The sequence below is a fragment of the Hordeum vulgare genome, chromosome 2H (genome assembly GCF_904849725.1).
Source record: "Hordeum vulgare subsp. vulgare chromosome 2H, MorexV3_pseudomolecules_assembly, whole genome shotgun sequence".
NCBI lineage: Eukaryota > Viridiplantae > Streptophyta > Magnoliopsida > Poales > Poaceae > Hordeum > Hordeum vulgare.
Genome location: NC_058519.1, coordinates 520,680,600 through 520,752,688, shown reverse-complemented (window position 1 = coordinate 520,752,688; position 72,089 = coordinate 520,680,600).

Genomic DNA, 72,089 nt, shown 5'->3' with positions numbered 1-72,089 from the left:
TACAAAGCGGATCAATTTCTTGCCGATTCAAAATTCTTCCGCGTTTGCAGACTCCGGTCTAAAAAACTAACTCCGAGTGTGCACTAAAAGTCACACTCGAGGACTTAGCTGCGGCCCAGAGCCGCCTAAGTAAAAACTCGCTCCGAGTGTGCACTAAAAGTCACACTCGGGGACTTAGCTGCGACCCAGAGTCGCCTAAGTAAACAACTCGCTCCGAGTGTGTACGAAAAGTCACACTCGGAGACTTAGCTGTGACCCAGAGTCGCCTAAGTAAACAACTCGCTTCGAGTGTGCACGAAAAGTCACACTCGGAGACTTAGCTGGGACCCAGAGTCGCCTAAGTAAAAACTCGCTCCGAGTGTGCACTAAAACTCACACTCGGGGACTTAGCTGCGACCCAGAGTCGCCTAAGTAAACAACTCGCTCGAGTGTGCACGAAGAGTCACACTCGGAGACTTAGCTGCGACCCAGTGTCGCCTAAGTAAACAACTCGCTCCGAGTGTGCACGAAAAGTCACACTCGGAGACTTAGCTGCGACCCAGAGTCACCTAAGTAAAAACTCGCTCCGAGTGTACACTAAAAGTCACACTCGGGGACTTAGCTGCGATCCAGAGTCGCCTAAGTAAAAACTCGCTCCGAGTGTGCACCAAAAGTCACACTCGGGGACTTAGCTGCGACTCAGAGTCGCCTAAGTAAACAACTCGCTTCGAGTGTGCATTTCAAGTCATACTCAGAGACTTAGCTGCGAGCCAGAGTCGACTAAGTAAAAAGCTTCCTCCGAGTAGGCACTCGAGATACACTCGGAGGCTTAGCAGACCCTCATTGAGGCTCATGTGGATGTGAAGACAACTGACAACTACATGCTCCGCATGTTTGCCATTGGCTCCACCTGGAGACGCCCAAACAAAAACCACGAGCCAAAATCGTGTCAAAAAAAAAACTCAGAGAAAGATGAGCAACAAATCCGGTTCGAATTCAAATTGAGTTCTACGATAAGTCGGCTCGGTGTGAATCAAGTTTATCCACACCGAGCCACGAATGTGCCGGCCAACAGCAGTGGCCAAAGTTTAATACAGACTACACTTGGCATACCGAGGTAAATGCCTGTTCAGCATAAAGTTTATCAAGCGTCGCCGAGGCTGGCAGGCTCCACAAAGGTGTCGAGGTCGATTCCATCTACAATCTGAGTGGCCGTGTCGAGGAAGGTCCCCATGAAATCTTCAAATCGAAGCTTCTTGGTGTTGGCGACCTGCAACTTCTTCAGCTTGTCTTCACGGGCTTCCTTGCAGTGCACTCGGACCAGAGACAACACCACGTCCGCGCCACACCGAGCGGCAGACTTCTTCCATGCCTGCACTCTGCTTGGAACGTCCTCCAGTCGAGTCATCAACCCCTCTATCTCGTTCCGGGAGTCATCTTCAGGCCACAACTCCTTGTCAATTCGGTCGACAACTCCTCTCAGACGACCAATGAAAGGACCCACCTTGTTAAGGCGGGAATTCACTCGGAACATGTCCCGGTTAGCTTCATCACCGAGTGGAACATTTGGTTGCCCAAGCGACCGTTCAATTTCGGCAGTTTCAGCTTCAACGTCCCGACAGAAATCTGCAAAGAAAAGACAGAGAGAAAATAAGCGCGGAGTGAACTCCAAAGTCAAAGAGCACTCGACAAGCAACTTACCACCAAGCAGTGCGACCATCTTCTTCGCCCAGTCGCCGACGTAGTTCTCCTGCGCTCTGCACCGAGTGTTCATTAACTTCAGCTGGCCCATCCAGTCAGATCTCTCCTTCTTCATTTTTTCTACCTCGGCTACCAGTGCCTTGTTAGTCTCCCGAGATTCCTCCAAAGATTTCTCTCGTTCGGCGAGAGCCTTCTTCATGCCGGTCAGATCATTCACAGCCACCTCCAAGTCCGCAGCAAGTTGAGTCTTCTCAGCCTTCAGAGCATTATAGGTCGATCGCATTTCACAAGTCTTCTGTCGAAAAGGCACAAAAGGAGGATCAGCCATATTCAACAAGGAGAAAGTCTCGACAGATATGACAAAACAATCAAAACTCAAAATTCTTCAGACCCCTGCTGATGCAAGCAATCGACAGCGGTTTCGGGGACTACACCCAGTGGGTTCACTAAGAGTGACCCCACTGGTATGAAGCTCGAACAGGTCGGTCCCATTGAGCTCCATAGCAAACCAACAACACTATGAGATTACTATTACTCGACCCGAGTAACACTACTCTCGGAGACTACACCCAGTGGGTGCACTCGGCGTGCCCCCACTGGTACCATTCTGGCAGATCAGCTCTGATCTGTAGAGATTATGGAAAATACATATAAAGACAACTGCTGGTGCAAGCACTCGACAAAAGTCTCGGGGACTACACCCACTGGGTTCACTCGGAGTGAACCCACTGGAAAATCAACCTACTGTATCCGAGTATCTCGCTGAAACCCCCAGTGGGTACCAACAGGAATGTAAACACTTACTAGCGCACTTACTCGGATATCATCCCGAAGCTCCAAGCTCTTCTTGTACAGGGATGCGATGGAGTCATATGCTCCCTTGGCGTCGCCCACCATCAGCTCCACTTGCACCATGGCGTCCTTGGCGGCTCCTACCTGATCTTCTGGGAGGCGTCGGGCATCATATTGAACAACCGACGGACCCGGCGTGGCAGAAGGCTCCCTGGGCATCCCGAGCTCTGCTCCAGTCGGTTCCACCGTGAGGGCCACCGTCTCAGTCGGTGGCACGTTCATGGCGGGATTGGCAGCAGGTTGGATAACCCCAGGGACATGCGCCAAAGCTGGTTCCAACCTCCTTTGGTCGTCGTCATCCAGATGGATGAACAAAATAAAAACACAGAAAAAGGTCAAGATCAAAGACAACACTCGCGAAACGGTAATACAGCTCTCGGAGTCGTGACAACGTACCTTGCTGGGACGTGGCGGCATTATCAGTATCCATGGGATCATCAACCTGACACGACAGAGAGGTGGCGGAGGTAGCAACTCTGTTGAGTGAATTCCACTCGACGGGTAAACATGAATTCCTAAAAAGAAGAGTCCAATCGGATACTGAAGGAAGATGGAAGAGCAAAGATACTTACGCTGAGGCGACCGGAACAACGATCCTCATCCGGGGCAAGGCTTTCCGAGGTTTAGACCCGCTAGGTTTAGCCACCTTGGATGGCTGGTTCACGGGCTCGGCAGAAGCACCCCTGGTTCTCTTCACACTCCGAGCACTCGGGGCCACGAGAGGAGCCGGCGGAGCAGCGGGGTCATGACGGCGCTTGGTTCGGTGTTCTGGTGGTGAGGGAGACGAGCTCTGCTCTCCACTCTCCTCCTCCTCCTCTTCTGTCTCCTCCTCCGTCTCGCCACTGTCAAAGACGTACTCGGCGCTATCCGCGCTGCCCTCCATGCTGCCTTCCTCTTCCTCCACTGGATTCCCATTGGAGACTGCAGAATGCCAGTTCGTCCACTCCTGCACAAAACGCAGTCGGCAACGTCAGTCAGCGAGACAAGAAAAGCAATAAAACTGAGAAGGTTAAAAGCACTCGACAACATGTACTCACCTCATTCGGAGGAGGATTTTCGGCGCGGAAGGCCTTCACCCGCCGAGCTCCCACGGGGTTATCACATGTGCATGTGATGCTGCGGACCCACGCACTCACAGTCTCCTCACTCACGTCTTCAGGATGAGACCGAGTGGTATCCGAAGGCCCCGTGTAATGCCACATAGCGTGGTCTCGGGCCTGCAGCGGCTGGATGCGCCGACCCAGAAAAGTCTCCAGCAGGTCCATGCCGGTGACTCCCCTCCGGACGACGGCTATCAGCGCGTCGATCAAAGGTTGGATCTGGGTTCTTTCTCCCTTAGAGAGCGCTAGCTTCCTGGGAGGGCCCGGACGGTCTAAACTGAAAGGTGGCAACCCACTCGAAGCATTCGGGCAGGCAATGTCCTGGCAATAGAACCAGGACGATTGCCAGTTCCTAACTGACTTGGATAGCTGAAGGGAGGGATAGCTACTCTTCGTTTTCTTCTGAAATCCTAAACCCCCGCAGAGCTGGAGGATGTGTGTCTTATCATCAGACTGACTAAGCTTCTTAACAGTCTGAGATCTAGCGGAGAAAACGTATTTGAAGAGCCCCTAGTGGGGGGGGGGACATCCTATGAAGCACTCACAGAGGGTGATGAATGTAGAACGATGAGCTATCACATTCGGAGGAAAGTGATGGAGCTGCACCCCGAAGTAATTCATGATACCTCGGAAGAAAGGATGGGGAGGCAAGGAGAAACCTATGGCCACGTGGCTGAGCAGCAGAACGCGCTCCCCCTCCTTCGGCGCCGGCTCCGTCTCGCCTTCCGGCAGCCTCCAGGACTTGTTGACGACCATGTCGTGCTCCACCAGCTCGAGCACGTCGTTCTCCGTCACCGAGGAGGGGAGGAAGTCCCCCTGGATCCAGCCCGCCGGCAACGCCCGCCGCCGCCGCTGAGTGGAGGCCGCCCCCTTCTTCTTCTTCTGCGCCTCGAGCTTGCTGGTCTGTCCCTTCGTCATGGCAAGGGCGACGGATCCGCAGAGGAGGAGAGGAAGGAGGTGGCTAGAGGTGTGCAAGGAGTTGTGGGAGAGGGCGAGATTAACGGGAGGAGGATGAGCAGCGCAATAGGAAGGACCACCGGGAAAGCTTTAATAGTCCTCCGACTGAGTCACCTACAGGTGGGCCCAGGATCTTATCCTCCCAACCGGCCGCAAGATTAGTGGAGAAGATAACGGCGCGGTAATTGAGGAGGCGAAACCTACTCGATGGTGGTGTCGTCATCCCCGCTGAGTGCGCGGCAACCGAAATTTGAGGATCCCGGAAAATCCGGCGCTCTCAGTATGACCGGTCACGTTGAAAGATTCCGCGGAAGCATTCGGTCCCTCACGGTTCGTTTCACTGGCATATTCACTCGGATCACTAGCTGAAAAGATAAAATGGATCGAGGAAAACAACGCTAAAGTCACCTCAATACCAGTCGGTTCCAAACTCCAGACATCACGTCATCGTTCCAACCCCGATCCATTCGGGGACTAATGATGGGGTTATAGTCCGAGGGTAGGGTCATAGGTCTGCCCTATAGGTCCTACCCAAGGACTACCCTTCATAGAAGACAAGGCCCTTAGACAGTTCCGACTGAACTAAGGACGCCCCCATCATCCAGTCGGTGACGATCCAATCGGAGCATATCTAGCGTACCGACTGGAATCCACTCTGTACATCGTAACCTCCCAGGAGGGCAATGGTCATACGTTTTCATACACCATTATTAGCATTTAAGGTTTACGTTACCAGTGACACCAGTTTTTACTCACCACAACTCCACCCCTGTCCACCGGACCATTATGAAGGGCAGCGCACTCTATATAAGCCGCCCTTCCCCACTAGTGCAGGGGTTGGCACTTGCTGTAATCCCACAATTCACTCGACACAAAGCTCCCAAGAGCACTGAGACGTAGGGCTTTTACCTCCACCGTAGAGGGTCCTAAACTCATACATCCTCGCCGTAGCTAAGGCTCTGCCCATATACTTTCGTACCCCATACTTCTACTGTCAGACTTATACCCACGACAAGATGTACCACTCCTTCCAATTCACCTCAAAGATGTCGCATAGGAGCTATTGACCCCTAAACGACCATGGCCACACCTTTCTTTTTTTAGAAAAGGAGGATTACTCCGGCCTCTGTATCTGAGCGATGAATACAATCATTTTATTAATTATTCTCTGTGACCTTACAAAACATTACATCAGGAATCCTAAAGCCACCATCTTGGCGACACATGTCGCTACTCCTAACCCCTTGATGCAGGGTGCCGAATGTACGAATCTAATATCAAACATACATCGCACCAAAACCTAACATCTAATGCCAGATGGCCCATCCTAGCCACATATCGGGAATGTGTCACACACCGGTCCGGCGCACTCACCGAGGCTACCACCGCCGTCATCCACCTAACCATCTTCAGAGGAGGTATCGACACAAAGACCTTGCTAGGTCATCTCTCGATGCCACCATGGCACTAGACAGCGCCACCGCACTGCGATCGTCCATCCAGCCGCATATGTCGTTGATATCCAGCTGCACCATGCAGCCAATACTCGTCGTCATCGACGCGGTAGAAACAACGCCGCACCTCCTAGCAACCTCCTAGCAACGTTGGTCCGGGTTAGTTTCATTCAAATCATGCAAATTAGAGTCCAAACAAGAGCAAAAATGTTTGGAAAAGTAGATATGATTGGGACATATCACCCGTGTCCTCGGCAGCAAGGGCTAGGGCAGGTGTAGGCTGACCGGGGTGGCATCGACTGCCGATGCTGCCCATTCATCAAGCCGCGGATCGGGCCAATTGACTATTTTGCTAGATACACACGGTGGTCAATTAGGGCAGTCGTAGCCCGTACGCTCCCTTCCATCGCTATACGAACTACGAAGACCCTAACGATAGGGGCACCGTCGGACACGAAGGACATGCATACAAGGTCATTATCTGGTACCTCACGTGGTTTTGTTTTTTTTCTTAAAATATTAGTTGAACTTCTTAAAAATAGTCTGGTTCAAATGTAAATATATCAAACTTGTATGAATTTTGTCTCGTTTGCATGAATTTATCAGTCTTTTTTACTATCCATTTGAACTTGTGAAGACTTTGATACACATTGTTGCATGTCTGGCTCATGTATCCATGATGGTGGACGACATCGTTGGTGATGCTCTTAATCTTGCCAATATGATTTGATCCCGTACTTGTGAGTTGATGAACCATTAATATCTCAAAGTATATGAAAAAGGGTGTGCCTAGTGTTGGGGTTGGACAGCAAAAATGCACTTCACAAATTCATCGACACGTCAAGTATGCACACTACACAACCTCCTCCTCTTGTGATGAATTCTGAAGACAAATGCAACCAACAAGTAAGCACCGGAATAACACAAACAACATGTTGATGATGAGTTGATGGATATACTTCTCGCCCCTCGTTGGTTACCCCAAGTGGAAAGTTGAGATGTAGTCAGCAACAGATTTCCCTTACACGGGGACGGTAAGGTTTATCGAACGAGGAGGACTCCGAGGATCAACAAGTAGGTGTCCACTGCTCCGGCGCTAGCAGAAGACGTGGACCTGCACACACAACAAGTAACTTTCCTCCCAACGAGTTCAGAGAGGTTGTCAATATCTCCGGCCTTGTAGTTTGCAAAGGATCAAACACAAGTGGGAATAGCGATAGTGATTCCAACGGAAAAGTAAATAAAAACAGTAAATGGTGGAGGTGTAAACAATGGTGGAAATATGGACCAGAGTCACATGATGTTCACTAGTAATGTCTCTCTCCCAAAAGGCGATCAACAACTATGCTAGGTAAACAAATTGTAGCTGGACAACTGACAGAATTATAAACGCACCGCAATGCTAATCATGGTACTAGAAAGTTACAGGCTCAAAAGTAATGGGAAGTACCCCAAGACAAGTAGACCGTTTATCCATCAGCATCTACTCTCTAATCATCCACCTTGAGATATCTATCGAGAAAATCTCGCTGGTATTAAGTTGCGAGCCCCACCCAAAGTGTAAACTCAAAGCAACGGGCAACTGCATTAACCAACTTTGCGTAAGGTAAACAATCCTTGCAACCGTGGTCACAAGCACCTTTTTTCTCCCTGGTGGCAACAACACATCCCCTAGTCTCATGTTTTTACCACTCAAGCTAGACATCACGGGGCATGAACCCACAATCATGCATAACGCTCCCTCTTGGAGTTACAATCTACTACTCGGCCAAAGCAATAAAAAGCAACGGAGAACATGCATGAATTACTCAAGAACATAATATAAAAGGAGAACCAAATATATAACTGATACGTCTCCATCGTATCTACTTTTCCAAACTCTTTTGCCCTTTATTTTTCTCTAATTTGCATGATTTGAATGGAACTAACCCGGACTGACGCTGTTTTCAGCAGAATTGCCATGGTGTTGTTTTTGTGCAGAAATAAAAGTTCTCGGAATGACCTGAAAACTTACGAGGATTTTTTGTGGAATATATAAAACATACTGGCGCAAGAATTACCCGAAGAAATGGAGCCAGGAGCCCACGAGCCTAGGAGGCGCGGCCCCCCTAGAGCGCGCCTGGTAGGCACGTGAGGCCCACGTAGCTCCGCAGCCTCCAACTCCAACTCTATAAAGTCTCTCTCGCCCAGGAAAAATTAAGAGAGGAGTTCATCGCGTTTCACGATAGGGATCCGCCGCCACCTCCTATTCTTCCTCGGGAGGGCAGATCTGGAGTCCTTTCTGGGCTCCGGAGAGGGGAAATAAACGCCGTCGTCATCATCAACCATCCTTCATCACCAATTCCATGATTCTCTCCATCGTTCACGAGTAATCTAACCGTAGGCTTGCTGGACGGTGATGGGTTGGATGAGATCTATCATGTAATCAAGTTAGTTTTGATGGGGTTTGATCCCTGGTATCCACTATGTTCTAAGATTGATGTTGCTACTACTTTGCTATGCTTAATGCTTGTCACTAGGGCCCGAGTGCCATGATCTCAGATCTAAACCTATTATGTTTTCATCAATATATGTGTGTTCTTGATCCTATCTTGCAAGGTGTAGTCACCTACTACGTGTTATGACCCGGCAACCTCGGAGTGACAATAGCCGGAACCACTTCCGCAGATGACCATAGTATGGGGAGTTCATGTATTCACTATGTGCTAATGCTTTGTTCGGTTCTCTATTAAAAGGAGACCTTAATATCCCTTATTTTCCATTAGGACCCTGCTGCCATGGGAGGGATGGACAAAAGATGTCATGCAAGTTCTTTTCCATAAGCACGTATGACTAAATACGGAATACATGCCTACATTACATTGACGAACTGGGCCTAGTTACATATCACCCTATGTTATAACTCTTACATGATGAATGTCATCCGACATAATTATCCATCACCGATCCAATGCCTACGACCTTTTCCTATACTGGTCCTTGCTAAGTTACTTTACCGCTACTGCTGTCACACTTGCTGTAAAAATCACTACTGCTACTGTTACCGCCGCTATTGTTACTACTACCATTTTGCTACTAAAACTCTGCTGCAGATACTAAGTCTTTCAGGTGTGGTTGAATTGACAATTGAACTGCTAATACTCAAGATTATTCTTTGGCTCCCCTTGTGTCGAATCAATAAATTTGGGTTCAATATTCTACCCTCGAAAACTGTTGCGATCCCCTATACTTGTGGGTTATCAAGACCGGCGCCGTTGTCGGGGAGCATAGCTCTATTCTCTGAGTCACTTGGGATTTATATCTGTTGATCACTATGAGGAATCCAAGAGATCCAAAAACTAAAGTCTTGCCCTCAACTACGAGGACAGGTAATGAACTGCTATCTAGCTCTGCACTTGATTCACCTTCAGTTATGAGTAAATTTGCGACACCACCACCTACTAGTAATTCTGATTTGTTGCCTGTGCTTGATGATGCTACGTCTGCTATCCATGATGCTTATGATGATGCTTTGCTTGATAATGATATGCCACTGGGTGAATTTCTGATGCACAAATTGCTAGAGTCATTGCTGAATCTGATAATACTTCTGATATTGATGAAATTATTGAAATGGAACCTGCTATTTCACCTGTTAGACCTAGCTCTCCTAGATATGAATTGCCTAATATACCTGAGGGTTATGTTATGGAGGGAGAGGTAGCTGAAGATTTTCTTGCTTGTAAGGATAGCTATGATCTTGAGAATTTATTCCGCAGGTGGAAAGAAAAATCTCTGGATGCTAGAATGAAATACGATCCTAAGTTTGCTACTTCACCCATCTTTGTTACTCATAAGGATTATGAATTCTCTGTCGATCCTGAGTTAATCACTTTCGTTGAATCTGATCCTTTTCATGGGTATGAATCTGAAACTGTTGTAGCACATCTTACTAAACTGAATGATATAGCCACCCTATTCACGAATGAGGAAAAAATTCGCCATTACTATATCCTTAAGTTGTTTCCTTTCTCACTAAAGGGTGATGCTAAAACTTGGTTTACTTCTCTTGCTCCTAGTTGTGTGCGTAGTCCCCAGGATATGATTTACTACTTCTCTGAGAAATATTTTCCCGCCCATAAGAAACAAGCTGCCTTGCAGGATATATATAACTTTGTGCAAGTTCAAGAAGAGAGTCTCCCACAAGTTTGGGGGAGGCTTGTCCAGTTACTTAATGTTTTTCCTGATCACCCTCTTAAGAAAAATGAAATACTTGATATCTTTTATAATGGACTAACCGATGCTTCTAGGGACCACCTAGATAGTTGTGCTGGTTGTGTTTTCAGGGAAAGAACTGTGGAACAAGCTGAAATTGTATTAAATAATATCTTGAGCAATGATAATGCTTGGACTATTCCTAAACCACCTCCGAAGCCAACTCCGGAGAAAAGAGGTATTCTATTCCTCAGTCCTGAAGATATGCAAGAAGCCAAGAAATCTATGCAAGAGAAAGGTATTAAATCTGAAGATGTTAAGAATCTACCACCTATTGAAGAAATACATGTCCTTGATAACCCTACACAGGTAGTAGAGATAAATTCTCTTCGTAGATTCAATGAGAGTAATATTCCTTATGATAAACCTGCTAGCTTATGCTTAGATGAATTTGATAACTTTGTTGCCAAACAACAAAGTTTTAATGATTATGTTAGCAGACAAGTGAAATAAAATGCTTGTATGATTAATCATATAAGTGCTTGTGTGGATAGAAATGTTAATGATCTTAAGCTTATTGGTAAACATGCTTCTATGGTCACTACTCAAGTAGAACAAGTACTTAAGGCTCAAATGACTTGCTCAATGAATTGAATGACAATTCTGTTAGAGTTGTCACTAGAGGTGGTAGAATGACTCAGGAACCTTTGTCTCCTGAGGGCCATCCTAAGAGAATTGAACAAGATTCTCAAGGAGTTAACACTGATGCACCTAGTCATCCTCGTAATAGGAAGAAAAAGAAAGATGATAGGAACTTGCATGCTAGCAAACCTGTTGCTGTTACACCCGAGAATCCAAATGATGTCTCTATTTCTGATGCTAAAACACAATCTGGTGATGAACATGAGCCTAGTGATAATATTGATAATGGTGTTCATGTTGATGCTCAACCTAGTAATGATAATGATGTGGAGATTGAACCTGCTGTTGATCTTGATAACCGACAAACTAAGAATAGGAGATATGATAAGAATGATTTTATTGCTAGGAAGCATGGTAAAGAAAGAGAACCATGGGTTTAGAAACCCATGCCCTTCCCTCCCAAACCATCCAAGAAAAAGGATGATGAGGATTTTGAGCGCTTTGTTGAAATAATTAGACCTGTCTTTTTGCAAATGTGTTTGACTGATATGCTAAAAACGTCTCCTTATGCTAAGTACATGAAAGATATTGTGACTAATAAAAGAAAGATACCTGATGTTGAGATTTCCACCATGCTTGCTAATTACACTTTCAAGGGTGGGACTCCTAAGAAACTAGGTGATCCCAGAGTGCCCACTATACCATGCTCCATTAAAGTAAATTATGTTAGAACTGCTTTATGTGATCTTGGAGCCGGTGTTAGTGTTATGCCTCTCTCTTTATATCATAGACTTGAATTGGATAAGTTGACACCTACTGAAATTTCTTTGCAAATGACCGACAAATCAACTACTTTTCCTATCGGCATTTGCGAGGATGTGCCTGTTGTGGTTGCGAACGTTACTATCTTAACGGACTTTGTTATTCTTGATATTCCCGAGGATGATGCCATGGCAGTCATCCTTGGAAGACCCTTTTTAAACACTGCAGGGGCTGTTATTGGTTGCAATAAAGGCAATGTCACTTTCCATGTTAATGGTAATGAGCACACGGTAAACTTTCCGAAGAAACAATATCGAGTTCATTGCATTAATGCTATTGAAAAATCTTCATCAATTACTATTGGAAGCATTGAATGCCCTATACCTACTGTCAAGATGAAATATGATATACTTGTTGGGGATATGCACATTCCCGTTGAGGTAACCTAGTGATTATTCGAAAATTCTTCGGTTTTATGTGATTCGAAAAAAGTTTGTTAAGGAGACTTGATCAACCTCATTGACGAATTTCTGTTGATGACCATGAGATGGATGAATCTGGAAGTCACAACCTTCTGTTCCCAACTTTTACTTTCTGTTGTTTAGTAGAAAAATAATAATTTTAGCTTTATTCTCCTGTTTTCCGCATTTTCCGTTCAATAAAAAAGTGACATGAAAATAAAAGTTCTCCAAATGCCCTAAAATTCAAGTATGATTTTTTCTGGAATATTTAAAAATTTCTGAGATAGATAACTAGTCAGGGGGATGCACTAATGGGCCACGAGCCGAGGAGGCGCGCCTGGCCGGCTCGTGGGTCCCACGTGGCCCCCCTTCAGTTATTCCAGTACCCATCTCCTTCGTCTACCTCCACAAAAAATCATTCCACAGCTCAAACCCGTGTTCTTGCTCATTTTGCTGCATTTTTCGATCTCCATGTGCAAAACCCCATTCACCAAACTGTTTTGGGGAATTGTTCCTTGGTATGTGACTCCTCCATTGATCCAATTAGTTTTTGTTCTAGTGCTTTATTTGTTGCATATTATTGCTGCCTTGGTGACCCTGTTCTTGAGCTTTGCATGTTAATTTTAGTTGGTCCCAAGTAGTTTTGATGCATGACTTGGCCTCTAGGCACTTGTAGGAGTAGTTGCTATGAGTTTTGTTAAGCCTTGTTCACTTTTATTTTGAGTCACTAAAAATTTCAGAAATTTTCAAAGAAAGAAAAAGGAAAAGATGAGGAGGTTCCTAAGAGGCTCTTCGAGCCGTATCCCCAAGGAAGATGAAAATGAGAAGAAGAAACCCAAGTATCCGGTCCCCCGAGTTGCAGAAGTTCGAGCATGCGAGTAGCCAACCGATGTGTTCTTACACGTCGCCGGTCTTTATGAGGATTTTTATTAGTTGGTGGAGAACGCAGGCCTTACCGCATTTGTCAAAGATAAGTGTCGACAATACCTCCTCCTCACTAATACTTTCGTGCAAAGCTTTAATTTTTATCCGAGGAAGAGCCCTCCTATGGTTGAGTTCAAATTATATGATATCCCCCAGCGCATGTCACTTTAGGATTTCTGCAATGTTTGCAATTTACGTTATGTTGGGGATATTCATGAACCTCGTCCACGGGACTTGGAGTCTTTCATTGATACTATTGCTGTAGGAGAGGAGAGGAGTGTCTGGCGCTAGAGTTGCTAGTGTGCATTTTCCCGTGCTTCGGTATCTCTCATTATTCGTGGGAAAATGTTTGATAGGCCGTGGGAAAGCTGGGGCTCTTATCTCCCTAGATCTTGCAGTTTTGCACGAAGCTCTTTATAATGATAAAACTTATAGCTTGGGCGCTATAGTGGCTCAACGGTTGAACACGAACCATGCCAAAGGCGCTGTTTATGGAGTGCTATCCGTCTTGCTAAACATTTTGAGATACCTATTAGACTGTGCGAGGAAGAAGAGATGCTTCTTCCTGAGAGATATTTAGATTATGATAGCATGGTTCGCCATGATTTTCTTGATAAAGATAATTATAAGCGGATGATTTATAACTTGGTATTTAGCCAGGGTACTCGTGAGACTTTTACTTTTCCTGCTCCTTCTTTGTTCAACCTTCATCTAGGCAGGTACATTATTATGCCCTCGGACATCTACGCATATTGGGGCATAGCGCCACCACAGGCATCCATGCCCGAGCCACCAGTCGAGTACCACACGCCAGTTTATAAGTGGGAGCCGAAGGAGGTCACCCAGCAGTGGCACCCTCAGTACACTCCGGAGTACCCCGGAGACGGTTACTTCTCTCATTGGGAGTAGACCAACTTAGGCCAAAAGCCTAAGCTTGGGGGAGTATGTGTTTCTCACTGACTTTATATTCATGCTCACACATTCACTTTGATAGTCGGTGTTCACACTTTTCCATTGTATCATCCATGCTAGTTTATTTCTTTTTCTCGCTTTCTTCCTGTGTGTTTGTTTAAAAATGAGAAAAACAAAAAAAATTAGTTATAAGTTTACTTTCCAGCTTGCTTAGTGGTAATTAAAAAGAAAACCCAAAAATATTTCCCGTTCTTCTTTTGCTTGTTGGGAGCTTTCCCGTGTAAATAGTTTTCTTTTTCTTTGGGTCGAGGAAGAAGACCATGATTAAAATGATTAGTGGCTCTCATATGCATTATTGTTTATCCGTCAAAGAGCCATATTACTTTGTCTTCTCCTCTATGTTTGCTTGCAGATTCCAGCCAATGCACGAACACTCTTATTATTATTCACATTATTCGGTCGTGCAAGTGAAAGGAAATAACGACGATATATGATGAAGTGACTGAGCCTGGAAAAGCTGGTATGAACTCGACCTATTTTGTTTTTTAAAATATGACTAGCTCATCGTTCCTAATTTAGCATTGTTATGAGAGAAACGTGTTTGCAATGACAACTTAGAGATCATAGTTTCTGATGCCATGCTTAATTAGCTAGGAGCTTATAATGGTTTGTCTTGAATGCCAACATGAATTTCAAGATGATTATGATGTAGTATGATAGGATCGTATCCTCCTTTGAATGATTCAAGTGGCTTGACTTGGCACATGTTCATGGGTGTAGTTGAAACAAAGTCAACATAGCCTCTACGATATTCATGTTTATGGAGATTTATATCTTACTCATGCTTGCACTCAACATTGGTTAATTTCAATGCATATTGATGACTGTTGTCGCTCTCTAGTTGGTCGCTTCCCAGTCTTTTGCTAGCCTTCACTTGTACTAAGCGGGAATACTGCTTGTGCATCCACTTCCATAAACACAAAGTTGTTCCATATGAGTCCACCATACCTACCTATATGCGGTATCTACCTGCCGTTACAAGTAAATTTGCATGTGCCACTCTCTAAATCTTCAAATAAGAATCTGTTTTGTATGCCCAAACCGCTCATGTAGTGACAAGGGGCGGTCAGTATCTTCCATGCTAGGCGTGTTATCCTCGATACGTGTTTATTCACTATCACTCACGAGAAAGGGGAAGGTAGTCGGAATGCCCAGTTCCATGCTCAAATCAAAAATATAATTGCAAACAAAACTCCCCCTGGATTGTTGTTGGTACGGACGGCACCCCGGCTAGTCGTGGAGTGTGATTGATCGGTGGTGGGGGAGTCAAAACTTTACAATTCTGTTTGGGAACCGCCTATAATATGTGTAGCATGGAAGATGGTGAAAACTCTTGGTCATCGCGTTGACAATGAAAGCATGCCACCCAAAATTATTTATCTCTGTTTTAAAAGTTTGAGCTCTGGCACCTCTGCAAATCAATGCTTCCCTCTGCGAAGGGACTATCTATTTACATTACTATTGAGTCATCCTCTTCTTATAAAAGGCACCAATTAGAGAGCACCTCCGTCATTTTTATGCTTTGCTATTATTTGATGTTGAGTATGACTATGAGTGGATCTTCTTTGCCATGAATTACAATGTTCAGTCAGCCGTTGGTCTTTGAAGGTGCTTTGCATTTATGTTTTGCGGTCTCAGAAAGGGCTAGTGAGATACCATATGTTCATATTGTATCATGATTGTTTTGATTGAAGTGTTGACGTTTGAAACTTATTATTATTGCTCACTAGTTGGTTATGCCATTGATATGAGTACACGATGAGACCTAAATGTTATTGCTTATGTGGTTAGCTTATGATCTTGCTGAAAATCTGAGTATGAGTTAGACATAATTACAACAACAAGATCAAACAGAGTTCGTAAAAGTTTTTCTTTTGTCTCTATCAGTTTGTCAACTGAATTGCTTGAGGACAAGCAAGGCTTTAAGCTTGGGGGAGTTGATACATCTCCATCGTATCTACTTTTCCAAACTCTTTTGCCCTTGTTTTGAACTCTAATTTGCATGATTTGAATGGAACTAACCCGGACTGACGCTGTTTTCAGCAGAATTGTCATGGTGTTGTTTTTGTGCAGAAATAAAAGTTCTCGGAATGACCTGAAAACTTACGAGGATTTTTTGTGGAATATATAAAAAATACTGGTGCAAGAATTACCCGAAGACACGGAGCCAGGAGCCACGAGCCCAGGAGGCGCCCCCCTAGGGCGCGCCTGGCACGCTCGTGAGGCCCACGTAGCTCCGCAGCCTCCAACTCCAACTCTATAAAGTCTCTCTCGCTCAGGAAAAATTAAGAGAGAAGAGTTCATCGCATTTCACGATACGGAGCCACCGCCACCTCCTGTTCTTCCTCGGGAGGGTAGATTTGAAGTTCGTTCTGTGCTCCGAAGAGGGGAAATCGACGCCATCATCATCATCATCAACCATCCTTCATCACCAATTCCATGATGCTCTCCATCGTTCGTGAGTAATCTCATGGTAGGCTTGCTGGACGGTGATGGGTTGGATGAGATCTATCATGTAATCGAGTTAGTTTTGATGGGGTTTGATCCCTAGTATCCACTATGTTCTAAGATTGATGTTGCTACTACTTTGCTATGCTTAATGCTTGTCACGAGGGCCCGAGTGCCATGATCTCAGATCTGAACCTATTATGTTTTCGTCAATATATGTGTGTTCTTGATCCTATCTTAAAGTGTAGTCACCTACTATGTGTTATGACCCGACAACCCCGGAGTGACAATACCCGGAACCACTCCCGGAGATGACCATAGTATGAGGAGTTCATGTATTCACTGTGTGCTACTGCTTTGTTTCGGTTCTCTATAAAAGGAGACCTTAATATCCCTTAGTTTCCATTAGGACCCCGCTGCCACGGGAGGGATGGACAATAGATGTCATGCAAGTTCTTTTCCATAAGCACGTATGACTAAATACGGAATACATGCCTACATTACATTGACGAACTGGGGCTAGTTACATATCACCCTATGTTATAACTCTTACATGATGAATGTCATTCGACATAATTATCCATCACCGATCCAATGCCTACGAGCTTTTCCTATACCGGTCCTTGCTAAGTTACTTTACCGCCACTGTTGTCACACTTGCTGTAAAAATCACTACTGCTACTATTACCACCGCTATTGTTACTACTACCATTTTGCTACTAAAACTCTACCGCAGATACTAAGTCTTTCATGTGTGGTTGAATTGACAACTCAACTCCTAATACTCGAGAGTATTCTTTGGCCCCTCTTGTGTCGAATCAATAAATTTGGGTTGAATACTCTACCCTCGAAAACTGTTGCGATCCCCTATACTTGTGGGTTATCAAGAATAACTCATCACAATATGAACATAATCTCATAATCCATCGGATCCCAGCAAACTCAGCATAACAATAACAGGTAAATTACATAGATGCCTTTATCATGTAGGGCAGCTCACAAGGGCTAAGCATTGAAGCACAAGATTGGAGAGAAGATTCACATAGTACTGGTCATGGACCCATGGTCCAAGGAGGACTACTCACGACACGTCCGGGAAGCGTCCATGGTGGTGGAGAAGCTCCCGGAGGTCAATACTCCCTCCGGCAGGGTGCCGGGAAGAGGTCTTCTGGCGCTCCCGATCTCGAAAGCGTTACGGCGTCGGAACGGTGGAGAAATTCGCGATTCTGGATATATCTTTAGGGTTTTCCATCCGAGGGGTAAATATAGGCCAAAGGAGGGCACGTGGGAGCGGACCAGCCGCCTACGCGACCTGGTGGCACGACCAGGAGGGGGCACGCGCCAGGTGGCCGCCTGGGTGAGGCCTGGCTCCCCTCTGGCCCACCTTGGTGCTTCGTGAAGCTTCCGTCACGCTGATTTTTATATATTTTTCTCGGGATTTTTGGGGCTCTAAAAATTCGGGTAAAGTCCCTGCAATTAAAAGACACCAGCAGACAGAAACTGGCACTGGGTGCACTAGTTAGTGGGTTAATCCAAATATGTGTAAAAAGGTATGAAAGTGTAGCAAAACATATAACAATGTCACCCAAAAGAGCATGGAACAAACAAAAATTGTAGATATGTTTGGGACGTATCAACATCCCCAAGCTTAATTCCTGCTCGTTCTCGAGTAGGTAAATGATAACACAAATAATTTCAGTGGTGACATGCTAACACACATATAAGAACTTCAAAGTAAAGCAAGTAAGATATGCAATTCAAGTCAAGACAATAACAAGCAAGAGTCTATATCTAGTATTGAAAATAGCAAAGTAAGAGCATAAAGGTGCAAGAGCTCTCGCTGTCCGTGACTCGAATGTCTCCAAATGGTGTTTGCGTGCAAGAAGTGGGATATGTGTTTAGAGCAAAAAAATGCTATATAGTTTAATTGAGAACTCAATCTACTAAAACTTCACACTTGGTCTCCATCGGAATGTTATTTTGACTCATCCCCATATCACTAGTCAGGCACAAGTGAAAATGATCCTCCCCCTTTTGACTTTGAGCCCTCATGCAATGGATGAGCACAAGCAAGATATGTTGGCACTTAGGATGGCAAAGAGAATATTGATGAGTAAGGAAGACAAAAAAGGTGTGAAAGGCTCACATCAATGAGGACAATCATAGGCAAGAGAAAGCCAAATGATAGATATGATGTGAGGACTAGGGATTGCCATGCAACGGATGCACATATGAGCTAAGGTAAGCTCTCCAGTGGAACTAGTGGGGGTGCATCCAACTTGCTTGCTCATGAAGACCTAGAGCTCATTTGAGGAGGCTCATCATTGGAATATACAAGCCAAGTTCTATAGTGTAAGGGTCCCCACATAGTTATGCATGAATGATAATCTCTATGGAGTACAAATATAACAATGGAGTACGAGTGTGGATCTTTCAAAAGGAATAGTAGTGTTGCCCCCTTCTCTCTTTTTATTTCTTTTTTTATTTTTATTTTTTTGTGGCCTCTTTGGCTCTTTCTATTTATCTCTCATTTGTCCTCTTTGGGATCTTTTCATGTGTCCTCTTTTGGGATCTTTTAATTTGTCCTCTTTGGGATCTTTTCCTCACTTAAGGGCAACACTCTATATTTTACAAGAATAAAAAGAAGATCTTCACACTTTATAAGAAGTACTCAACATAAAGACAAATAAAAACTATCATGATGTATGCAAATGTATGCCTCTGCCAGTGTAGCAGGATATTCAATGAAACTAGCGCGTCATGTAGAAATAATAAGGGCAAGGCCCAACTAGCATGCGGCTCCTCGATCAAGCAAAAGCATGTATGACATTAAGAACAAGCCATGAGATGGTGGATGTTGCATGGCAATGTATCTCAGAAAGGCTATGGAAATGTCTTAATAGGTAGGTATGGTGGCTGTTTTTAGGAAGGATATAAGGCTTATGATGACAAGGCGTATCATGCCAAGGGTTTGGAGGCACTGGTGAAGTTTGCACCAACTCTCAAGATGGGAAAGGGTAATGCACGGTACCGAAGAAGCTAGCAAAATATGGATGGTGGAAGTGCCAACAATCGAATACTCGCATTAGTCTGAAGAACTCATGCACTTATTATCAGTAACTCTCTATCTAGTCAGGAGATTCACAAAGAGACAAGTACCCCGAGGAGGAGTGTTTGGGGGTTTGGTTATCCTTGCGCATCCTCGACCCATGATAACGCGAGGGTATTCTATGTATTCCAACCCCTCCAAAGGTTAGCGATCCATCTAGTAGCTAGAGTTCTCAACTAATTTTGTTTTTGTTTTTGAAAATACATACGGATTTCCCAAAATACGACACCTGTCACTAATCGGCTGAAGCTCTTAACACCAATAGTCCAAACATTACTCAAATCAATACCTCAAAACTATTGCAATTTATTACTATACTTAAATAGCAACCTCAATTACCTACTCATGCAAGACACAGAACTTAGTGCAACAAGCCAACTCTCTAAACAAGATAAGCATGATACCTGAAGATAGTTCCAAAAGCAGCCTAAATAAAAGCTCTTCAAAACATAAAGCATGAAAACTAATAGCTAAGCATGAAAGGAGCTATCAAAAGGTAAAGAACACACAAAAAGATAAGCATGAAAACCTATGTTGTGTTCTAGGGTGGAGTGGAGTGTGTTTCTCTCCCAAACAAAGAAGGCTAGGTTCCAACTTGTTATGAACATCAAGCAAAACTAAAACAAACTAAAAAATAAAGAGCGGGACGGTCCAAGCATAGCACATAACATATGAAGTGATAAAAATATAGCATGGAGAAGGGCGAACTGAAGATTGTTGATGGGGAAGGGGATGCACGGGGGCATCCCCAAGCTTAGACGCTGAGTCTCCTTGAATATTTCTTGGGGTGCATGGGGGCATCCCCAAGCTTGAGCGCTTGACACTCCTGGATCTTCTGTCATCATCTTCCATCGCATACTTGAAAACTCCCTTCATACGAAACTATTCATAAGCTGATTAGAGTGGTCAGAGTCCATAATGAAATATATTTTTCTCCACTGGAAATAAATATTTTCAGGAAGAGCTACTGTTTCTCAAGATTGCCACAAGGTTTCTGCAAAGGAAAAGCAAGCTTAAGATTTGCAAAACAATGAAAACACAAAACAGGGCAGAATCTGGGAAAAACAGAACAACGGGTAGTAAATAATTGTTTCGGGGCACTTCTGCAACTCAAATCAAAAAAATCAGAACAGACGCCAGAAAGACAATTATATAGAGCATACTGCAAAAGAAATTCAGATCAAAAAGATGATCAGGTTATTTTTGGTGAATTTGTCCATCAAGAAGACAAAATCTGTTTCTGGACAACATGTCACAACTTTTGAACTTTCTTGCAATCGGAGGCTAAAACTTGGCACAAAGCTTGAAAATAAAGATACAATGATGTTTCTACAATAGTAACAAGCAACAAGACCACTAAAACTGAAAGTAAAAACAAATTGGGCTGCCTCCCAATAAGCGCTTTCTTTTATGCCTTTGAGCCCATGATGCAAAAAGAAGGATCAAAATTCACCAAAGTCATTGGAATCATCAAAACCTTCAAACGGATCCTCAACAAAATCATCCTTATTTTTCCTAGGGAACGTGTACGTACCTTTCGCTTTCCCACGTAAGCGTATGTGTCCTTTACCTATATCAATGAAGCCTTTCATGGATCGGAGGAATTCACTTCCAAGCACTATGTTTCCTTGGTTTGGCTTCATGATGAAGAAATCAACAGTTGCATTCTTTTAGAGAATGTAACCTAGACATCTTTTACCTTTCCCGGGATCTCAGAAATATCCCCATTAGCATGTTCATGATAAGATAAAACATTGTCCATGTTTAAAAGGCTTAGAGAATCACAAACAACTTTTGGCACTGTAGAAACCATGGATCCTATATCACAATGAGCAAGGAAGTCTTGGTTAGAGATGCTAATTCTAACAAAAGGCTCCGGGTCATCATCTATTTTCAAAATCATTTTCTTATCAACCATGGGTTTCTCTCTTTCTCTTAAGTCTAGAGCATCTATTCTTCTTTCAATGGTAGCAAGTCTATCTATAATAGTGTCAAATCCATGATCATAAACAAGGTAATTAGATAGACCATGTATAATATCAAGAGCTCTAGCCTCATCACACTCTAAAAATACTCCTTCAGCTATAATATCAAGAGAGTGTTTACACCACATAAAAATACCATGATAAAAATTTCTAAGAACAATTTTGATAGGTATCCAAGGGATAATTCTTTTATGTACTTCAGAAATTCTATCCCAAGCCTTCTTCATATTTTCTCCATTCCTTTGATGGAAATCTAGGACCTCAGATTCCCTCAAAGCATCAAACCCTAACATGTTGGACTAAGCAGAAAGGACAACTAAAAGCAAATCAACTAACTTTTTTGTGGTTTTTGGTATAAGACTCTAAAGAAAAAACTAGAAAGCAAACTAACAAGACTAAAAAGCAAAGGTAAAAGATAGTGTGCAACTCCCCTATCTTGAAGACTGGAGTCCACGACAACGACGCCAGAAATTTGCTTGATGACGAGTTGATGGATATACTTTTCGCCCCTTGTTGGTTACCCCAAGTGGAAGGTTGAGATGTAATCAGCAGCAGATTTCCCTTACACGGGGACTGTAAGGTTTATCGAACCAGGAGGACTCCGAGGATCAACAAGTAGGTATCCGCTGCTCTGGCACTAGCAGAAGACATGGACCTGCACACACAACAAATAACTTTGCTCCCAACGAGTTCAGAGAGGCTGTCAATCTCTCCGGCCTTGTACTTTGCAAAGGATCAAACACAAGCGAGAATAGAGATAGTGATTGCAACCGAAATGTAAATAAAAACAATAAATGGTGGAGGTGTAAACAATGGTGGAAATATGGACCAGAGTCACATGATGTTCACTAGTGATGTCTCTCTCCCAAAAGACGATAAACAACTATGCTGGGTGTCGTGGTTTTGTCACGACAGATGTCCTCGTGAAAGGACTTAGACATGGAGCCATCGCACCTTGGTGGCGACTCAAAGGGGTTGAGCGGAAGCGAGACTCGGGTTTACCCAGGTTCGGCCCCTCCGATGGAGGTAAAAGCCTACGTCCTGCTCTGTGTATATTAGATGGTGGAATCGGTTACAAGGGTGCATAACTCGCCTGACCTAGCTTTCGGTAGATTGTAACTTGATCTTTCTACCCTAGAGACTCGCCTTTATATATAGGTCGAGGCCCTAGGTTTACAGTAGTTCGGGTTACATCATGAATCGTGACTCGTTACATCTCTAACCCGCCGTGTCTCTCAAGTAAGGAAACTTCCCAGCGAGTCTTCCCCTTCTTGGGTCTTGAGTCGCCCTCATGCTTATGGGTTGAACCGGCCCTCTGTACGGAGATCACCTCACGCCTCCTGCGCTCTTGGGCCTTGAGTCTCCATGAACCTGACCCGACCCAATAGGGCGGGTCACACAACGGGTAATATCCCCAACATTAGGCCCCATATTGTCTTGAATTTATTCACGCCAATAAACCTTTGCTCCTGGCTGCTATCCCACAGACAACAACGCCAGAAATTGACACGTTGACAGAGGATGGGCTTGCGTTGGTTCTTCCCTTGAAGAGGAAAGGGTGATGCAGCACACGAGCACTAAGTATTTCCCTGAGTTTGAGAACCAAGGTATCGATCCAGAAGGAGGGTCTCGTCAAGTCCAGAGTACCTGCACAAACACAAACAAGCTTGCACCCAACGCTTCAAAGGGGTTGTTAATCCCTTCAAGATTGTTTGCAAAGTTAGATCTGAAGGCGGAAAGTGCAACGAAGTAAAAAGTGTAAGTCTGAAAATATGGTGTGGAGTAGACCCTGGGGGCCATAGTGTTCACTAGAGGCTTCTCTCAAAATAGCAAGTATCACGGTGGGTGAACATATTACTGTCGAGCAATTGATAGAACCGCGCAAAGTCATGACGATATCTAAGGCAATGATCATACATATAGGCATCACGTCCGAGACAAGTAGACTGATACTTTCTGCATCTACTACTATTACTCCACACATCGATCGCTATCCAGCATGGATCTAGTGTATTGAGTTCATGACGAACAGAGTAACGCCTTAAGCAAGATGACATGATGTAGAGGGATAAACTCAAACCAATGATGAAAACCCCATCTTTTTACCCTTGATGGCAACAACATGATGCGTGCCTCGCTACCCCTTCTCTCACTGGGTGAGGTCACTACACGGTATGAACCCAAAACCAAGCACTTCTCCCATTGCAAGAATCATAGATCTAGTTGGCCAAACAAAACCACAACTCGAAGAGAATTACAAGGATATGAAATCATGCATAAGAGAGATCAAAAGAAACTCAAATAAGATTCATAGATAATCTGATCATAAATCCATAATTCATCGGATCTCGACAAACACACCGCAAAAGAAGATTACATCAGATAGATCTCCATGAAGATCATGGAGAATTTTGTATTGAAGATCCAAGAGAGAGAAGAAGCCATCTAGTTACTAGCTATGGACCCGTAGGTCTATGGTGAACTACTCACGCATCATCGGAGAGGTCATGGTGTTGATGAAGAAGCCCTCCGTGTCCGAATCCCTCCTCTGGCAGGGCACCAGGACGTGCCCCAGATGGGATCTTGCGGAGACAGAAGCTTGCGGCGGTGGAAAAGCGATTGCGATGATCTCTTTAGTTTTTTGGGATTTTTAGGGAATTTATAGGCGCAACCCCTAGGTCAGGGGACGCTCAGGGGGCCCACAAGCCTGGATGGCGCGGCCTACCCCCTGGCCACGGGGTGGGGGCTTGTGGGGCCCCTGAGGCTCCCCTGCCTTGGCTCCCAAGCTCCCCGATCTTCTTCCGTTCCAGAAAAAATATTTTCGGGGATTTTCTTCCGTTAGGACTCCGTTTCAAAATCTCCTCTGAAAGGGGTCAAAAACATGGAAAAAACAGGAACTATAAGTTAGTCCCAAAAAATCTCCTCTGAAAGAGTTAATAAGTTAGTCCCAAAAAATATACAAAAGGCATGCCAAACATCCAAAGTTTGACAAGATAATAGCATGAAACAATCAAAAATTATAGATACGTTGGAGACGTATCACTCACCATGGCAACTCACACAGAGTCTTTGACCCGACCCTTTTTGCTTAAAAAGTGACAAGCTGCAATCTCCATGCTTTGCCCAAATCCTCATATTACTCATAGGTGACGTCATCTCCCCCATCATTTCGGGGATCTAGTGACGTTATCCCAACAGATATTTTTTGACTTTATCCTCGCATCCTGAAAATCCAGGCACCATGATTGCCAATTTTTAATGTGTCTCCTCGATTTCCGCAACTGCCGTTCCAGCTTCGGCCTTGGGTCTTTCAATAGCCGCAGGGGAGGGGGCCCTTTCCTTCGCCTGCACTGTCGCTTCTCTTCTTCTTCCTCGAGCTGGTGCTGCGAGTGCTCCACCGCCACATTGCTCCCGCTTCGGATCTACTGCTGCTGGATCGTTCGGACTTGGAGCTCGGTGCAGATCTTCAATGGGGCCACCTCCTCCAATGTATGCATTCTCCACGTGATTCTCCTCTCCTTCTTTAGATCTAGTCTGTCCATCATCTTAGTTTCTAGGGAAAAGATGTAGTGCTTCAATCCTCTGTAACCTGCGCCATTAATCCTTGTAGGTACCATTTTGGATCTGTAGCTTAGTAAAAATTCGTAGTAGATTCGTTTAGTAATGACAGCAAATTTGTTGCTATTTCCCATGGCTTCACAAAATCCCCTTATGGGCTCTGTGGTGCTTCTGCATCCTTAGTGTTCTTAGGACCCGTAGAGTATATTATTATATCTCTTTTATTTAGGGCACCCGTAGATCCATATTTCCTAGCACCGTGTGGGAAACATGTTTGCCTCATATCCATGAAATTGACTAAGGAAAACTTGAAAAGCAATTCATCCTTAAGCCGCAGCGAGTCATAACTTTTATCTAGACGCCTCTCAGGTTATGGCGAGTCAAGATTTCCGTCTAGACGCCTCCCAGGCTGCGGCTAGTCATAATTTATGTTTAGATGCCTCCCAGGCTGCGGCGAGTCATAATTTCTGTTTAGATGCCTCCCTAGCCACTTGTTAGAGAGTTAATATTTCTATAGGTCCTTATGACCCGCCAATCGCCTTTATGCAGATCTCTGTCTCTGTGCTTTTGCAGCCATGGATCACATCTCCAAGTGTAACTGGTGCCATAATAGGTCAGCGACAAAGTCCTCGAAGATTTTGTCAAAGTGGGAACTTTAGCTCCACAGGAAACAGTCGGTTGGCGAGCCGCCTTAGGAGAACAACACCCACAACCCGCCGATGGGTAGGTCATTGTTTTTATTGACCATATTGAGCGGGGCTTCACACCGCCCGGCTTGAAATTCTTCAGAGATGCACTGCATTTCTTCAAACTCCATCCCTATGACTTAGGCCCCAACTCGATCACCAACCTTTGTCAGCTCCAAGTATTCTGTGAAGCTTACCTGCACCTAGAGCCCACCGTCCTTCTGTACAGGAAATTCTTCTATCTGAACCGCCAAACCAAATTCGCCGACGTCCCCTGCCTAGGACTTGGCAGGGTAAATATCCAGAGACAACGAGAATGTGGGTTCCCGCCTGCCGCTTTCCCTAGTCACCCCAAGGGCTGGGGGAAGACTTGGTTCTACTGCCGCGACACTGCTCCAGCCACCGAGAACCCTTTACCAGGTTTTAGGCAGGAACGTCTACCCATGGATTTTGAGTTGCCCGAGAAGCTGACTGATGAGGAAGAAGCTGAGCTCGCCCCTGTCTTCGCAAAACTCAGGGCCTTGACCGCCAATGGCTTCACTGGGATTGATCTGATTCGCTGTTGGGTGGAGTGGCGGATAATGCTTCTGAGCCACCGGGGCGGCTTAATGTGCGAGTACGATGGAAGTTTAAACCATCCGCAATGCTTCTACAACGTCATGCTTGCGGAGGAAGACATTGTCAACATCGTGAAGAAACAATGTGGCGAGCCAATTGAGAATTGCTCCAAGATTGGCTTAAAGCCGTTCTGTGTCTCCAACCCGGCTCCAAAGGTAAAATGACTTGACTCGCCTGTCTTGTTCTCTTTATAATTTTGAACTAGTTTTCTGACCCGGCCTCCAATCATGTTAACCAGAAGAACTCGCCTTTCTGGAAACGAAGATCTAAAACTGTTGTCAAGAAGACGACAACGTAAGCCGCCCCAAAGAAGAAGAAAGCCAAGGGCAAAGCCGCCACTAAAGAATCCTCTGTTGTGGGCGAGTCTTGCGCCGCAGAGGGGCACTCAGAGATAAATGCTTTTTGTCTTTTTATTCTACCTCAGTCCATACTTAAGCGTTGTTGTTTTCTGTTTATAGGAGGATGACATGGAGAGCCAAGATGAAGACATCGAGGTAATTAGCATTTCTTCCGACTCAAATTCTTCCCCTCCAAGGCCGGCAAGGAGAGTCTGTAGGAAAGTTCCCTTGTCTCACCTGGATGCTCATCTGGATCCCAATTTCCTTTTGAAGAAGGTGAGCTTTACACCAAACGTCAAACTCGAAGCCATTCTGGTGATCTTTTGTCCGGGTTGCCTGAGAAAACGGTCAGTCGCAAATGATAGAGCGAGGTATGTGTTGCACTAGATGTCATTTCCTGTGCTGCCAATTCTCTATGATTTACACAATCTTTGGAATCTTATGCTTCAACAGGTTTCACCTCCTTCATCTGGTGACTCAGCTGTTTCGACTCTTCCCCCTTTAATCCGCCTTCACGGGTAAGTTCCTTCGTCAACATGTTTTCTGGCCGCCAATGTTTCTATTTTAACATAATTGCCATCTTTCGCAGGGCTCAAGCGAAGAAAAGGAAAACCGGGGATTCATCATCCATTCCCAAGGCGGTTCACATAATTGGAATGAGTGCTTCCATCCCAGAGGCTGAAGATGAGCCGGCTGACACTTACGCCGAAGCTCCTCACAACTTCCCTGATATCCAGGATGATCCGCCGAGCCCACCAAAGGAAACAACTGAAGATCCCAATCCGCGAAGCCCTTAAAAGGCGGCTAAAGACGTGGCGCCTGATCCAGATCCAGTCTTCGTCGTTGGAACATGCTATTCTAAACCTGCATCCGCAGTATTGATCAAGTATGCGCCCAAGGATGCCCACATCCTTGTAGAGAAGGGCATGACCAAATTGATGCTTCCCAACTTTGAGAAGCTGGAGTTTGATGAATTATATTCTGGCTTTGTGAGTCGCGTGGAGACGAGTCATGAAATGGAGAAAAGCTTGGTTAATATGATGAGAAGAAAACATGAGGTATGATACCTATTCTCCTCCTTTACATGTACTCCCATTAGCCCTCCAAAGGGCGAGTCATCTATGACGAATCGAGCTTTGTAGAAATTTCCAACCTGTAGCCCCCAAGGGTCGGGTCATCTTCTTGAAGATGAGCCATGTCTTCAGTTTGTATTTTGACAAAAGCTTCAACCTGTAGCCCCCAAGGGCCGGGTCATCTTTGTAAAGATGAGCCGGGTATTTAGCATAATTTGAAGAGAGCTTCCACCTGTAGCCCCAAGGGCCGGGTCATCTTTGTAAAGATGAGCCGGGTCTTTAGCATATATTTGAAGAAAGCTTCAACCTGTAGCCCGCAAGGGCCGGGTCATCTTTTTAAAGATGAGTCGAGTCTTTAGCATATATTTCAAGAAATCTTCAACTTGTAGCCCCCAAGGGGCGGGTCATCTTTTTAAAGATGAGCCGGGTCTTTAGCATATATTTGAAGAAAGCTTCAACCTATAGCCCCCAAAGTCCAGGTCATCTTTTTAAAGATGAGTCGGGTCTTTAGCATAATTTGAAGAAAGTTTCAAACTATAGCCCCCAAGGGCCAGGTCATCTTTTTAAAGATGAGCCGAGTCTTGCTTTAAGGTATTACCTCGGATAAATTGAACCATACATTAGCCCCCAAGTGTCAGGGATATTGCTTGCTATGTGAATGAAACTTGTTATAACCTTGTGGTGCTCGCAGGAATCGTTGAATCAGGCCGACTCAACCGTGTCAAGCCTGAGTCTAGCGGAGCAGCAAGATGCTCGAGCTAAGTTTGAAGAGAAACTCCGCCTTGCATTGGTTGATATTGAGAAGATAAAGGCGGAGCACAAGGATCTTGAAGACAAGGCCGAAACTAAGCGAGTCGCCTTGCTGAAAAGAGCTGAGCAAGCCGAGGAGAAGATGAAGGTCGCCGTGCAGGAGTTGTTCGGGTTAAAACTTCATATCTCAAAAATGGCCAATCCTGTGTTTGGTAAGTGTCCACTACTATCCTTACTTCCAAAGTCGTGTTGTAAGACATTCCGGCGACTTATGATCGTGTATCCTTGCGACAGGTCCCTGAGCAGCCAATCTTCATGATGATTGCGTATTGAAACTGAAAGCAATATATACCTTGACAGAGCAACTGTATACTGGCGGTGTGATGACTATGAAGGTCGTTATGGGCGACAAAGAGCCCATAAAGTCAATCAAATATATGCTGGCATGCTTGTCCACGCTGCCACCCCATATTGACGAACTAAAAAGATCAGTCGCCCAGAAAGGAATTCTGACCAAACTGAGCCGGTGCTTGGCTTATGCTCCAGAGCTGAAGTCGGAGGAAATTACTGGGGGATTTCCAGAGTACAAAGATGACGGGTCAGAATTTACTGAAGAATATTACTATCGCTGTGTGAAGGAATCTCGCTTCGCGGCGACTCAACTGGCAGCCAGTCTGGACTTAACCAAGTATGAGGCGGCTTATGATGAGCACAACAAGCGTGTTACTTCTCCCTCGTATGAAAGCACAGTTCTGACTCCACATCGCCGTAAGCATCCTTTTGACTCTGATGCTGACCCGTCCACCATCTTGACTGACGATGCTGAGTTCCATGCCTTAACCAATTGCAATTGGAAAATGGGTGACTTACAGATCCAAGACGGCGAAAGCTCGATGCAGGATAATCCAGATTCGGCTTGAACCAGGTATCACTTGAAGATCGCCCATGGAGATCAATTCAGAAAATCCAATGTGGGGTTATGTAACATTTGATGGCCTTCTGAGCCATGTAATAGGTTAGAGATGCAAACAATATTATGCTGCACCTGTTCCTTTGTGAACTCAGAAGTCTCACCCTTTTGTTAATATGATCCGCCTTACTAGGCGTTTTGCCATGTCTTTTGATGAATAATTCCTCTTTCTGTGGTCAGAGAAGAAATAATGAGCCGGCTCAATGAGACGCGACGACTTAAGATGAGTTTTTTGAAAACTCTAACTATGCCACAAAGATACTTTGTAGTCATAAAGGTTGTTGGCTCAATGAGTTGCGGTAGGGTAGGAAGAGCTTGCAAGGCTCTAGTGCTACCCCACAAAGGCTTTTGCAACAGCCTTAGTTGTTTAGACCGGCTGATCAGGCGCGAGTCAAGCTTCAGTGAAGCAGGTTCAGTGAACCCATGGTTTGTCTATTTTCCATATGCCGGCTCTCGCATACACCCTTCATGTTTTAACCAAGGCAAGTTCAGGGTCCAGAATTGGATTGACTCGCCAAGAGTACATGGGACCATAGGGCGAGTCGCCAAACACACAGTCCAGTATAACCATTGTAATGCGTTAATTTTTCGCTAGCCAAGAGGGTATTCAGGCTGAACTCAGCGAGTAGAAGCCCCCAATGACCTATGATTAGGGAAAAGTCGGACATAGGATTGCAGAAATGTTTACGCTCTTACTGCAAAACGACTTGGGAACTAGTAGCCCCTGAGTAAGCCGGCTTGATTCTCAAAACCATATAAGGCTCCCATGTTTGAACCGTGCAACGTGGCAACTTTGGTCCTCTTTGGCTTACCAATATCCAGTTTTGAAATAAGTGCAGCATAGCGACTTATGCTCTTTGATACTGATAGGGTCCATGCTTGGACGGCTTGTGAAACAATAAAGACTCATGCTCTCAAGAAGCTGAAACGGCACAGAACCCGAAGTTCGTGGGCGCCGACTTTATTGCTATATATATATAAATAGAGTACAATGACTAAACTATGTACAATGATAAGGAGCCAGTGGCTAATAAGTGTAATAAGTCCACAAGTGGGCAATGTTCCAAGGTCGGTTTGTTTCAACCTCTGTTGTTGGCCTATCTGGACGAAGATCCACCAGGTAGTAAGAACCATTATGAAGACTTTTGCTGACAACAAACGACCCTTCCCATGGGGGGATAACTTATCCATACCAGTATGATCTTGAATCAACCGGAGCACTAAGTCGCCCTCTTGAGAAACCCGACTTCTGACTCGGGGGCTATGATAGCGTCGCGAGTCTTGTTGGTAAATCGCCGACCATGATGCTGCTAAGTCACGCTCCTCCTCCAGAGCATCCAACAAATCTTAATGCGCCAGCTCATTGTATTCCTCAACATAAGCGGCGACTCGCGGTGAGTCGTGCTTGATGTCACTTGGTAAAACTGCCTCACCTCCGTAAACCAAGAAAAAAGGGCGTGTAACCAGTGGATTTACTAGGGGTAGTCCTGATGCTCCACATAACAGAAGGAAGCTCTTTAACCCAACAAACCGGGGTGCGTTCCAGAGGAACCATAAGTCGGGGCTTGATTCCACGCAAGATTTCTTGATTCGCCCTCTCCACTTGTCTGTTGGATTAGGGATAAGAAACCGCACACACATCAAGCCGGATGTGCTCTTTTTCAAAAAAATTCTTGCATGGCGCCTGTCACACCCTGTTTTTCAACCCAAGTTTTCTGTGTTGCAAAAATCAGAGCTTGTTAAAACTTTTTCAAATAATGTTGTGAGTGCAATGTCAACCCTTGTTTGAGTGTATGCTTGCTTGTGTGATGACTCAAACCCATGAAAAACTTATTATTTTGCTCTCATCAAAACCCCTTTTTCTTTTACATCAAGATCACCTTCATCATGTTGGGATACACTACTAGATCATGAAGCCAAGTGGCACTTCCAACTAAAGTTGGTGATCTGATCCTAATATCATTTCCATTCATTAAAAACATTATTTGGTGATTTAAAATATTATTTTCCTATTTTATATCTATGTCTATTTCTAAGGCCAGTAATGATAATTCCACAAGGAAAATTTATTTCCTGCCTTAGAAAATTCTGAGTAAATTCATGGAAGCTCAGAAGGACATATATTTTCCATACATAAGATTTTCAACCCTATTTTATATTAATATTATTTGAGTAAAACCTTGAAAACCATTTCTGTCTGTTTTAGCTTTTTGAGATGTTTCCAAAGGAAAGTATCTCAGTAAATTCCCATAAAATTACAGGAGCCCTCCCAAACCATATTAGGTGCTCACCAAAAATCTCACCTTGATCCAAGGTGGGTAAGTGCACTTAGAGAGCCCAAAACCCTCTCTGTCCAGAGTAGAGTTGGAACAACTCTACATTGCAAAGTTTCTCCAATAGAGCTGAAACTTTGCAGAGGTGTTTAACACCCCAAATGAGGACTCCACACCAAAAATGGGATTTGTGAGACTCTGTTTGACCACACTTCCTTTGTAAGGGACAGTACTGGTCACTTTGAGACATTTTCAAGTTTGCAAAGCCAAACTTGTTCAATGGAGCTCATATTTGGTGGAACCCCATGTTTTTACCCCAAGGCCAAACCTGTTAAGTTTCATTTACAGTGGTGGAGTGGAAGCACCCCAAGTCACTGTCGAACACCTACTGACAGGAAGGTAAAAACCTTCCTAGCCACTGCTTTACCCATTGTCAAGGCCCCAAACTTGGTGGGTTAGAGCACCAGAACACCCTGAGCACCCAGTCAACCAGCCCCTCCCCAATTCCAAGCACAAGTGACAAGAACTCCAATTTGAGCTGCAGGGCAGTACTGGCAACACTAGTGTTCCTTGCTCCCTTGACCAGCTCGAGTTCCCACTAAACCACAACAACTAGGCACACTCCCAGCAACACTCAGGACATGGAGGAAACGTCCCAAGTGCCCCAGAGCGAGCCAGCATGCCGTGGCATGCCAAGACTGCGCTCTGGGCGCGCTGCAGAGAGCCACCCGCAAGGGGCCGACGCTCCGGCCGGTTCCAGCCTCCCCAGTAGTGTCCAAGCGCTGCCCCGACAGCCCCTCAGTGCACAGCTACCCCAGGGACCCTCTCCCCCTCGTGCAAGAGCTCAGGCGACGCGTGCCCGTGCGCGCCCGACGCGGCCGAGCATGCACGGTCGCTGCAGCTCGTCCCCATTCACTTTCCCTCTGCGGCCGTTGCATCAGGAGGCCCTAAACCACGTACCGAACCTGTGTTTCGCGGCCAGCACCTCAGTGTGCTTGCACGCATGCCACGGTGAGTCACCGGTGTGCCCGAGTCGGGTCATCGTCGTTGGCCTATAAATAGACCCCTCCGGCACTCCAGCACCCTCCAAGCAGCTTCAACACAACCAGTAAACACTCCCTAGCCGCCCAATCAAGCTCACAGAGCCCCGGTGCTCGAGATCGACCGAGGCCCCTCCGCCTCGGAGCTCCGGTCGATCTCCGGCTACACGTCGGCTCCTGCGCTGCCCGACCTCTCATTTCACTCCCCTCGACACCAGGAACGTTTCCCCTAACTCTCCCGAGCAAATCCATACCTCTAGCCCCTAGTTCCACGCGAACCCGAAACCCTTCCACCACGAGCACCTCGTCGCCGGCGACCCTGACCACCTCCGGTGACGTCCCGACCACGAGCAGGTAGGCGGAGGCACGAGGAACCCGTTCCCCTTCCTAGCTAGGCCTGAGGACAACGGCAGCCTCACAGGCGTCCATCTCCATCTCTCTGGCCAGAGGTAGGAGAAGGACCCGACAGGTGGAGCCCACCTGTCGGTGTCCTGGGGCAGCCAGCGCGCGCACCCGCTGACGCTCACCCCAGGGGCCCGCAGTTCAGGTTTGAACCTGGCCCGCGCGCGCCTGGTGGCCAGGCCTGCTTGCTGGGCCGGCTGGATCTGTTTCCCTAGCCTTTTTCCTTTTGTTTTAATCCAGCAAACTAAATGGTTTTTATAAAAAGATTTAGCCAGTAGAAAAATATAATTCTTCCACCAGTATTTTTCTAAAAATGAGTAGTATTTGATTCTGTAATAGTTGACATTTATCAATAACAGAAACTATTTTGGTACAATAAAATGATATTAAAAAGCACTTGTTTGCTTCTGTTTGCTTTTAAATAAATATGCTTAGCTAATAAAACAATAGGGAACATTTTTCAAAATAATAACCTGAATTTATCCAAGCCTTGCAACATTTTTTTAAAAGCACTTTGTGAACTGTTTTAGTAAAAGCTAGTATTTATTTATTCCTTTCTCGACGGTAGAATTACCGAGTGACGGAGGATCCGGAGCGGAAGACCTCGAAGACCCCGGATACCTAGCTGACCAAGGCAAGCATGCCCTTTTGCCTTGACTTAAGTAAATAAAATGATGCATGCTAGAATAGCAAGTTTTTTCCGTTGCATATGATCACGATGCCGATTCATCATTGATGTGATGGTACCGAAGGCTTCTTCGAAGCATTTGCATTGATAGTAGTGTTATTACATGGCTCCTCGGAGCATGAACATGATGAGCTTGATCCTACCATCTACGAGGATCTTGCTACTGTCATGTTGTCTAGTAGAGTTAATCACTGCATTGAGCTTGACCCTGTGAGGGTCATGATATTATCATGTTGACAAGTAATAATAAAGCATTTTATCATGAGCATGATGATGAGTTAAATAAAGAGTTTACGAAAACCCCGTCGGGTGCCACTAATGCCCGAAGGTGATGATGAGTTGGTGATCACTTTTGGTGAAGTGATGCACCGGTGATTTTGGTGTGAGTATGGTTTCGGAAATGGATTAGATTTATGATGTGTCGACCGTCCCAACCTTACCAGTACGACCACGATTCCCCTTTATGGGACGGGGCTTTGTTGATCACTCTGGCCGGTGCTAGCAAAGAGCCACATTACTAGTGGCGGGAGTGATCGGTGTCACTCTCGTGATGGGGTCGTGCCAGGTAGGACGCCTATGTCATTATTATGAGTTCCAGGCACACCGTTGGTCCCTGCATGGTTGTTACAGTCCAGAGTCGGTGCTCGTAAGACGTACAACATGTGGGCTGGGTACCAATCGAGTGGATCTCTTTGTCTAGTATCGTCAGGGGAAAGATGATGATCGGGTACTTACCTCGGGTATATGTGATATACCGCGAGTCGTGGATGACACGGAAGTATTCCGATTCTCGTGGGTCCAGCGTACTACCTCTGCAGAGTGTAAACTATTCGAATAGCCGTGTCCACGGTCAAGGAGAGTTGGGTGGTGCTGCTTAAACTACGTCCCGAGTTTCCGCATAAACCAAGTGTGTGTGCGTGGTGTTAAAAAGGTGTTATTATAATCATGATAATCACAATAATACGATCAAGTTCGGTGACTTAACATATAGGGTAAACCCGGATGGTTTAGCCCTCGTTAATACATTGAGGTTATGACAAGTCCGATGACTTGGCATATAGGGTGAACCCGGTGTGTTCAACCCTTGTCAGATATGTCGATATCTGTAACCTATTCTTCAAAAGTAATTCTTTAACCTAATGCATATACCTGATCATTCCACTCGGATGAGTTACACTAAAGATGCATGTTACTGTTATTCTTCGCTATAAATGTTCATGTCATGGGCTGTTTGCGAGTACATTCAAAGTACTCATTGGCTTGCCACTGGTTATGTTATTGACCAGACATGGAAGGACCGGAGTTTGGCGATGAGTACGCCGTCAGAGACGGACCTACGATCTAGGACGCTTCCGAGTCAGAATGCCTGTCGGTGTAGGCTTGATGGCATGGGCACCGCTTAGCCCTTACGAGTTTCCGCTACTCGATGTATCCCTTTATTTGGATTTAGGCCTTGTTCTTGAACCCGACCTTCTGCTCATTTGATGTAATAATTTGGTACTTGGATGTAAGACTCTATTATTCAGTATCTGTGTTCAGTGAACATTGATCCTTGGGGTCACTGGGCACGACGAACTCGACTTGCTAGTCGGGGTCCCCACAGAACTGGTATCAGAGCCATCCTGACTATAGGAAGCCTTAGATAGCATGGACGTTAACCAAGAACATTAGGACACCAGCCTTGCACAAGACTCTTGCACATACAACCTCCTGACTTCTCTCCTATGCCTTGTAGATGGCTGTTGTACCTGAGACGCTTCTGGAGACCGACTTTCCACTGCTTCTGGTGGATTGTCTCGAGAAATGCCACGTACGACGCACGCCCATCTTCCTCTACCACGAGCACTGGGTCAACACCGACACCAAGGAATATCACATGGACGTGATAGTGAAGGATAATGACTCCCCATCTAGTTGGTTCTTTGAAGGACCACAGATGGGAGAGCTGATGTTGGCAGTGGAGACGGCTGCACGAGAGGCGCTCGTGCAACTCCGCAGCATCCTCCCTGAGATGGATAATGAGCCTGTCACTCGTCATCTACCCTTCATTAAGGAAGGAGTGGATGGGAGTTGGACACTCACCCCCGCCACGGAGGATGGGATGCCACTAAGGTTTCAGACCTACTTCAGTCTCTCGTCAGACACCCTGACACACTTCCTGGTTAAGGAATCAGTCAAGCTTCGCCAAGAGCTGCACCTAGTCAAAGGCCTACTCCACACTGAGAAGATGCAGAACCGAAAAGTAAAGAAGGCAAGTGCACCTGAAGGGAGGGCAGCTGTTGCCACTAGGGGTGGTGTGTTACCCATCCAGGCAGTCCCTGTTCAGAGTCGCCGCCTGACAGCGGAAGAGTACACTGAGATCTTCGCCGCCTCGCCCAAGAGACGCTGAGACGTGCGGATTCTTTCTTCCACTCCTATAAAGGAAGAGGATGTTGATGAAGATGAGGATCCTATTGAGTCTGCCTTTGAGACCGAGCAGTCCACCGCGTAGGCTTTAGCGTAGGCAATCAGAGTACCCGAGTATAGGGTATCCTTGTATCCGTTTTAATTTGCGTATGTGTGCTTGATGTAAGTCCCCTATTGCCTTGGGCAGTCTGTAAGTGACTACATCACCTAGTTGTCATGAATGCAATTTCCAGTTTGTCAAAAACTTTGGTTTCAAAAACTTGGCACATGCACGTATTGGACCCCCTCTTACTACGAGCAAATCCTTGTACTCCCGAGCAAGGTGGCATTTTGACCTGTCTGTTTCTATGACAGGATGGTGAACACAACCCGCAACAGCACCTTCGGCAACCCCGGCGCGGGCTCCTCAGGGACGCCGCAGGGAACCGGAGGAGAAGCTCACGCTGGAAGTCACCACGAGCAACCTAGAGACCTTCCGCCACCACCTCCTCCTGAAAACTTGACGATGGCTCAATTCCTTCAAGCTCTTCGAGAGGAGCGTCAAGCCAGCAATGCCGCTATCCAGCAGCTGACCCAAGTCCTGGTGGACAACCCGCCGCGGAATGAGTATGGCGGTGGTCGCTCTACTCTTTCTGAGTTCATGCGGACTACGCCCCCCATATTCACGGAATCGACTGAACCCCTGGACGCTGATGACTGGATTCGCACCATTGAAGACCTCCTTGCGCTGGTCAAGTGCACCGACGATCATGAGAAGATCCTTTATGCTTCTCACTGTCTCAGAGGCACCGCTAGGGCATGGTGGGATGGATTCCAGATCATGCGGGCAGGGCAAGTCATCACGTGGGAGATGTTCAAGGAAGGATTTCGCACGGCTCACATTCCGCCTGGACTGATGACCATTAAGAAGCGGGAATTCCGAGCCTTAAGGCAGGGCAGTGGAACTGTTAAGGAGTACCTGTAGAAGTTTAATCTCTTGTCGAGGTACGCACCTGAAGATGTTAACACTGAGGCCGCTAAGGTGGAATGCTTCATGGAAGGGTTACAGCAGACCCTGCAATACCAGCTGGTGGTTTGCGACTGCCAAACTTTCAGCGAGTTGCTTATCAAACCGCTTATGCTGGAAGACAAGCGTCGTGCAATGTACGACACCCGCAAGCGCAAGCTGATAGGCAGTGGAGGACCCGGTAACGCAAGACCAAGACCGTGGCAGTCAGCACTTACAAGACCCAACTTTCAGCAGCAACAGTACAAGTACCCGGTGTTCCGCCAGAATTATCAGCCTCAGCAGCAAGTCAAGCCAGTAGTCAAACTGCCGAACAATGGTGGGGTCAAGACCAACCCTCCAGGGCAAGTCACCTGCTTTGGGTGTGGTTAGACTGGGCACTATTCCAGGCAGTGCCCCAACAAGAAGCCCGACGCACCGCGTCCCAATGCACCCAACCCTGGTCAAGGTGCACCACGGAGGAACCAGGCCCCCCGCAACCAACAGTTCAATGGTAGGGCCTGAATCAATCACATCACTGCAGAAGAAGCACAGGAAGACCCGGACTGCATTCTGGGTACGTTCCTCGTCAACTCAACTCCAGCAACAGTGTTGTTTGATTGTGGTGCTTCGCATTATTTTGTTACTCAAGGGTTTGCGGAGGAATGCGGTTTAAAACCCACTTTACTCCACAGACAGATGGCAATTCAAACCCCGGGATCAGTATTAAGGACCAACCTAGGGTGTAGAAGGGTCGAGATAGTTATCAATGGGACGAGTTTCTTGGCAGACCTCATTGTGCTTAAATCACAAGGTGTGGAAGTAATCCTCGGTACGGATTGGTTGGCCAAGCACCAGAGTCTTTTGGACTGTGCCAACAGAGCCATCACCATGATAAGCAACCAAGGGGTCAAGGTCAAGTTTGTATCCGAACCAGTATCGGCTCACGCACCTCGAGTCAACAGTCTCTCCGAGGTAGAGCTTGATCGAGTGCCTATAGTCTGTGAATACCCGGACGTCTTTCCTGATGAGCTACCCGGAATGCCTCCTGACCGAGACATTGAGTTCATCATTGAGATTATGCCCGGATCGAGGCCTATTTATAAAAAGCCTTACAGGATGGGTTCCGAGGAGTTGGCAGAGCTGAAGAAATAGCTGGATGAACAACTCAGGAAAGGGTTCATTCGTCCGAGTGCGTCACCTTGGGGATCACCTGTTCTGTTTGTTTCAAAGAAGGATGGTACCATTCGACTCTGCATCGACTACCGTTCCCTTAAAGAAGTAACAATTAAGAACAAGTACCCGCTTCCCAAGATCGAAGATCTGTTTGACCAGTTAAACGGGGCCATGGTATTTTCCAAGATCGATCTCCGATCGGGATACAACCATTTAAGATCCGACCAGAAGATATACCCAAGACTGCATTCGTGACCCGGTACGGTCTGTATGAATGCAGGGTCATGCCCTTCGGTTTGACAAATGCCCCAGCCTACTTCATGTATCTCATGAACAAGGTCTTCATGGAATATTTGGACAAGTTTGTCATCGTGTTCATCGATGAGATACTAATCTTCTCCAAGTCCGAAGAACATGAGAAACACCTGAGGCTAGTTCTGGGAAAGCTTCGAGAGCACCAACTTTATGCCAAATTCAGCAAGTGTCAGTTCTGGCTGAACGAAGTTGGATTTCTGGGTCATACCCTGACGGCACGCGGGTTAGCCGTGGATCAGTCCAAGATTTCTACAGTGACCAACTGGGAATCACCTAAGGACGTGAAGGATATCAGGAGTTTCCTCGGGCTCGCAGGATACTACCGCAAGTTTGTCGAGGGATTCTCTAGCATCGCTCGACCTATGACTCAGCTCTTGAAGAAAGGCTGGAAGTTCGAGTGGACACCGGCGTGTGAAGCAAGCTTCCAAGAGTTGAAGAAGAGGCTAACTACCGCTCCGGTATTGGCTACCCCAAACATCAACAAGGAATTCGTGATATATTGTGATGCCTCGGGAACCGGGCTCGGTGGAGTCCTGATGCAAGATGGCAGGGTTGTGGCATACTTGTCACGGCAACTGCGATCGCATGAGGAGAACTACGCCACCCATGATCTCGAGCTAGCAGCAGTAGTGCATGCTCTGAAGACGTGGTGACATTACCTTCTGGGAAAGCGATGCGAGATATATACAGACCACAAAAGTCTGAAGTATATCTTCACCCAGAGAGAGCTGAACATGAGACAGCGGAGATGGCTTGAGTTAATCAAGGATTACGACCTCAGCATTCAGTACCATCCCGACAAGGCGAACGTGGTAGCCGATGCCCTGAGCCGGAAGGCAGGCTCCTTGAACGTCGCGCTCAAGGAAAGGTTACCCGCCTTGTATGAAGAGATGGAGGGCTTAGGACTTGAGATAGTCGAACCAGGGTACCTGGCCAACCTCGAAGTCAAGCCTACTCTGGCAGACGACATCAAGGAAGCCCAGAAGGGGCACAAGAGTATCGAAGGCCTCAAGAGGAAGGTGCGAGAAGGCAAAGCCCCAGGATTCTCGATTGATGAGCAAGGAGTATTGTGGTATGGGAAACGCTTATGCGTACCCAATAAGGCCGAACTTAAGGACTTGATCCTGCAAGAGGCACATGACACACCGTACTCTATACATCCACGTGGTACCAAGATGTACCAAGACATCCGAGAACGATTCTGGTGGCATGGCATGAAAAGGGAAATTGGCTCCTATGTCACTAAATGCGATGTATGTCAGCGAGTCAAGGCTGAACACCAACGACCCGCTGGATTGCTACAACCTCTTCAAGTGCCAGAATGGAAGTGGGATAAAGTCGGCATGGACTTCATCACCGGGTTGCCCCGGTCGAATAAGGGTCATAACTCCATTTGGGTCATAGTTGATCATTTGACCAAGGTGGCCCATTTCATCCCCGTTAACACCACTTACGACGGCAGCCAGCTGGCCAGTCTGTACATTCATCGAGTGGTGAGTCTCCATGGAGTCCCCAAAGAGATTGTGTCCGACCGCGGCACGCAGTTCACCTCAAGATTCTGGAAGAAGTTTCAAGAAGCTCTCGGAACCAAACTCTCCTTCAGTACGGCTTTCCACCCGCAGACGGGCGGACAGACCGAGAGGGTAAATCAGATACTTGAGGACATGCTCCGCGCTTGTGTTTTGGCCCATGGTGCCAAGTGGGAAGACTGCCTACCATTTGCTGAGTTCTCTTACAACAACAGCTACCAGTCCAGTCTTCAAATGGCCCCATTCGAAGCATTATATGGGCGGAAATGTCGCACCCCGCTCAATTGGTCCGAAACCGGTGAAGGGCTAGTTTTCGGGCCAGAAGCACTGCAGGAAGCAGGGGACAAGGTTCAGCTTGTCCGAGAGAACTTGGAGGCAGCTAAGTCAAGGCAGAAGAGTTATGCGGACCCTCGCCGCAGAAACGTGGAGTTGGTTCCCGGAGACCAAGTGTACTTGCGAGTCACGCCTCTCAAGGGGACCAAGTGCTTCCACGTCAAGGGGAAGCTAGCTCCAAGGTTCATTGGACCCTTCAAGATCACGGCAAGGCGCGGGGAAGTAGCTTATCAGTTAGAGCGACCTCCTGAACTTTCGGGTGTGCACAACGTGTTTCACGTGTCACAGCTTAGGAAGTGTTTGCAAGTGCCGAACCGTCCCGATCTTTACAAGGACATTGACCATCAAGCTATTGACCTTCAACCAGATCTTACCTACCATGAGAGACCGATCCGCATTTTGGACGAAGCAGAGCGTTGCACCAGAAGCCGCACCATCAAGTTTTTCAAGGTTCAGTGGAGCAACCATACCGAAGCAGAAGCCACATGGGAGCGTGAAGACTATCTCCGATCAGAATTTCCCGAGCTGTTTAACGCTTAGCTTAGGAATCTCGGGGACGAGATTCTTGTAAGGGGGATAGGTCTGTCACACCCTGTTTTTCATCCCAAGTTTTCTGTGTTGCAAAAAACAGAGCTTGTTAAAACTTTTTCAAATAATGTTGTGAGTGCAATGTCAACCCTTGTTTGAGTGTATGCTTGCTTGTGTGATGACTCAAACCCATGAAAAACTTATTATTTTGCTCTCATCAAAAACCCTTTTTCCTTTACATCAAGATCACCTTCATCATGTTGGGATACACTACTAGCTCATGAAGCCAAGTCGCACTTCCAACTAAAGTTGGTGATCTGATCCTAATATCATTTTCATTCATTAAAAACATTATTTGGTGATTTAAAATATTATTTTCCTATTTTATATCTATGTCTATTTCTAAGGCCAGTAATGATAATTCCACAAGGAAAATTTCTTTCCTGCCTTAGAAAATTCTGAGTAAATTCATGGAAGCTCAGAAGGACATATATTTTCCATACATAAGATTTTCAACCCTATTTTATATTAATATTATTTGAGTAAAACCCTGAAAACCATTTCTGTCTGTTTTAGCTTTTTGAGATGTTTCCAAAGGAAAGTATCTCAGTAAATTCCCATAAAATTACAGGAGCCCTCCCAAACCATATTAGGTGCTCACCAAAAATCTCACCTTGATCCAAGGTGGGTAAGTGCACTTAGAGAGCCCAAAACCCTCTATGTCCAGAGTAGAGTTGGAACAACTCTACATTGCAAAGGTTCTCCAATAGAGCTGAAACTTTGCAAAGGTGTTTAACACGCCAAATGAGGACTCCACACCAAAAATGGGATTTGTGAGACTCTGTTTGACCACACTTCCTTTGTAAGGGACCGTACTGGAGCTCATATTTGGTGGAACCCCATGTTTTTACCCCCAGACCAAACCTGTTAAGTTTCATTTACAGTGGTGGAGTGGAAGCACCCCAAGTCACTGTCGAACACCTACTGACAGGAAGGTAAAAACCTTCCTAGCCACTGTTTTACCCAATGTCAAGGCCCCAAACTTGGTGGGTTAGAGCACCAGAACACCCTGAGCACCCAGTCAACCAGCCCCTCCCCAATTCCAAGCACAAGTGACAAGAACTCCAATTTGAGCTGCAGGGCAGTACTGGCAACACTAGTGTTCCTTGCTCCCTTGACCAGCTCGAGCTCCCACTAAACCACAACAACTAGGCACACTCCCAGCAACACTCAGGACATGGAGGACACGTCCGAAGTGCCCCAGAGCGAGCCAGCATGCCGTGCCATGCCAAAACTGCGCTCTGGGCGCGTTGCAGAGAGCCACCCGCAAGGGGCCGACGCTCCGGCCGGTCCCAGCCTCCCCAGTAGTGTCCAAGCGCTCCCCCGATAGCCCCTCAGTGCACAGCTACCCCAGGGACCCTCTCCCCCTCGCGCAAGAGCTCGGGCGACGCGTGCCCGTGCGCGCCCGACGCGGCCGAGCATGCACGGTCGCTGCAGCTCCTCCCCATTCACTTTCCCTCTGCGGCCGTTGCATCAGGAGGCCCTAAACCACGTCCCGAACCCGTGGTTTCGCGGCCAACACCTCACTATGCTTGCACGCGTGCCACGGTGAGTCACCGGCGTGCTCGAGTCGGGTCACCGTCGTTGGCCTATAAATAGACCCCCCCCCCCCCGGCACTCCAGCACCCTCCAAGCAGCTCCAGCACAACCAGTAAACACTCCCTAGCCGCCTTATCAAGCTCGCAGAGCCCCGGTGCTCGAGATCGACCGAGGCCCCTCCGCCTCGGAGCTCCGGTCGATCTCCGGCTACACGTCGGCTCCTGCGCTGCCCGACCTCTCATTTCACTCCCCTCGACACCAGGAAAGTTTCCCCTAACTATCCCGAGCAAATCCATACCTCTAGCCCCTAGTTCAACGCGAACCCGAAACCCTTCCGCCGCGAGCACCTCGTCGCCGGGGACCCTGACCACCTCCGGTGACGTCCCGACCACGAGCAGGTAGGCGGAGGCACGAGGAACCCGTTCCTGTTCCTAGCTAGGCCTGAGGACAACGGCAGCCTCGCCGGCGTCCATCTCCACCTCTCTGGCCAGAGGTAGGAGAAGGACCCGACAGGTGGAGCCCACCTGTCGGTGTCCTGGGCAGCCAGCGCGCGCAGCCGGTGGCGCTGACCCCAGGGGCCCGCAGGTCAAGTTTGAACCTGGCCCGCGCGCGCCTGGTGGCCAGCCCTACTGGTTGGGCCGGCTGGATCTGTTTCCCTGGCCTTTTCCTTTTATTTTAATCCAGCAAACTAAATGATTTTTATAAAAAGATTTAGCCAGTAGAAAAATATAATTCTTCCACCAGTATTTTTCTAAAAATGAGCAGTATTTGATTCTGTAATAGTTGACATTTATCAATAACAGAAACTATTTTGGTATAATAAAATGATATTAAAAAGCACTTGTTTGCTTCTGTTTGCTTTTAAATAAATATGCTTAGCTAATAAAACAGTAGGGAACATTTTTCAAAATAATAACCTGAATTTATCCAAGCCTTGCAACATTTTTTTAAAACCACTTTGTGAACTGTTTTAGTAAAAGCTAGTATTTATTTATTCCTTTCTCGACGGTAGAATTACCGAGTGATGGAGGATCCGGAGCGGAAGACCTCGAAGACCCCGGATACCTAGCTGACCAAGGCAAGCATGCCCTTTTGCCATGACTTAAGTAAATAAAATGATGCATGCTAGAATAGCAAGTATTTTCCGTTGCATATGATCACGATGCCGGTTCATCATTGATGTGATGGTACCGAAGGCTTCTTCGAATCACTTGCATTGATAGTAGTGTTATTACATGGCTCCTCGGAGCATAAACATGATGGGCTTGATCCTACCATCTACGAGGATCTTGCTACTGTCATGTTGTCTAGTAGAGCTAATCACTGCATTGAGCTTGACCCCGTGAGGGTCATGATATTATCATGTTGACAAGTAATAATAAAGCATTTTATCATGAGCATGATGATGAGTTAAATAAAGAGTTTACGAAAACCCCGTCGGGTGCCACTAATGCCCGAAGGTGATGATGAGTTGGTGATCACTTTTGGTGAAGTGATGCACCGGTGATTTTGGTGTGAGTATGGTTTCGGAAATGGATTAGATTTATGATGTGTCGACCGTCCCAACCTTACCAGTACGACCACGATACCCCTTTATGGGACGGAGCTTTGTTGATTACTCTGGTCGGTGCTAGCAAAGAGCCACATTACTAGTGGCGGGAGTGATCGGTGTCACTCTCGTGATGGGGTCGTGCCAGGTAGGACGACTATACCATTATTATGAGTTGCAGGCACACCGTTGGTCCCTGCATGGTTGTTACAGTCCAGAGTCGGTGCTCGTAAGACGTACAACATGTGGGCTGGGTACCAATCGAGTGGATCTCTTTGTCTAGTATCGTTAGGGGAAAGATGATGATCGGGTACTTACCTCGGGTATATGTGATATACCGCGAGTCGTGGATGACACGGAAGTATTACGTTTCTCGTGGGTCCAGCGTACTACCTCTGCAGAGTGTAAACTATTCGAATAGCCGTGTCCACGGTCAAGGACAGTTGGGTGGTGCTGCTTAAACTACGTCCTGAGTTTCCGCATAAACCAAGTGTGTGTGCGTGGTGTTAAAAAGGTGTTATTATAATCATGATAATCACAATAATATGATCAAGTTCGGTGACTTGACATATAGGGTAAACCCGGATGGTTTAGCCCTCATTAATACATTGAGGTTATGACAAGTCCGATGACTTGGCATATAGGGTGAACCTGGTGTGTTCAACCCTTGTCAGATATGTCGATATCTGTAACCTGTTCTTCAAAAGTAATTCTTTAACCTGATGCATATACCTGATCATTCCACTCGGATGAGTTACACTAAAGATGCATGTTACTGTTATTCTTCGCTATAAATGTTCATGTCATGGGCTGTTTGCGAGTACATTCAAAGTACTCATTGGCTTGCCACTGGTTATGTTATTGACCAGACATGGAAGGACCGGAGTTTGGCAATGAGTACGCCATCAGAGATGGACCTGCGATATAGGACGCTTCCGAGTCAGAATGCCTCTCGGTGTAGGCTTGATGGCATGGGCACCGCTTAGCCCTTACGAGTTTCCGCTACTCGATGTATCCCTTTATTTGGCTTTAGGCCTTGTTCTTGAACCCGACCTTCTGGTCATTTGATGTAATAATTTGGTACTTGGATGTAAGACTCTATTATTCAGTATCTGTGTTCAGTGAACATTGATCCTTGGGGTCACTGGGCACGGCGAACTCGACTTGCTAGTCGGGGTCCCCACAGCGCCTTTGGATAAATTAGTACCATTATCAGTGATGATACTATGAGGATACCCGAAGCGAAAAATCAACTTCTTGAAGAACTTGACGGCCGTATCTGCATCGCAACTATTGTCCGGCTCTGCTTCGACCCACTTGGTAAATTTGTCAACCGTCACTAGTAGGTGAGTCTTTTTGTTGGAAGTCATCTTGAAGGGACCAACCATGTCAAGCCCCCAGACTGCAAAAGGCCATGTAATTGGGATCATCCGCAATTCCTGAGCCGACTCATGCATCTGACGCCCAAATTTCTGACACCATCACATCTGCACACTATGTCCTCAGCGTATGCGGTAGCTGTTAACCAGTAGAATCCATGCCTAAGGGCTTTGGACACCAAAGAGCGTGACCCGGCATGATGACCACAATCGCCAGTGCGGATCTCATTAAGGATGGCACGTTCTTCTTTGGACGAGACGCACCTTTGAAAAATTCCAAAAGTGCTTCATTTGTGCAACTCGCCCTTATGTATAACCTTGGACTTGCATCACCGGATAATTTGGCGGGCTAGCAACTCATCAGTAGGTAACTCGCCTCGTGCCAAATATTCCATGTAAGGGACCGCCCAATCTGGAGTGGCATGAAGAGCTGCCACAAGTTGAGACTAAGGGTCAGGGACCGCTATGTCCTCTTTAGAAGGCAATTTCACCGATGGGTTATGCAAAACATCCAAAAAGACATTGGGAGGAACCGGCTTACGTTGCGACCCGAGTCGTGAAAGAGCATCAGCTTCTTCGTTGAGCCGGCGATCGATATGATCAACTTGATAACCATGAAAGTGACCCGCCATGTCTGATGCAGCACGTCTGTAAGCCGCCATCAAAGATCCTGAGAATCCCATGTTCCAGAGACTTGCCGTGCCACCAGATCCGAGTCGCCCAGGCATCTAACTCGGCTGAGGTTCATCTCTTTCGCGATCCTAAGCCCATGGAGTAAAGCTTCGTACTCTGCTGCATTGTTAGTACATGGAAACATGAGCCGGAGGACGTAGCAAAACTTGTCACCCTGCGGTGAAGTTAGTACCATGCCAGCTGCCTAGACCCATCAAAGTGGATAGTCCAATACGTGTGATCAGGTCTGTCTTCTGGAATCTGCAACTCAGTCCAATCGTTGATGAAATCCACTAAGGCCTGAGACTTGATGGTCGTGCGGGGCATATACTTCATGTGGTGAGGACCAAGCTCGATAACCCACTTAGCAATCCGCCCGGTTGCTTCACGGTTTTGAATAATGTCGCCAAGTGGTGCTGAACTGACCACCATGATCGGGTGATCCTGGAAGGAGTGCTTCAGCTTCCGACTTGCCATGAAGATCCCGAAAACCAGCTTCTGCCAGTGTGGATAACGCTGTTTGGAGAGGGTTAAGACTTCGCTAACAAAGTATATCGGCCTTTGGATCGGATATTCCTTTCCTTCTTCTTTGCGTTCGACAACCACTGCCACACTTACTGCCTTAGAGTTGGCAACAATGTACAGGAGCATAGGCTCTTTATCAGTAGGAGCGGTTAAAACGGTGGCTCAACCAGTTGCTTCTTCAAGGCCTCAAAGGCTTCATTAGCCGCGTCTGTCCACACAAAACGCCTGTTTTCTTGAGCAACTGATAAAGGGGGATGGCCTTCTCCCCAAGGCGACTTATGAAATGAATCAGAGCTGCAATACGACCGCCATACGTTGGACCTAGTTGATATTGGCCGGCTTGCCAAGTGAGGTAATCGCCTTAATTTTGTCCGGGTTAGCCTCAATGCCTCGCTCTGACACCAAGAAGACCAATAACTTCCCCGCAGGGACACCGAAGACACACTTGGTTGGGTTAAGCTTCATCTGATACACACGCAAATTGTCAAACGTTTCCTTGAGATCCTCCAGGAGTGACTCTTTGTTCTGGGATTTCACCACTATGTCATCAACATAGGCATGAACGTTGCGCGGCAATTCTGGATGCAGCGCTGATAAGTCGCCCCCGCACTCTTGAGCCCAAACGGCATAGAGACATATCAAAAAGCGTCAAAGGGAGTTATGAAGGACGTCTTCTCCTCATCCTCCAAAGCCATCTTGATCTGGTGTTAACCTGAGTATGCATCCAAAAAACATAGCCGCTCGCAACCCGACGTAGAGTCAATGATTTGATCGATACGAGGGAGGGAGAAAGGGTCTTTCGGGAAAGCTTTGTTAAGGTCAGTGTAGTCGATGCACATGCAAAAGGTGCCATTCTTCTTAAGGACCAAAACCGGATTGGCCAACCACTGTGGGTGAAAAACCTCTACGATGAAACCAACAGGCAGGAGCCGGGCTACCTCTCCTCCGATTACTTTACTCCTTTCCTCGTTGAAACGACGAAGGTATTGCCAAACAGGCTTCATCTTGGGATCTATATTAAGATGGTGCTCAGCGAATTCTCTCGGTACACCCGGCATGTCACAAGGTTTCCATGCAAGGATGTCCCGATTCTCACGGATGAATACGATGACCGCGCTTTCCTATTTGGGATCCAGACCCGTCCCAATAGTGAATTGCTTGGAAGAGTCGCCAGGCGTGAAGTCCACCAGCTTAGTGTCATCTGTCGGCTTAAACTAAAAGGGTGGTTCTGAATCGATTGTGGGATTATTGAGTGGGGTCATGTCCGCCGGGTCAACATTGGCTTGATGAAACTTGAGTTCCTCAGCTACGCATGCCGACTCAGCATAAGCGACATCTCCTTCTTCACACTCTTGAGCTATCTTCCGATATCCACTAATAGTGATGGTTCCTTTAGGGCCTGGCATTTTGAGCTTGAGGTATACATAACATGGGTGGGCCATGAAACAGGCGTAAGCCGGCCGACCAAAGAGCATGTGATAAGGGCTGTTGATTTTGACCACCTCGAACATGAGAGACTCGCTCATGTGATTAGACTCGATGCCAAAAGCCACATCGAGTTTAATCCGCCCAACAGGATACGCTGACTTACCCGGGATGATGTCGTGGAAGACTGTAGAGGAAGGCATTAAGTCACTTTCAGAGAAATTCATTCTTCAGAAAGTGTCGTAGTATAAGATGTTGATGCTGCTGCCTCCGTCCATGAGGACTTTGGAGAGGGTATAGCCCCCTACTTGTGGTGCCACGACCAATGCTAAGTCGCCAAGGTTGTCAACCCAGGGCAGGTGATCCTCTCTACTCTAGATAACACGCTGCTCAGACCAATTGAGATACCTGCTGCTGAGAGCCGCCCTGGTGAAGCTGCTACTGAAAACTGCCCTGCGCGTTATATTGCTGGCTATTCTAGACCGGATACCGCCCAACATTGGAATGTGACCCGCCCTGAGGACCAGGGTTGGGGAAACCGCCAAATGGACTCCTGTGTGAGCCGCCCGATCCAAATTGGTCCGGGTGTCTGATATGTCTCCGTCGTATCTACTTTTCCAAACTCTTTTGCCCTTGTTTTGGACTATAATTTGCATGATTTGAATGGAACTAACCCGGACTGACGCTGTTTTCAGCAGAATTGCCATGGTGTTGTTTTTGTGCAGAAATGAAATTTCTCGGAATGTCCTGCAAATTTACGGAGAATATTTCTGGAAAATATGAAAAATACCTGCGCAAAGATCTACCGGAGGGGGTGAGCGAGTGGGTCACAAGCCCTGTGGCCGCGGCCACCTCCCCAGGCCGCACCGTCAGGGCTTGTGGGGCCCACGAGACTCCACCGCCTCCAATTCCAACGCTATTTATTCCCTTTCATCCAGGAAAAAATGAGGAGAGAAGTTTTTATCGCGTTTCACAATCCAGAGGCGCTGCCACATCCCGTTCTTGCCCTGGAGGGCACATCTTGAGTCCGTTTTGGGCTCCGGATCAAGGAGATCGTCGCCATCGTCATCATCAACCTTCTTCCCGCTCCAATTCCATGAAGCTCTTCATCGTTTGTGAGTAATCTATTCGTAGGCTCGCTGGGCGGTGATGAGTAGGATGAGATCTATCATGTACTCGAGTTAGTTTTGACGGGGATTGATCCCTAGTATCCACTATGTTCTCAGATTGATGTTGCTACTACTTTGCTATGCTTAATGCTTGTCACTAGGGCCCGAGTGCCATGATTTCACATCTGAAATTATTATGTTGTCACCAATATATGTGTGTTTTAGATCCGATCTTGCAAGTTGTAGTTACCTACTATGTGTTATGATCCGGCAACCCCGGAGTGACAATAACCGGAACCACTCCCGGTGATGACCATAGTTTGAGGAGTTCATGTGTTCACCAAGTGCTAATGCGTTGGTCTGGTTCTTTATTAAAAGGAGAACCTTAATATCCAATAGTATCCATTTGGACCCCGCTGCCATGGGAGGGATGGACAATAGATGTCATGCAAGTTCTTTTCCCTAAGCACGTATGACTACACACGGAATGCATGCCTACATCACATTGACGATCGGGAGCTAGTCACATATCTCTCCGTGTTATAACTGTTGCATGATGAATGTCATCCAACAAATCGCCGATCCATTGCCTACAAGTTTGTCCCACTATTGTTGTTACTTGCTTTGCTCTGCTGCTGTTACTACTTTTGCTGCTACTGTTACTTGCGGCTACTGTTACTTGCTTTGTCCTGCTGCTGCTGCCGCTACTGTTGCTACTACTGTTAATTGCTGCTGCTAATACTTGCTACTGATGTCACTACTGCTGTTCCTTGCCACTGATGTTACTCGTTACACTGCTTCTACCTGCTACAATACCTTCTGGCGCCATTGATACTTTAGTTAGGAATAGGGTGCCTTGTCAACAGATCTTTCCTAGCGCCATTGCTATCATACTACTTTGCTTCTTATATCCTGCTTGCAGATACTAATCTTTCAGGTGTGGTTGAGCCGACACCTCAACTGCTAATACTGGAGAATATTCTTTCATTCCCATCGTGTTGAACCAAAAAATTTGGGTTGAATACTCTACCCTCGAAAACTGCCGCGATCCCACACGCTGGTGGGCCATTGCAAGACAATTGCTAATTGTTGAGCAATTGGGACAAGCTCTTTTCTGGCTCCGTTGCCGTGGAGGCATCAAGTCAGGAATAGTTGCACGTCAACAACATTTTTCTGGCGCCGTTGCCGGGGAAGGATAGCTATATTCTCCGAGTCACTTGAGATTTATATCTGCTGATCACTATGAAGAATCTGAAAGATCCAAGAACCAAAGTCTTGCCCTCAACTATGAGGGGAGGTAAGGAACTACCATCTAGCTCTGCACTTGATTCACCTTCAGTTATGAGTAAGTTTGCAACACCACCTCCTGCTAGAAATCTTGATATGTCGCATGTGCTTGATGATGCTTATGATGCTACTATGCTTGATGATACTATGCCTGATACTGCTAGAGATGTTATGCCTGATACTGCTAGAGATGCTATGCCTGATACTGCTAGAGATACTATGCCTGATACTGCTACAGATGCTATGCCTGATACTGCTATCCATGATGCTATGCTTGATACTGCTTTGCCTGATGATGCTAGAGATTCTATTTGGCCTGATGATGCTATGCTTGATACTCCTAGAGATACTAATTTGCCTGATATGCCAGTAGGGGTATTCCTTGATGCTCATATTGCTAGAGTTACTGCCAATGCTTGTGATGCTTCTGAAACTGCCGATACTATTGAGATAGAACCTGCTTTTGCTCCTGCTAGATCTAGCTCTCCTAGATATGAATTGCCTGATATACCTGAGGGTTATGTATTGGAGGGAGAGGTAGCTGAGGATTTTCTTGCGTGTAAGGATGCCTATGACGCTGAGAAATTACTTCTCAAGTGGAAGGAAAAATCTATGAAAGCTAGGATGAAATACGACCCAAAGTTTGCCACTTCACCTATCTTTATCACTGATGAGGATTATGAATTCTCTGTCGACCCTGAGATAATCTCTCTAGTCGAATCTGATCCTTTCAACGGTTATGAGTCTGAGACGGTCGTAGCCCATCTTACCAAACTACACGATATAGCCACCCTTTTCACTAGTGAGGAGAAGATCCGCTACTACTATATCCTTAAGCTGTTTCCTTTCTCTCTAAAGGATGACGCTAAAGCCTGGTTCACTTCTCTTGCTCTTGGATGTGTGAGTAGTCCCCAGGATATGGTCTATTACTTCTGTGAGAAATATTTCCCTGCCGATAAGAAACAAGCTGCCTTGCAGGAAATATACAACTTTGCTCAACTCAAAGAAGAGAGTCTCCCACAAGCTTGGGGGAGGCTCATCCAGCTACAGAATGCTTTGCCTGATCACCCTCTTAAGAAGAACGAGATACTTGATATCTTCTATAACGGACTTACCGATGCTTCTAGAGACCAACTAGATAGTTGTGCCGGTTGTGTTTTTAGGGAACGAACTATAGAACAAGCTGAGATTCTACTGAATAACATCTTGATCAACGATAATGCTTGGACTATCCCTGAACCACCTCCTAAGCCAACTCCTAAGAAAAGAGGTATTCTATTCCTCAGTCCCAAAGATATGCAAGAAGCCAAGAAATCTATGCAAGAGAAAGGCATTAGATCTGAAGAAGTCAAAAATCTACCACATATCGAAGAGACCCATGGTCTCGATAACCCGATGCAGGTAGTAGAAGTAAATTCTCTTCGTAGGTTTGATGAGAGTGATGTTCCTTTTGATAAACCTGCTAGCCTATGCTTTGATGAATTTGACAACTTTGTTGCCAAACAACAGAGTTTCAATGATTATGTTAGCAGACAATTGGAACAAAGTACTCGTATGCTTAGTCATTTAAGTGCTTGTGTAGACAGAAATGTCAATGATCTGAAGCTTCTGAGTAAACATGCCTCTATGATTACTACTCAGGTAGAACAAGTACTTAAAGCTCAGAATGACTTGCTCAATGAATTAAATGACAACTCTGTCAGAGTCATTACTAGAGGAGGCAAAATGACTCAGGAACCTTTGTATCCTGAAGGCCATCCTAAGAGAATTGATCAAGATTCTCAAGGAATTAATGCTGATACACCCAGTCATCTTAAGAAGAAGAAGAAGGATGATAGAAACCTACATATCAGTTCACCAAATACTGTCACACCTGAAAAACCAAATGATATTTCTGCGTCTGATGCAGAAACACAATCTTGTGATGAACATGAACCTGGTGACAATATGGACATCGATGTTCATAATAATGCTCAACCTAGCAATGATAAGGATGTGGAGATTGAACCTACGGTTAATCCTGATAACCCACAACCTAAGAGATACGATAAGAATGACTTCACTGCTAGAAAGCATGGTAAAGAAAGGGAGCCGTGGTTCAGAGACCTATGCCCTTTCCTCCTAAGCCATCCAAGAAAAAGGATGATGAGGATTTTGAGCGCTTTATTGAAATGTTGAGACTCGTCTTTCTGCAGATGCGGTTAATTGATATGCTCAAAATGTCTCCATATGCCAAGTGCATGAAAGATATCGTGACCAATAAACGGAAGATACCAAATCTTGAGATCTCCACCATGCTTGCCAATTACACTTTCAAAGGTGGAACTCCTAAGAAACTTGGTGATCTCGGAGTGCCCACTATACCTTGCTCCATTAAAGGAAACTACGTAAGAACTTCCTTATGTGACCTTGGAGCCAGAGTTAGTGTTATGACTCTCTCTCTTTATCGTAGACTTGAACTGGATAAGTTGACACCCACTAAAATTTCTCTGCAAATGGCCGACAAATCAACTGCTTTCCCTGTCGGCATTTGCGAGGATGTGCCTGTTGTGGTTGCTAACACCACTATCTTAACAGACTTTGTTATCTTGGATATTCCCGAGGATGATGCCATGGCTGTCATCCTCAGAAGACCCTTTTTAAACACTGCAGGGGCTGTTGTAGATTGCAACAAAGGCAATGTCACTTTCCATGTCAACGGTAATGTGCATACAGTGCACTTTCCGAAGAAACGATATCGAGTACATTGCATCAATGCTATCGAAAAAACTTCATCGATTCTTATTAGGAGCTTTGAATGCCCTATTCCTCGTGTCAAGATGAAGTATGATTTGCTTGTTGGGGAGATTCATATCCCCATTGAGGTGACTTATTAGCTATTCGATAATTCTCCATTTCCTTTCGCGATTTGAAAAAAGTTTTGTCATGAGGATTTGATCAACCCCATTGACGGATTTCTTTCGATGACCATGAAATGGATGAATCAAAGAGTCACATACCTCTGTTTTAAGCTTTCACTTTCTGTTGCTTAGAAGAAAAATGATAGATTTAGTTTAATTTTTCCTGTTTTCTATTTTAGCGTCCCGGAGATAAGTACCCCGAAAATAAAAGTTCTCCGATGGTCCTGAAAATCAAATATGATTTTTTCTGGATTTTTTGAAAAATACTAGGCCTGAGAGCTGGCCTGGGGGCCACACCAGTGGGCCACAAGCCCTGACGCCGCGGGCTCCCCCCTGTCCGTGGCCACCAAGCTTGTGGGGCCCACAGGGACCCCCTCCAATCATTCCAGCTCCCATCCTCTTCTTCTACCTCTAGAAAAAATCGTTTCGCAACTCAAACCCGTGTTCTTGCTCATTTGGCTATGATTTTCGATCTCCTTGCTCAAAGCACCATTCTCCGAACCGTTTTGGGGAAATTACTCCTTGGCAAGTGACTCCTCCATTGGTCCAATTAGTTTCTACTCTAGTGCTTTAGCCTTCGCGTATTCTTGCTACCTTGGTGACCCTATTCTTGAGCTTGAAATGTTGATTTTAGCTGGTCCCAAGTAGTTTTAACGCGTGATACGGTCTCTAGGCACTAGTAGGAGTAGTTGCTACAAGGTGTGGTTGGTCTTTATTCACTTTTCTCTTGAACTTCAAAAATTTCAGGAAAAAGAAATCATGTTGAGGAGGAAGTTTCATGGTGGTTCCTCAAGTAAGAAGGGTCCCCGCCTTTCTATTCGGGAGCCCGATCCTTATCAACTAAGGGACGCACATGTACAACCATGTCAATGGCCTTCCGATGAGTTCATGATCGAAGCGGGCTTCAAGGATGAGTTTGATACACTTGTCCACAATGCTGGGTTAGAAGAATTCCTCTCAGATAAATGTGAATAGTATGCTATGCTCACTGCCTCTTTCGTGCGTAGATTTAAATTTTCAGTTGGCCGTGACTCATCCATACTATTTGATCTGTATGATAAATCCTACACCATGGATTTGGAGGATTTCAATAGGATTTGCAAGATACCCGATGGGGGTAGTCTTAATGATCCTGCTAAGTCTTCGGTTAGAGATTTTGTCTCTAGTATAACTATTGGAGAAACTCGAAACATCATGCAAGCTACCATAGGAAGCATTCATTTCCCTGCCTTGCACTACTTTGCCCTCTTCATAGGTACATGCATTAACGGCAAGGTTGAACATTGTCACCTATGCGCATCCGACCTTAGTATCCTTAAGAGCGCAGTGACGGGTGACAAAAGCTTCAACATGGGAGCTATTATAGCAAGGAGGCTGAATAAGAATGCTATTGATGGGTATTTCTTTGGCGGGATCTATGCTACTCACATAGGAAATTTTCTTGGAGTACCCATCCGCGCAGGAGATCCCCCGCTCCATATAGCTTTCCTTGACCGCGTCGCTATGACACGCTACCAGTTCCTTGAGAGGGATGATGAATCCCTCCTATACCAATTGATATTTAACCGGCAGCGTATTTTCCATATTACCCTTCCTGCTTCTGCTTTCTTTGACTTTCAGGTAAAACTGAGATATTACATAACCAGAGGAGAGCCAGAGGAGTATGAGAGGGAGGCGACGGCTGCTCGTCTCAGAGAGGCAGCTATTCAGGCAGTGGCTGCAGCGCTCCCGTATAACCCCGATTATGATTTTGGGTTTCGCCAGGACCGTCCTTGGGAGTACACCAAGCTAGGCCAAAAGCCTAACCTTGGGGGAGTACGTGTTTGCACCAACTTTACATTCATGCTTATGCTTTCACTTTGTTAGTCGGTGTTTACACTTTGCCACTGTATTATCCATGCTAGTTTATTTTCGTTTTCTTGTTTTCTTGTTTTGTGTCCTTTTGAGAAAACCCAAAAAAAAAATTCCTTTCTTCTTTTGCTTGTTGGGAGCTTTCCCGTGTAAATAGTTTTCTTTTTCTTTGAGTCAAGGTAGAAGATATTGGTTACAATGTTTAGTGGCTCCTGCATGCATACCTGTTCATTTGTTAAAGAGCCATATTACTTTGTCTTCTCCTTTGTGTTTGCTTGCAGATTCCAGCTTTAGTCCAATGCACGAGCACTCTTATTATTGTTCACATCGTTCGATCGTGCAAGTGAAAGGCAATAATGATGATATATGATGAAGTGAGTGAGACTGGAAAAGCTGGTATGAACTCTATCTATTTTGTTATTGTAAATATGACTAGCTTGTCGTCCCAGATTCAGCTTTGTTGAGAGAGAACCATGTTTGCAATGACAACTTAGAGATCATAGTTTCTGATGCCATGCTTAATTAGATAGGAGCTTATAATGGTTTGTCTTGAATGCCAGCATAGATTTTGAGATGACTATGATGTAGTATGATAGGATGGTATTCTCCTTTGAATGATTTAAGTGGCTTGACTTGGCGCATGTTCACGCATGTAGTTGAAACAGAATCAACATAGCCTCAATGATGTTCATGTTCATGGTGATTTATGTCCTACTCATGCTTGCACTCAATGCTAGTCAAACTCATTGCATCTTGATGACTGTTGTCGCTCTCTAGTTGCTCGCTTCCCAGTCTTTTGCTAGCCTTCACTTGTACTAAGCCAAATATTGCTTGTGCATCCACTTCCATAAACCCAAAAGTTTTTCCATGAGAGTCCACCATACCTAACTATTTGCGGTATCTACCTGCCGTTCCAAGTAAATTTGCATGTGCCATTCTCTAAATCTTCAAGAAATAATCTGTTTTGCATGCTCGAACCGCTCATGTGGTGACAGGGGGCTATTGGTATCTTCCATGTTAGGCGTGTTATCCTCGACATGTGTTTATTCACTGTCATTCAGGAGAAAGGGGCCGGTAATTGGAATGCCCGGTTCCATGCTTAAATCGAAAACATAACTGTAAAACAAGACTCCCCCTGGATTGATGTTAGTATGGACGATACCCGAGGATTCGACTAGCCGTGGAGTGTAACTGATTGGTGGTGGGGGAGTCAAAACTTTACTTTTCTGTTTGGGAACCGCCTATAGCATGAGTAGCATGGAAGATATTGAGAACTCTTGGTCAATGTGTTGACAATGAAAGCATGCCACCCAAAATTATTATCTCTGTTTTCAAAGATTGAGCTCTGGCACCTCTGCAAATCAATGCTTCCCTCTGTGAAGGGCATGTCTATTTATTTTCCTGTTGAGTCATCCTCCTCTTATATAAGCACCATTTAGAGAGCACCTCTGTCATTTTTATGCTTTGCTTTTGATTGATATTGATTATGACTATGACTGGATCTTCGTTGCTATGAATTACAATGTTTAGTCAGCCCTTGATCTTTGAAAGTGCTCTGCATTTATGTTTTGCGGTCTCAGAAAGAGCTAGAGAGATACCACCTATTCATATTGCTTCATGCTTGTTTTGATTGAATTGTTGGTATTTGAAACTCATTATTATTTGATCGCTAGCTGTTTATGCCATTGATATTAGTTTACCGTGAGACCTTTGTGTCACTTGCTTATGTGGTTAACTTGTGATCTTGCTGAAATTCTGGTTATGAGTTAGACATAGTTGAAACAACAAGATCAAACAGAGTTTGTCAAAGTTTTTCTTTCTCTTTTAGTTTGTCAACTGAGTTGCTTGAGGACAAGCAAGGTTTTAAGCTTGGAGGAGTTGATACGTCTCCATCGTATCTACTTTTTCAAACTCTTTTGCCCTTGTTTTGGACTCTAGTTTGCATGATTTGAATGGAACTTACCCGGACTGACGCTGTTTTCAGCAGAATTGCCATGGTGTTTGTTTTTGTGCAGAAATGAAAGTTCTCGGAACGTCCTGAAAATTTACGGAGAATATTTTTGGAAAAAATGAAAAATACCTGCGCAAAGATCCACCGGAGGGGGTGAGCCAGTCACACGGAATGCATGCCTACATCACATTGACGAACGGGAGCTAGTCACATATCTCTCCGTGTTCTAACTGTTGCATGATGAATGTCATCCAACAAATTGCCGGTCCATTGCCTACGAGTTTGTCCCACTACTGTTGTTACTTGCTTTGATCTGCTACTGTTACTACTGTTGCTGCTACTGTTACTTGCGGCTACGGTTACTTGCTTTGTCCTGCTGCTGCTAATACTTGCTACTGCTGTCACTACTATTGTTCCTTGCCACTACTATTACTCGTTACACTACTGCTACCTTCTACAATACCTTCTGGCGCCATTGATACTTCAGTTAGGAATAGTCTGCCTTGTCAACAGATCTTTCCTAGCACTGTTGCTATCATACTACTTTGCTGCTTATATCCTGCTTGCAGATACTAATCTTTCAGGTGTGGTTGAGCCAACACCTCAACTGCTAATACTGGAGAATATTCTTTCATTCCCATCATGTCGAACCAACAAATTTGGGTTGAATACTCTACCCTCGACAACTGCCGTGATCCCACACGCTGGTGGGCCATTGCAAGACAATTGCTAATTGTTGAGCAACTGGGACAAGCTCTTTTCTGGCTCCGTTGCCGTGGAGGCATCAAGTCAGGAATAGTTGCACGTCAACAGTGTCCACCACTGCCTCCTCCTTGGTTGCCCTTGAGCGCCTCGGCACGGAACTCCTGCATCACATAGCAGTCTTCCCAAGAATGAGTGGATGGACCTTCCACTGTGGTATGTTGCGGGCAGGGGCCCTTAAGAATCTTGTGATATTTGCGTGGCTTTTTCCCACTAAAACCCCTTTTCTTCAGACGCTAGTTCCCGGTCCTAGTGTTAGTATTTGCAACAAACTCAGTGGTGCCTTCCTGCTGCCTTTTCTTCCCTTGCCCCCCCCCCCCGAGTTGTAGTTATTTCGTCCCTGGTTCTGAGAGTGGCCTTTGGATGATTCTCGTCTCCTGGCACTGCTGACTTTATCGGTGTCCTCCCCGGGATCTTTGGTGTCCTCAGACTCGGCGTACCTAGAGAGGGTGTCCATCGGCTCTCCATATCCCGCACTTTACGCTTGAGTCGCCCAAGCTTCAACACCAATGGCTGGTAGTGACAGTTTTTCTCCAAGATAAGCATGGCCCGAGCCGCCGAAATACCATCTGATGGATGGGTTAGCTCTGCAACCCGCCACGTCCAATGATGGGCCGACTCATCTAGCCGCTGGATGCAGTGTTGTAAGTCGACAATAGTATTCGGGCGCTTGCAGGTTCCTCTAAAGTTCTTGACAAAACGCTCCTTCAATTCGTCCCAGGTGTTGATGGAGTTGGGCGGAAGGTTCTTCAGCCAAGTGCGTGTCGTCCCTTCAAGAATCATTGTAAAGTACTTGGCACACACCGCATCGTTAACATCAAGCATATCCATCGCAAGCTCGTAACTTTCAATCCATGCCCATGGCTCAAGGCCCGGCATGTAATTGGGAACCTTGCGCGGACCTTTAAAATCTTTGGGCATACACTCATTGCGAAGGGCGGATGACAAACAGGGGATCCCTATGTTCCTGCTTCCTGACTCGCCCTGCGCGGGGGAAGGCGGCACATAAGCCGGATAGCCTTGGCCTACCGCGGCCGCCATCTCCGTCAGGCGGGCGGCTCGTGTCGCATCCACGAGGTCCTGGGCCCGGGTGTCTGGCAGCCTAGGCTGGTTGATTTGCGGAGGTCGATGTCGTTCACTGCTGGACATGGCAGGCGGGTCGTCATGACGACTCCTAGTATGACTTGTCTGACGCGTGGAGTGCACCCGCTCACGTCTATACGAGTACTAAGCTTGTTGAACCACCATTGTTTTCAACATCTCGATGGCGTTCCTTGCCTCCACTTCAGCTAGAGAGTTTCCGTGGATGGGAAGAGACTCTGGGTTGCGGGTCGCAGCCAATACATTGTCAACGGGGTTAGAAAAATGACCCCGCGGCATCTAGAAGCGTGGCGGCTGGGCCGGTACCGGCTGAGGCACCTGTGGGTTGGGCGGTGGCTGAGCCGGGTCGACATGTTGAGTAACTCGCCATGGCTGGTTAGGTTCCATCCCAGGTGTATGTGGGCTGTCGACGAGTCGAGTAGGATTCAGATTAAATGGTAGACGATTGTGATGCCTCCTCTGGTGAATTGCATCACAAGCGCGCTGTTGTCGTTCATGTCGCCATCCCTGAACACTTAGCCGCTCTATCTCTGCGGTGATCTGGGCCCGTTGGGTGATGACCCACAAGTATAGGGGATCAATCATAGTCCTTTCAATAAGTAAGAGTGTCGAACCCAACGAGGAGCAAAAGGATCTGACAAGTGGTTTTCAGCAAGGTAAAATCTGCACGCACTGAAATTGTCGGTAACAAGTGATTGTGTGGTGAGATGATTCGTAGCAAGCAACAAGTAACAAAAGTAGCAACGGTGCAGCAAAGTGGCCCAATCCCTTTTGTAGCAAGGGACAAGCCTGGACAAAGTCTTATAGGAGGAAAAACGCTCCCGAGGACACACGGGAATTTCTGTCAAGCTAGTTTCATCATGTTCATATAATTCATGTTCGTTACTTTGATAGTTTGATATGTGGGTGGACTCGCACTTGGGTACTGCCCTTACTTGGACAAGCATCCCACTTATGATTAACCCCTCACGCAAGCATCCGCAACTACGAAATAAGAATTAAGACAAAGTCTAACCATAGCATTAAACTAGTGCATCCAAATCAGCCCCTTACGAAGTAACGCATAAACTAGGGTTTAAACTTCTGTCACACTAGCAACCCATCATCTACTTACTACTTCCCAATGCCTTCCTCTAGGACCAAATAATGGTGAAGTGTTATGTAGTCGACATTCACATAACACCACTAGAGGAAAAACAACATACAACACATCAAAATACCGAACGAATACCAAATTCGCATGACTACTATTAGCATGACTTATCACATGTCCTCGGGAACAAAAGTAACTACTCACAAAGCATAATCATATTCATGACCAGAGAGGTAATGAGTAGCATCAAGGATCTGAACATAAACTACAAAGAATATCAACACTACTAGCAACCTTACAAGTACCAATCGGAGTCGCGAGACGGAGATTGGTTACAAGTGATGAACTAGGGTTTGGAGATGAGATGGTGCTGATGAAGATGTTGATGGTGACGAGTCCCCTCCGATGAGAGGAGTGTTGGTGATGACGATGGCGACGATTTCCCCTTCCGAAAAGGAAGTATCCCTTGTAGGATCGTCCTGCCGGAGCTCTAGATTGGTTCTGCTCAAGTTCCGCCTCGTGGCGGCGGCGAAACCACGAAAAAGCTCGTCCCTGATTTTTTTCCTGGACGAAACCCTTCATATAGCAAAAGAGGGGGGCGAGTGGGCCAGCAGGGTGCCCACAAGCCCCCATGGCGTGGCCTGGGGGGTGGCCGCTATTGGAAATATGCCCTAGAGGCAATAATAATTAGTTATTATTATATTTCTTTGTTCATGAAAATCGTTTATTATCCATGCTATAATTGTATTGATTGGAAACACAGTGCATGATATCATATAACTCACTGACACCGGAGGAATGCTTTGTGTGTATCAAACGTAACAACGTAACTGGGTGACTATAAAGATGCTCTACAGGTATCTCCGACGGTGTTCGTTGAGTTAGTATGGATCAAGACTGGGATTTGTCACTCCGTGTGACGGAGAGGTATCTCGGGGCCCACTCGGTAATACAACATCACACACAAGCCTTGCAAGCAATGTGACTTAGTGTAAGTTGCAGGATCTTGTATTACGGAACGAGTAAAGAGACTTGTCGGTAAACGAGATTGAAATAGGTATGCGGATACTGACGATCGAATCTCAGGCAAGTAACATACCGAAGGACAAAGGGAATGACATACGGGATTATATGAATCCTTGGCACTGAGGTTCAAACGATAAGATCTTCATAGAATATGTACCATCCAATATGGCCATCCAGGTCCCGCTAGTGGATATTGACCGAGGAGTCTCTCGGGTCATGTCTACATAGTTCTCGAACCCGCAGGGTCTGCACACTTAAGGTTCGACGTTTTTTTATGCGTATTTGAGTTATATGGTTGGTTACCGAATGTTGTTCGGAGTCCCGGATGAGATCACAGACGTCACGAGGGTTTCCGGAATGGTCCGGAAACGAAGATTGATATATAGGATGACCTCATTTGGTTACCGGAAGGTTTTCGTGCATTATCGGAAAAGTTTCGGGCTCATCGGTAGTGTACTGGGAGTGCCGGGAGGGGTGCCGGGGACCATCAGGAGGGGTGTCATGCCCCAAGGGGTCTCATGGGCTATGGGAAGAGATAAACCAGCCCCTAGTGGGCTGGAATAAGTTCCCACTAAGGACCATAAGGTTTGAGAAGGAAAAAACACAAGGTGGAAAGAGTTTCCAAGCGGGAAGGTGGAATCCTACTCCAAGTAGGATTGGAGTAGGACTCCTCCACCTCCAATTTCGTCCAAACCTTTAGGTTTTGAGGTTGCCTCCTCCCCTCCCTCCCTCCTATATATAGTGGGGTTTTAGGGCTGATTTGTGACAACTTTTGCCACGGCAGCCCGACCACATACCTCCACGGTTTTACCTCTAGATCGCATTTCTGCGGAGCTCGGGCGGAGCCCTGCTGAGATTAGATGACCACCAACCTCCAGAGTGCCGTCACGCTGCCGGAGAACTCATATACCTCTCTGTATCTCTTGATGGATCAAGAAGGCCGAGATCATCGTCGAGTTGTACGTGTGCTGAACGCGGAGGTGTCGTCCGTTCGGCACTAGATCGGAGCGGATCATGGGACGGATCGCGGGACGGTTCATGGGACGGTTCGCGGGGCGGATTGAGGGACGTGAGGATGTTCCACTACATCAACCGTGTTTCTTAACGCTTCTGCTGTGCGATCTACAAGGGTGCGTAGATCAGAAATCCCCTCTCGTAGATGGACATCACCATTATAGGTCTTGGTGCGCGTAGGAAAATTTTTGTTTCCCATGCGACGTTCCCCAATAGTCGCGCCGTGCAGGCTTGTGGCCACCCCCTGGCGCCCCTCTGGTGCTTCTTCGGCCCAGTATTTTTGATAAATCGGGAAAAAATCCTCGTTGATTTTTACGGCGTTTGGAGTTGCGCAGAATAGGTATCTCAACTTTGCTCCACTTTCAGGCCAGAATTCCAGTTGCCGGCATTCTCCCTCTTCATGTAAACCTTGCAAAATAAGAGAGAAAAGGCATAATAATAGTACCGTGAAGTGAAATAACAGCCAAAGAAGCGATAAATATCAACATGAAAACATGATGCAAAATGGACGTATCATTGGGTCCCCATCCTCGCAGCCTCGCCTTCAATCTCGCGTTGGATCTTGGCCATCTCCTCCCTCAGCTTGGCTAACTCGGCTTTGACCTCTGCCTGGTTCTCCGCCGTCACGGCGACTTCTGTCAGTTTAGCCATCTCTGCTACGAGACCAGCCATAGCTTGAGCCGGAGTCTTTCCTGATCCGCCGGCTTCGTTGTTGCCGGCTGCGGTCGGCTGAGCTGCCGCTGCTCCCGCCATGTAGATGGCGACCTGACGATGGGGTCCTTCGACATCCTCGGAGATTGCCGCCTGAGGAAATCCCCCAAGCTGCTCTTCGTGGAGAGGGTAGATCGAATCTGTGTCACTGACGGACGACTCGTCATCCGAGTTGATAGGGGTGTTCTCCTCGATCACTGGCTCATCTAGTAGGTCGACCCCCTGCGTAAAGCCAACGAAGGCGCGACGTGTCCTCACCTGACATTTCGCGGGATGGGCGAGCCGGGCCGGCTCGAGGATGTCGGTGAAGGTGTCCAACTCAGGCATGGGAGCCCCAAACTTGCCAACGAAGACATGAATCTTGCCGAAGGGGACCCTGTATCCGGACTCGATCAAATCGGCGTCAGGCTCCCACTGAGAGTTGTGATGTAGTACTTTCCGCGACAGCTCTTAGTCATGAGGCCGACCGCGTAGCTCCCAAACCCTGGAAGGGCTCCCTTTGAGAACTCAACTCCATCGTGCGCAAGCCCCACGGTGGCGCCAACTGTCGTGGTTTTGTCACAACAGATGTCCTCAAGAAAGGACTTAGAGATGGAGCCATCACACCTTGGTGGCGACTCAAAGGGGTTGAGCGGAAGCGAGACTCGGGTTTACCCAGGTTCAGCCCCTCCGATGGAGGTAAAAACCTACGTCATGCTTTGTGTATATTAGATGGTGGATTCGATTACAAGGGTGTGTAACTCCCCTGACCTAGCTCTCGATAGATTGTAACTTCATCTTTCTACCCTAGAGTCTTGCCTTTATATGTAGGTCAAGGCCCTAGGTTTACAGGATTTCGGGTCACATCATGAATCATGACTCGTTACATCTCTAACCCATCGTGTCTATCAAGTAAGGAAACTTCCCAGCGAATCTTCCCCTTCTTGGGTCTTGAGTCGCCCTCAGGCTTATAGGCTGAACCGGCCCTCTCTACGGAGATCACCTCATGCCTCCTACGCTCTTGGGCCTTGAGTCGCCATGAACCTGACCCGGCCCAATAGGGCGGGTCACACAGGGGGTAATATCCCCAACACCGGGTAAACAAATTACAGCTGGGTAATTGGTAGAATTATAAATGCACCACAATGCTAATCATGCAACTAGCAAGTTAGAGGCTCAAAAGTAATGGGCAGTACGCCAAGGCAAGTAGACCATTTATCCATCAACATCTACTCTCTATCATCCACTTGAGATATCTATCTAGAACATCTTGTTGGTATTAAGTTGCGAGCCCCACCCAAAGTGTAAACTCAAAGCAACGGACAACTGCATTAACGAACTTTGCGTATGGTAAACAATCCTTGCAACCGTGGTCACAAGCACCGTTGTTTTCTCCCTGGTGGCAACAGCACATCCCCCAGTCTCATGTTTCTGTCACTCAAACTGGACATCAGGGGGCATGAATCCACAATCATGCATAATGCTCCCTCTTGGAGTTACAATCTACTACTCGGCCAATGCAATAAAAAGAAACCGAGAACATGCATGATTTACTCAAGAACATAATATAAAAGGAGAACCAAATATATAACTCATCACAATCTGAACATAATCTCATAATCCATCGGATCCCAGCAAACTCAGCATAGCAATAGCAGGTAAATTACATAGATGCCTTGATCATGTAGGGCAGCTCACAAGGGCTAAGCATTAAAGCACAAGATTGGAGAGAAGACATCACATGGCTACTGGTAATGGACCCATGGTCCAAGGAGGACTATTCATGGCATGTCCCGGAAGCGTCCATGGTGGTGGAGAAGCTCCCGGAGGTCAATCCTCCCTCCGACATGGTGCCGGGAAGAGGTCTTCTGGCGCTCCCAATCTCGGAAGCGCTACGACGGCGGAACGATGGAGAAATTCGAGATTCATGATATATCTTTAGGGTTTTCCGTCCAAGGGGTAAATATAGACCAAAGGAGGGCGCCAGGGGGTGGACCAGCCGCCCAGGCAACTTGGTGGCGCGGACAGAAAGGGGTCCGCGCCAGGTGGCCGCCTGGGTAAGGCATGGCTCCCCTCTAGCCCACCTTGGTGCTTCGTGAAGCTTCCGTCACGCTGATTTTTATATATTTTTCTCAAGATTTTTGGGGCGCTAAAAATTGGGGTAAAGTCCTTGCAACTAAAAGACATCAGCAGACAGAAACTGGCACTGGGTGCACTGAGTTAGTAGGTTAATCCAAATATGTGTAAAAAGGTATGGAAGTGTAGCAAAACATATAACAATGTCACCCAGAAGAGCATGGAACAAACATAAATTATAGATACATTTGGGACATATCACATGCACATGTGAGACGTGATTTAACATGCAAAACCTCTTCAAGTTGAGGAGTAAAAAACCATGGATGTGGACCGACCGGTCCGCAGAACTTCACTATGAGAATGATGACTACAAAGTCTTCTCTAGAACCTCTAGAGATAATTGCAACTCACTCTCCACATTGCCAACCAGCAAAAACAACAATAACCACTAGAGACAAAACTTCAACTAAGCAGAGTTTACACAACTTTTATCCCCTTCAGTGTTTTGGAAACTGTTCTAAACAGTTGAACCAAACAACACAAAATTTGGCAGACAAGTAGACACACGAGTTCCTGATATCCCCTCAAAATTTCACCTCAATTGGACATTGTTTGCATGCACAAACTGTTCATCTCCCAAAACTACACCGTTCTGAAACTAGAGCTGTCAGAGCTGACAAAGCCACTCTCAAATCTCATGCTCCACTAACCCAATCCTCAAACCAGATAACCAGATTGAAGTACTCAAAGTAAGGAATGATCTCAGCAATTTTGGGGTCGGCCCAAGCATGTTTGGTCCTCCAATCACCAGCTTCAACATTGTCTAGTCAGATGCAGCAAATCTGGACAAAACCTCCACTGCTTCTTCTTCCTCTCTTCTCTCAGGTTGTGTTCCTCTCTTGTGTGTGCTCTCACTCACACAATGGCATCCACCACCAGAAGGGATGGAGTTTCTAGAGTTTTCTCCTTGCTCCCTTCACCAGGGAACACTCAAAACTATTGGATGCAACGAAGATCAACAGCTAACATATGTTGGACTTATGGGCTGATGTTGGGCTGCCAACACACGTCCATGTGGAGGGACTTAGCCAATAAACTCCCCCTCCCGACATCATGGAGGTTCTCACTGCCTTTCGGCAGCCATGCCAACGATTCGATGACATAATTTGAGCTCCTTACTTTCCACCACCTTAGTCAACATATCAGCCCCATTGTCATTGGTGTGAACCTTCTCAAGTTGCATTTGCTTGGTATACCACACATCTCGAATCCAATGATAGTGGACTTCTATATGCTTAGACCTTGAATGAAAGCTTGCATTCTTACCCAAGTGAATGGCACTTTGGTTGTCACAAAATAACACATACTTGTCTTGGTTAAAACCAAGCTTCCAAGCCAACAATTTCAGCCACAATAGCTATTTGCTCAACTCTGTTAATGCAATGAATTGAGCTTCATTTGTATTTAGGGCCACACATTTTTGCAGCCTCCTATGCCATGACACCACTCCCCCTGCATAGGTAACCAAGTAACCGGAAGAAGACTTTCTTCTATCAACATCTCCAACCATGTGAGAATATGAAAAAGCGACCAACTTGGACTCACTACAACCAAAACAAAGCTTCAGATCTGTGCTGCCCCAGAGATATCTCTAAATCCGATTCATGGCTTCCCAATGTGGTCTTCTTGGATTAGGCATAAATTTGCTCATAGTACATGTTGGAAATATGCCCTAGAGGCAATAATAAAGTGGTTATTATTGTATTTCCTAGTTCATGATAATTGTCTATTATTCATGCCATAATTGTATTAATCGGAAACCGTAATACATGTGTGAATATATAGATCACAATGTGACCCTAGTGAGCCTCTAGTTGGCTAGCTCGTTGATCAATAGATGATCAAGGTTTCCTGATCATGGACATTGGATGTCATTGATAACGGGATGACATCATTGGGGAATTATGTGATGGATAAGACCCAATCCTAAGCATAGCACTAGATCGTATTGTTCGTCTGCTAAATATTTTCTCATGTCAAGTATCATTTCCTTAGACCATGAGATTGTGCAACTCCCGGATACCATAGGAGTGCTTTGGGTGTATCAAACATCACAACGTAACTGGGTGATTATAAAGGTGCACTACAGGTATTTCTGAAAGTGTCAGTTGGGTTGTACGAATCAAGAGTGGGATTTATCACTCTGTGTGACGGAGAGGTATCTCTGGGCCCACTCGGTAATCCATCATCATAATGAGCTCAATCTGACTACGGATTTAGTCACGGGATGATGTGTTAGGGAACGAGTAAAGAGACTTGCCAGTAACGAGATTGAACAAGGTATAGGGATACCAACGATTGAATCTCGGGCAAGTATCATACCGGTAGACAAAGGGAATTGCATATGGGATTGATCGAATCCCCGACATCGTGGTTCATCCAATGAGATCATCGTGGAAAATGTGGGAACCAACATTGATATCCAGACCCCACTGTTGGTTATTGACCGGAGAGGTGTCTCGGTCATGTCTGCATGGTTCCCGAACCCGTAGGGCCTACACACTTAAGGTTCGATGACGTTAGGGTTATATGGGAATAGTGTACATGGTTACCAAAGGTTGATCAGAGTCCCGGATGAGTTCTCGGACGGCACGAGCAGTTCCGGAATGGTCCGGAGGTAAAGATTCATATATAGGAAGTGAGGATTTGATCGAAGGAAGTGTTTCGGGCGTCACCGGTAGTGTATCGGGACCATCGGAAGGGTTCCGGGGTCCACCGGGAAGGGCCACCAGCCCCAAAGTTCTACATGGGCCAAGAGTGGAAGGGACCCAGCCCCTAGATGATCTGGTGCACCTCGCATCTCAGCCCAAGGCGCACAAGGGGCAGAGAGGGGCAAAGCCCTAGGCATGGAGGGGCAGCCTTGGGCTTTCAGGCCCACCCTAGGGCGCCTCCTCCACCCTTGGCCGCCGCCTCCTTGCCCATCTAGGGCTGCCGCACCCCTTAGGATGGAAGCCCTAAGGGTGGGCACCCTCCTCCCTCTCCTCCTATATATAGTGGAGGGTTTGGGGTTGTTTTGAGACACAATTTCTCTCTCTCCCGGCGCAACCCTACTCCTTCTCCTCCTCGTCCTCCGTAGTGCTTGGCGAAGCCCTGTCGGAGTACCACGCAGCTCCACCATCACCACGCCGTCGTGCTGCCGGAGCTCTCCCTCAACCTCTCCTTCCTCCTTGCTGGATCAAGGCGTTGGAGACGTCACCGGGTTGCACGTGTGTTGATCACGGAGGCACCATTGTTCAGTGCATAGATCTGAATCCACCGCGATTTGATTCGCTACGAGTACAACTCCATCAACCGCGTTCTAGCAACGCTTCGGCTCAGCGATCTTCAAAGGTATGAAGATGCTCTACCCCTTTGCTCGTTGCTGGTTTCTCCATAGATAGATCCTTGTGTGATGTAGGAATTTTTTTTGAAATTACTACGTTCCCCAACAGTGTTATCACAGCCAGGTTCTATGCGTAGATTCTATGCACGAGTAAAACACAAAAGTTGTGGGCGCTGATTTGTCAATTGCTTGCCATTACTAGTCTTATCTTGATTTGGCGGCATCGTGGGATGAAGCAGCCCGGACCGACTTTACACGTACGCTTACGTGAGACTGGTTCCACCGACCGACATGCACTTGTTGCATAAGGTGGCTAGCGGGTGTTTGTCTCTCCCACTTTAGTTGGATCTGATTCAATGAAGAGGTTCCTTATGAAGGGTAAATAGCATTGGCATATCAACGTTGTGGTTGTCACATAGGCAAGAAGTGTTCTTGTTAGAAACCCTAATCAGCCACGTAAAACTTGCAACAACAATTAGAGGACGTCTAACTTGTTTTTGCAGGGTATGCTATCTGATGTGATATGGCCAAAAGGATGTGATGTTACATATGTGATGTATGAGATTGATCATGTTCTGGTAATAGGATTCACGACTTGCATGTCGATGAGTATGACAACCGGCAGGAGCCATAGGAGTTGTCTTAATTTATTGTATGATATGCAACGCCATGTGATTACTTTAATTTATTGCTGTACGTTAGCTATACTAGTAGAAGTAATAGTTGGCGTGTCAACTTCACGGAGACACAATGATGGATATCATGGTGTCATGCCGGTGACAATGATGATCCTGGTGCCTCGAAGATGGAGATCAAAGGAGCAAGATGATATTGGCCATATCATGTCACTATATGATTGCATGTGATGTTTATCAAGTTTTTCATCTTATTGCTTAGAACGATGGTAGCAAAGATAAGATGATCCCTCATTAAAATTTCGAGATATGTATTCCCCCAAGTGTGCACCATTGCGAAGGATCGTTGTCTCGAAGCACCACGTGATGATCGGGTGTGATAGATTCTAACGTTCGCATACAACGGGTGTAAGCCAATTTACACACGCAAAACACTTACGTTGACTCGATGAGCCTAGCATGTACAAACATGGCCTCGAATACGGGAGACCAAAAGGTCGAACATGAGTCGTATGGTTGCTACGATCAGCATGAAGATGCTCACCATTGATGACTAGTCCGTCTCACGTGATGATCGGACACGGGCTAGTCGATGTGGATCATGTAACACTTGGATGACTAGAGGGATGTCGATCTAAGTGGGAGTTCATTAGTAATTTGACTAGATGAACTTAATTATCATGAACTTAGTCTAAAATTGCCTTTACAAATATTGTAGATCCAATGGACAACACAAATGTCCCATTCAACTTCAACGCGTTCCTAGCGAAAACCAAGCTAAAAGATGATGGGAGCAACTATGTGGATTGGGCTCATAACTTAAAGCTCATCCTCACTGATTCCAAGAAGGCATATGTCCTTAATGCACCGCTAGGTGATCCTCCCTTTCCCACGGCAACCCATGACGTTAGGAACGCCTGGCAGTCACGGAGTGATGACTACTCTCTAGTTCATTGCTGCATGCTTTACAGTTTAGAACCGGGGCTCCAAAGGCGTTTTGAGAAACACAGAGCATATGAGATGTTCGAGGAGCTGAAACTTGTTTTTCAAGCTCATGCCCGGGTCGAGAGATATGAAGTCTCTGACAAGTTGTTTAGCTGTAAGATGGAGGAGAATAGTTCTGTCAGTGAGCACATACTTAGAATGTCTGGGTTAAACAAACGTTTGACTCAGCTGGGAGTTGAACTTCCGGATGATGCGGTCATTGACAGAATCCTCCACTCACTTCCACCTAGCTATAAAGTCTTTGTGATGAATTACAACATGCAAGGGATGGAAAAGACTATTCCCGAGTTGTATTCAATGCTGAAATGTGCGAAGGTAGAAATCAAGAAAGAACATCAAGTGTTGATGGTCAATAAGACCACCAGTTTCAAGAAGGGCAAGGGTAAGAACAACTTCAAGAAAGACGGCAAAGCAGTTGCCGCGCCCGGTAAACCAGTTGCCAGGAAGAAGCCAAAGAAAGGACCCAAGCCTAAGACGAGTGCTATTACTGCAAGGGAACCGGTCACTAGAAGCGGAATTGCCCTAAGTACTTAGCGGACAAGAAGGCCGGCAACGTTAAAGGTATATATGATATACATGTAATTGATGTGTACCTTACCAGCACTCATAGTAGCTCCTGGGTATTTTATACTGGTGTTGTTGCTCACATTTGCAACTCAAAGAAGGAACTGCAGAACAAGCGTAGGATGGCAAAGGACGAGGTGACGATGCGCGTCGGAAATGGTTCCAAGGTCGATGTGATCGCCGTCGGCACGCTACCTCTACATCTACCTTCGGGATTAGTTTTAAACCTTAATAATTGTTATTTAGTACCAGCTTTGATCATGAACATTGTATCACTATCTCACTGGATGCAAGATGCCTACTCATTTAAATCTGAGAATAATGGTTGTTCTATTTATATGAGTGGTATGTTTTGTGGGGGAACGTTGCATGGGAAACAAAAAATTTCCTTCGCACACGAAGACCTATGATGGTGATGATCATCTACGAGAGGGAGAACAGATGCACATACCCTTGTAGATTGCTAAGCGGAAGCGTTAATAAACGCGGTTGATGTAGTGATACGTCTTCACGATCCGTCCCACGATCCGTCCCACGAACTGTTTCGTGATCCGTCCCGATCAAGTGCCGAACGGACGGCACCTCCGCATTCCGCACACGTACAACTCGATGACGATCTCCGCCTTCTTGATCCAGAAAGAGATACGGGGATGTAGATGAGTACCCCGGCAGCGCGACGCGCTCCGGTGGTCGTGGTGATCTATTCCTGCAAGGCTCTGCCCGAGCTCTGCAGAAAACCGATCTAGAGGAAGAACTACGAAGTAGAGGTTTAGGGTTGCACGTGGCAAAGTTGTCTCTCAAACAACCGTAAACCTCTAGTATATATAGGAGGAGGGAGGGGGCAGGCCTTGCGCCACAAGGGAGGAGTCCTTGGGTCAGCCGAAGTGGAGGAGGGAGGAGTCCTCCTCCAATCCCACTTGGATTAGGACTCCTTCCTTAATTTCCCGCCTCTTTTGGATTTCCCACCTTTTCCTCATGGGCTTTCCTTGGATGACTTTGTCAGCCCATTATGCCTTATTGCGCATCCAATAAACCCATGTGGACCCCTTGGGGCGTGGTGGGCCCAACTAGTGGCCCCCGGAACCCATTCGTCACTCCCGGTACACTGCCGACAATGCCCGGAAATCTTCCGCAATCCAAATACCAACTTCCATTATATCAATCTTTGTTTCTAGACCATTCGGAAACTCCTCGTGACATCCGGGATCTCATCCAGGACTCCATACAAAACTTCGGTCACCAACACATATAACTCAACTATACCGAAACGTCACCGAACCTTA